The 59,479-nt window shown below is 37.9% G+C and overlaps 6 protein-coding genes across 8 annotated transcripts in view; 3 read left to right on the top strand and 3 right to left on the bottom strand.

Annotated features, from left to right (window-relative positions):
- LOC115998687 (protein phosphatase 2C and cyclic nucleotide-binding/kinase domain-containing protein-like) overlaps positions 1-2,791 on the top strand; it is a 9,616-nt gene extending 6,825 nt beyond the window's left edge. The window contains exons 9-16 of the mRNA XM_031238318.1: positions 153-240; positions 336-402; positions 571-848; positions 1,304-1,369; positions 1,508-1,638; positions 1,739-1,892; positions 1,984-2,270; positions 2,348-2,791. Of these exons, the coding sequence (XP_031094178.1) occupies positions 153-240; positions 336-402; positions 571-848; positions 1,304-1,369; positions 1,508-1,638; positions 1,739-1,892; positions 1,984-2,229 (1,030 nt within the window). The 3' untranslated portion in view covers positions 2,230-2,270; positions 2,348-2,791. The remainder of the gene's footprint in view (positions 1-152; positions 241-335; positions 403-570; positions 849-1,303; positions 1,370-1,507; positions 1,639-1,738; positions 1,893-1,983; positions 2,271-2,347) is intronic.
- Positions 2,792-6,282: 3,491 nt separating this feature from the next.
- On the bottom strand, positions 6,283-7,659 carry LOC116000013 (putative RING-H2 finger protein ATL12). Its single transcript, XM_031240003.1, has one exon. The coding sequence runs from the start codon at positions 7,631-7,633 to the stop codon at positions 6,314-6,316; it is 1,320 nt and encodes a 439-aa protein (XP_031095863.1). The 5' UTR covers positions 7,634-7,659; the 3' UTR covers positions 6,283-6,313.
- A 16,729-nt stretch (positions 7,660-24,388) lies between these two features.
- LOC115999014 (ninja-family protein mc410) lies at positions 24,389-28,836 on the bottom strand. 2 transcript variants are annotated; one of them, XM_031238732.1, is made up of 3 exons: positions 28,684-28,836; positions 26,588-27,756; positions 24,389-25,262 (listed from the first exon to the last, which is right to left on the bottom strand). In XM_031238732.1, the coding sequence occupies exons 2-3, from the start codon at positions 27,630-27,632 to the stop codon at positions 24,790-24,792; spliced, it is 1,518 nt and encodes a 505-aa protein (XP_031094592.1). In that variant the 5' UTR covers positions 27,633-27,756; positions 28,684-28,836; the 3' UTR covers positions 24,389-24,789. The 2 variants fall into 2 exon arrangements, with proteins under 2 accessions (XP_031094592.1, XP_031094590.1); XM_031238730.1 differs by having other exon boundaries at positions 24,389-25,268.
- A 708-nt stretch (positions 28,837-29,544) lies between these two features.
- Positions 29,545-32,856, bottom strand: LOC115999012 (CRS2-associated factor 1, chloroplastic). Its single transcript, XM_031238727.1, has 5 exons — positions 31,890-32,856; positions 31,458-31,585; positions 30,976-31,201; positions 30,757-30,884; positions 29,545-30,653 (listed from the first exon to the last, which is right to left on the bottom strand). The coding sequence occupies exons 1-5, from the start codon at positions 32,770-32,772 to the stop codon at positions 29,679-29,681; spliced, it is 2,340 nt and encodes a 779-aa protein (XP_031094587.1). The 5' UTR covers positions 32,773-32,856; the 3' UTR covers positions 29,545-29,678.
- Positions 32,857-33,487: 631 nt separating this feature from the next.
- Positions 33,488-37,496, top strand: LOC115999013 (probable glycosyltransferase At3g07620). 2 transcript variants are annotated; one of them, XM_031238729.1, is made up of 6 exons: positions 33,488-33,591; positions 34,428-35,334; positions 35,416-35,546; positions 35,889-36,015; positions 36,106-36,237; positions 36,439-37,496. In XM_031238729.1, the coding sequence occupies exons 2-6, from the start codon at positions 34,492-34,494 to the stop codon at positions 37,105-37,107; spliced, it is 1,902 nt and encodes a 633-aa protein (XP_031094589.1). In that variant the 5' UTR covers positions 33,488-33,591; positions 34,428-34,491; the 3' UTR covers positions 37,108-37,496. The 2 variants fall into 2 exon arrangements, with proteins under 2 accessions (XP_031094589.1, XP_031094588.1); XM_031238728.1 differs by having other exon boundaries at positions 35,889-36,237.
- A 13,845-nt stretch (positions 37,497-51,341) lies between these two features.
- Positions 51,342-52,464, top strand: LOC116000101 (ethylene-responsive transcription factor TINY-like). Its single transcript, XM_031240123.1, has one exon. The coding sequence runs from the start codon at positions 51,583-51,585 to the stop codon at positions 52,333-52,335; it is 753 nt and encodes a 250-aa protein (XP_031095983.1). The 5' UTR covers positions 51,342-51,582; the 3' UTR covers positions 52,336-52,464.
- Positions 52,465-59,479: the final 7,015 nt, after the last annotated feature.

Raw genomic sequence — 59,479 nt, forward strand, 5'->3', positions numbered from 1 at the left:
TTTTTTTTTTTTTTTTTTTTTTTTTTTCTGTCTAAAAGTCTGACTTGGAAAATGTACAAACACACACGCAACCTGAACCTATATATGCACTGAACATATTTTCTGTTTTCTCTATTAATACCGCTAACAAAAAGTGCTTCATTTAATTGTAGGACAAATGACTGCTCCTCAGATTTCTCTAGAGAATCTGTCAAAAGCTTTGACACTTTGAGTCTTGCAAAGCTGAGCCTCATTGATTTGGTGAGTAACCGAGTATGCATTTTCTTCTTTGGCTTATCTAACAATAATCTTTTGTGGGTGACATTGACGTGACTATTTGCCAATGATTTGCCTAGGAATGGAAAACAAGTTTGTCTTCCACAGATTGCAGTGAGATTGGCCTTGTTCAATTGAAAGACTCAGGTTGGTTTTCTCGCAATTATGTTCAATGGCCTTTGGTGCCTCGACCTAGTGAACCAGACAAATAATCCTTGTAGGTTCACGTTAATGGAAGTCAGATGTAATACAGTATTATCTCCACTCAAGTTATGCAACTCAGAATTGATTTATCTTCATCTCTTCTTTCTGCAGATAAGTTGCTTACCTTGAAGAGATTTTCGAAACAGGCAATTAAAAAGCTCGGGAAAGAAGATCAAGTCTTGAAAGAAAAGGATCTATTGAAGTGCATGTCACCAGCTGCGTGTGTTCCTCAAGTTATTTGCACTAGTGCTGATCATACTCATGCTGGAATACTCTTAGATACGTGTCTCGCTTGCTCTCTATCTTCAATACTTCGCAATCCACTTGACGAAGCTTCTGCACGGTTTTGTGCTGCATCCGTTGTTACTGCCTTGGAAGACTTGCACAAGGTACTCTCTGCAATTTAAATCTGTCTATACCCAAGGTGGCTTCAAGAATTCTGTTATAATCTTAGATTGAGCTAGGGTCACTCAACTGGGCTATAATGCACATGCGCCAAACCACACTAAAAGATTGAATTCAACCAATTAGCTAGTCTAGCCCATGACCTTATAAACTCATAGGTTCTATCCCGTGGACTGGATGCCACCAACGGCCATAACCTGGTGAACCCAAAGTGGACCGAACAGACTCTGATACCATGTTATAATCTTAGATTGGGCTAGGGTCACTCAACCGGGCTATAATGCACATGGGCCAAACCAGACTAAAAGATTGAATTCAACCAATTAGCTAGTCTAACCATGGCCTTATAAACCCATTCTCTCTTATTTTATCAATGTGAGACTCTTAACAAATTCATTTTCTTTTCTTCTTTATTTTTTATTTTTTATATCCATTTCAGAACGGTATTCTATATAGAGGTGTGTCTGCCGAGGTACTAATGTTAGACCAGACAGGACACATAAAGGTTAGTATTATCATATTATGGTATTCCTGCTGCTATATCAGCTGAATCTGCAAAATACTTCTGGCAAAGTGTTTATGGTACTTGAAAGTTACCGTGATCTTTAACTAAGAGCAATGCATTTTTTCTATTTGTAAACAGCTAGTGGACTTCAGATTTGGGAAGAAGTTATCTGGTGTGTCTAACGAGAGAACATTTACCATATGCGGGATGACCGACTCTCTAGCCCCAGAAATAGTCCAAGGAAAAGGCCATGGTTTTGCTGTTGATTGGTATAATTCACCTTTATCTTTTTCAAAGTCTATTTTAAACCATGTTTTAAACAACCAGCTCGGAGCCTAATTTTTTTTTTGATGTAATTTAATCTCATAGGTGGGCGTTGGGGACTTTGATCTACTTCATGCTGAAAGGTGAAATGCCGTTTGGATCATGGAGAGAGAGCGAGCTTACTTTTGCAAGAATTGCCAAAGGACAGTTTACGATTCCAGAAACTTTTAGCCATGAAGCAGTGGATCTCATTTCCAAGGTATTATGTAGACTATATATATCCTTTCTCTTCTAAGAAAAGTTTGTCGACAAATATGAGTAGTTTATAAAAAAAAAAAATTGCCATTCAGCTACTTGAAGTTGATGAGAACTCGAGACTCGGAAGTCAAGGTGTTGCATCCATCAAAAGTCACCCCTGGTTTTACGGTTTTGATTGGAAAGGAGTAACAGACGGTATAATGCCAGCACCTCAGGAAATCATCTCCCGAATAAAGCAATACCTGGTAAACTACGGCAATGACAATGCTTCTTCGCCATATTCTCCTCCTCGAGACTTAAAAGATCTCAACACTCGAGAGTGGCTCGAAGACTGGTAGAACGTAACGCCCCTAGGATGCTTCAATTCTGCCAATACAAAGTACGTACTAGCCTATCATTTTCCAGATTAGTTCAGCCTACTCATCGCTTCAACTGAATGCTGTCAAAACATCGCAGGCAGATCACCCGTGTACTAGTCTATCATTGGCCGGTATTCTCTACATGCAACCATCACCTGTCTGAAAAGCCATAGACGAGCACGATTGCTGCTTAGAAGTGAAACACCGTGCCCAATTGCCTATGCCATGGTTAGTCCATATGTACCCGTAGATATTTAAAATTTATTCCTCTGTACAGCCGAGAACTCTCTTCCCCCCGAGCATATAGCATTCAGCCTGTGCTTAAATCTCATCTCTTCTCTCCAATCTCTCTGATGTACCATTAAAATCAAGAAAGGCCTTGTTAGAATGTAAGTAGCTGACAGGAAGCAGTTTAGGGTTTGTCTGCTTCAGTTGCTTGTATTATTTAGGCCATTGATAGTTGACAAAAAAATATGAAATTATAGTTGCTGAAAGTGAAGAGAAGAGAATAATTCTACAAAAAAAGTTCTTTCTTGCAGCATCTTTTCAAACCCCATAATACTAGTTTATGTTAAAGTTAAAACCCATGCTTTATCATCTTTGAATGTTTGAGGAAAAGCAAGACCACACAATGAAGTTGCTGCAACATTTGAGCGTTTTGTGGCCGGGAAAATGTTATTTGTGCCAAATTTTTATACGAAATGGTGTAGTTTATAAGAGCAATCTTTTGCTAAGTTTTTTAGGAGATTTTGACTGAGGTGGAAGAGAGAGAATGATGTGAGAGAAGAGGTGAGAGCTTCTTGCAAGAACTGGTTTTTAGTCTTTGAAATGGGTCCCACCAAATATGAAAAAGGCATGTCATTGGTCGTGTGAGGTGCAACAACAGTGCCTAGCTGGGCACGTTACCATATCTTTTTTATTTTATTTTATTTTTTTCTGAAAACTCTTTAAAAAAGAAAAAAAATAAAAATCCTCCCTCCTCTCCTACTTGGTATCTTAAAATTTGTGAAAAAAAACTATTGAGGATGTTGTAACGAGGGTTACAACTTTTCATCGAAAATTGAATGGTGGAGATTGGAGAAAAAATTGTTGAGTCCATTGTGGGAGTTTGGCAGGGCTAATACTAGTATTCATCAAATTTCTAGCACTAGATTTCACCCACCCACTAATCCTTAGGTCTGGTATTCAGTGATGATATGTGGGCAGCTTTATAAGGAATGAATGTGCTTATAAATGCTATCATTTCTTTATACTAATTGGAAAAGTCAGATGAAATAAAAAATACCAAATCTTTGATTTACAGGGAAAAAATGTGCAGTCGCTACTTAAAAGTGAGCTTCAGGTGAAATACGACTTGTGACTTTAACTGGTAAAGGACTTTAACTGAGAAGGTTAATAGATCACTCCGATTGGGAGTCAAACAAATGTTCCCAATCTTAATTCCTCAAGCACCCAGTTCTTTCGATTTTTAGTTTCAAAACCAAACTTACTTTCAATGCACAATCACTCTTAGCCTAACATTTTCAAAGCAAGAGCGCATGCAAAAGAGAGGAGAATCAATCTTAAGATCTCTCAAAACACCTATGTCACTAGACTACAAAATTTCAAGTAAAAACGTCATTTTCAATCAAGCCAACTTATCAGTATAATTCATTTACAAATGACTATTTTGTATAAAACTCAAAAACTTAAAAAATTTAAATTATAAATTGCCGACATAAATATAATCTACGTGCTCTATTTTTTTCCTCATAAATAATGATTACCTTTTCCTTCACTATTCATAGATTTTTTTAAGGAATTAATTACAACAAAGTTTATTGTCGTTACTCGTTAACCTCCTCATCAATGAAATTTAGGGACATGTGTTGTTTTATACAGTAATATTTTTTGAATCAGCCATGACGAAACAGTTTAATAATAAATAAATTATAATTATTTTTTAAAAGAATCATCATGGACAGCAGAATGGACAGATTGTGGTATTAAATTTAAGGAAATAAATTATATTTTTTCAGTCTCTTACGTCCTGGACAAAAAAAAAGTAAAAAGTAAAAAATAAAAAATAAAAAATAAAAAATGAAACAGTGACGTCAACTTCGTGTTAATTAAAATATTTCTTGGAGGGAAATTATATAAATAAATAAATAATGAAACTGGACAAATCTGAAATCTTGGTCATCGGTTATGTAATTTGTATTTTTTTATTGTAAAAATAAATAATATTTTGTAAATAAGCTCAGCCACTAGTTTGGTTTAAGTTTAATTAAAAATTATGTAATACTTATCTAATACTCCGTACTTAATTATTGTTATTTAAAATTACAAGTAGACATATATAGTGATTTTTTTTAGTATTAATACTGACTCTGTTCATAACTACAGAAGCACAAATAGTCAATACTGTCCCCACACCACTGAGAGGCTCAAACCCATAACCTCCCATTTGGGAGAGTCACTTCGTCTAGGTTATTGACAGATAAAGTAAATTTAGTACACGAATTATTCAGATAAAATTACACCATGTAATACAAGATTTGAAAGAAGAAGAAAAAAAAAAAAACTTCGAATTTTTTCATTTCACATCCAACTAACTGAACATTTTGATACTAAACTTTGAACCACCATCCAAAAAGAAGAGAGTGCAAAGTCTTGAAAGTGTCAGTTGAGACTGATAATCTAAGGAACATAATACAACGTACGTAACCAGGCTGGAAGGGTGCAGTTTTGTCTAAGTTTCTCATTTTCTTTTTTATTTTTTATTTTTAATGAGAAGAAAAATTTGTCCGTCAATAGTCTATAAATGACACAGGAGACTACAAGAGATAAATCACACTAGAAAAACTCTGTGACAGACTCAATCAAGAGGGTGTTGGTAATAATCGGACTCGTGATCTTTTAATATAAGAATTATGTTTTATTTACTCAGCTACTCCTTTCAAGACCTTCTTTATCTTTTTCTTTTAAGGTACTGGTTGGTAATTTTGAATTTTAAAGAAAAATATATTGCAACAAATTCATTTGCATGCACATAGGATAATTTAATTAAGTCACAGAAACACAACTACCTGGACTCAAAAAGTCTTTATAAATACTAGTTTTGATATAACTGTTAATTAATAATACAAAGTCAAGTATTGCCATATATAATAATGCTGTACAGATTGAGGATTGATCAGCTCTATCTACTTAATTGGATGAACTAATTAAACAACTATCATGTCACCTAAAGAAAGGAGGAGGATACAAGGCGAGTCAACTATATAACCTAAAATGATTTACCTTCTTATGGTTTTTTGTTTACTAGAGTTACAAAGCATGATTTATCCCATGCATACCCTAGAATAGTAACTGTGAATTTTTTTAGTCACTCCAAAAAAAAATAAAAATTGGAAGATACATGCATTACCCATGACCACGGGTTCTAAAAAATGAGAAATCGGTTTAAACTGCTAGTAGAACCGAGATTTTTTTGAATTCTATTTTAAAAAATTTTCATTCTGAAATTTTTAAAAATAATTATATCAAATATTTAAACTTTGTTGACTACCATGTAGTGTATCGGTGTATGTGATGGCATCCTGGTTACCATTTCAAATGGATGATCATAAGTTCAAATCTTGGTGGTGGGGCTTAGATTTTTTGGGCGAAAAATGTTTGAACAGATACTACCAAACTGGAACGGGTAGTTCGGGTTTGAACTCCTAGTCGAACCCTAATTGTTTTTGGGCTCGAACCCATGACTTTGGTCATTCTGATTTTTTTTTAAATAGTTATATCAAATATTTAAACTTTAAAGTTAAACTAAAAAAAATGTGGCAGTTCTGGATTTTATCAAATCGAACCAGAACTGTTCATACTGTTCTAGTTCCGGTTCAATTTTTACCGTGTTCAGTTTGGTTCGAACTGAACTGTGGTCATCTCTACTGCATACCACTTTTCAAAATTTTTTATGATTTCTTAACTGTTCTCTGTGAACTTCAAGGTTTATGATAACTGGGAAAATTAAGAAACATAAGTACAAAGCTCAAGAAACTAAGAGTATATGTTGGATGTTATGTGTCTAAGGATTGTGTTGTTTAATGGGAATCTGGGATTCATCAGCTGACCTCCTTTCTCTTTTGGCAAACCATTGGACTGTTCTTCTTGCAATTGGCAGCCAAAGCTTTCTTCTTCTCTCATCTGAAACAACATCACAGTAATCTTGAAGATTCCCATTTCTAAACCTGGGATGAACTACTATCTCTGACATGGACCTCTTCTCGTTCTGAGTAAGACTTTTTGTGGCACTTTCGGAAGCCATTATTGCTTCTGCAGATGTTGTTGGGATTGGGAATGAAGGGTTCTGGTTGTGCTTATTGACCTTGATTTCGAACAGCCTTTTTCGCTCGATTTCTTCCTTAATACTCATGGTTTGTATCTCGTCCTCGGGCTGTTTGGAGCCGAAGCTGCTAGAGAATTCGGGATTTGCCAGGGATGATGATGAGAATCTGTGGCTTGCAGCGTCTCGAATGAGTTCCGAGGTCAAGGCCATGAGGTCTGATGAACTGACACTGCTCCATCTGTTCTTCAGGACAACATCAGAGACTATGATCCTATGATTCAGATGGTGCAGAGGTTTCTGCAGGCTCTGATCATCATTGTCTGAGGTGTTCTGGTGTTGTATTTGTATAGGCAGCAGCTTTTCGTCTTTCTTGATCTTTCGTGATCCGAATTTGAAGCTCTCCTCCCTCTGAATGTACAGTCCAAGGCTAGACTCCTCCCTCAAATCAGACTGGCTGCTCCAGAGAAACCTCAGGCTGCTCGAAAAGTTCATCAAAGACAGATCCTCTGCACAGACCTTATGCCTGCAGAGAGGGCAAGTGGAGTGCTTCTCCAGCCACTGATCAATGCAGTGGATGTGGAATGCATGTTTGCACTTGGGCAGCAGCCTCAGGATCTCGATGTCCTCGAATCTCGACAGGCACACCGCGCACTCCAGCCCGTCCCTCGAGCCCTGCAGCGAGGAGAACCTGAAGAACGGGAGGGATTCCACCACGGTCTTATCTATCCCCGAGGACCGCCTCCACGAGCCGAGGAGGGCCTCGGGGATCGTCAGCGTGGCGTTGAGGATGGAGGCCCTGTGGCAGAACTTGGCATAGAGGAGGAGGAAAAATGTTAGGGAAAACATGATGGCTAATATGCCTATGACCACAACTAGGCTTGGCTGGAAAGTGTTGGGGTCTGGTGAGGGATCATGGGGGATTGTTGCAGGGTTTTGGGCTTTTGCATTCAAGAAAATGAGAGGGAGGAAGAGCAGAGAGATGATCATGTTGATTAAGGTTTTCATGGGGATTAGAGAGTTTAGGAAGAGGAGATGGAGGCATGGGGGTTGTAAATACATTTGTTTGTATGCACAAGCTAGTCTCTCTCATTGGTGGTGCTTTGCATTGGTTTGTTGTGGGTGAAGCTATATTTTATATGGTTGGGAGCATGAGGAATCTATATTTAATTTTTCAATCATTTCTATTTTAAAAATAACATTTTTTTTTTGATTCCTCAGTTATGACCGACCGTGTGTCATAAATTTAATTTTTAAATTTAATTTTTTAATAATTCACCATGTAAATTTAGTCACACAGCTATTATGCCACTTATTGAAGATTTAGTTCCTTGAATGAGACAATTCCAGTCAAGTTGGTCAGATGATTAATTTGGTAACTACAAGGTTTTAAATTCAACTCTCTATTGTTCTTTTTAGTTTGAATCAACCTAAACTGATTTATCTCATTGTAGTTTTTTGTCGGTTAGGATAATAAGACGGATTTCAGTCATAGCCTAATTGTTTTTGACTTTCATATAAATTAAAGATTTAGTTTCTCGAGATTACTATTTACTATTTTAATAACAATTAAATGATTAAACCCTTGATCACAATAACAGGTCGAACTTGAGTCTTGTTGCTTTCCTTTACTAGTTACTACTGAGATAGGATTAGATATCTCTAGATTATTACAGTAACTTATATCTCGTCCTATTATCTTTAAATGCATCTACGAAATTTTATTTAATTTTTAAAAAATGGTAAAATAAGATACAAAATGACGTGAGACTTTAGAGTTTAGATACCTAACCTTATCGCCAAAATGTACCATAAAAAATTGTCTTTAGAATCAATACCATGTGAGTAATTTTGAGCCGTTGATCTGCTTCAGAGCATCATCCTGTTTTTCAAGAATCAACGGCTGCAATTACTAGTCAAACTGTAGAATGCCCCAAACCAAACCTCCCTCAAAGGACTCCCTACAAACATTACTTCCGTTGGTTTCTTTATTTTAATGACCTGTCATATGTTGTTTTGTTGGATGTCTCACTCTCAGCATATTAATTAATTATAAATTATTATCATTACTAGTATTTTCACTCGTGCGTTGCACGGAATGAATTTGTTATAATATTTTAAGAAATATTTGAATCGATATACAATTATATAAATTATAACATCGAATATGAGTATGAATAAGTGTATAAATTCAATTATAGTATGAGTCTTCCTTCCATGCAATAAATATCACAAAAATTCAGTGTTCTAAAATAAGTGTGATAGGGCTAAAATCCGGTCTCCTATCCCGATCTCTCTCTCTGAATAAGGACTCAGCCAGGCCCTTAGATTCTATTCCCGGTCTGCCGAGCCTTGTACAATATACTCCGGGCCGCCGCGGCAACCCGGGCGGGATTCGAAGTGGGGGTCTCATATCCACCTATCGTAAGCGCATTGGACCGATAGCGTGACCGGTGCATGTCTGCCACGTGTCCTGCATGCAGCCCGACCGAAGTAGGCCTGGCCATATCCGCTATAAAAGGCGCATTTAATGTAGAGAAAAAGACTTTTGGCTTTTACCTTTTGAACAGCAGCTAAAGAGACCGGGAGCCGCTGACCCACTGTCACGGAGCTCGGTCACACTTAGAGTATTCTTTCCTATACTCTACCATATATTAATACGAATATTCTCTTCCGTATTATTCCGTATCATTTTGGCGCCGTCTGTGGGGACCGAAGTAACAAGCCGAGTCCCGTTCTACCTAACTTCAATCTCCAAGCATGTACCCATATATGGATTATTTTGCCGCTGCGGATCCAGAGCAGGAGGTACCTCCCGACCTACGTTCCCGCCTTAGCTCTAGAGACGACCCGAGCAATACCACTAATCCGCCGGCGGCTGATCCTGTCAACATGATTCACCCTCCCCAAGCATTCCCTATACCGGTCGGACCGATACCGTACCAGTACCCACCATACCCGCTTGATCCGACCGCTCATTGGTGGACCACTTCCCCTCGTTTCTATCCGACGCCTTACGCCCCTCCTTTCCCGTTCCAGCCGGCACCGCCCACTCAGCTGCACACTCAGCCGCCGGTCCCTCATCCGGATACTACGACGATCGAGGCTGCAGCCACCCACTCGCCCACTAGGAGGGCGCAGTCTGAAAGGCGACCGATCTCCTCTAGATTACGAGAACCGACATCGGCGCGTCGACCTGCTCTGTCGCGTTTGGGCACCTCAGGTTCCAAGCCACCCCCAGCCCAAGAAGAGCCGCCGAGAGTCAGTGTTCTAGACCGAATCGACCCGCCGATGGAGAGAGGGCGCCGACCATTACATGTCCCGACCGCGACCGAAGCTGATTCAAGCGAAGCAAGTTCTTCGGATTCCCGTCACCATAGACGCCGTAAACCAACCCGTCCGCCTGGTCTTTCGCGTGGAATGCTCGATCAAGTCCGAGCAGAGTTCAACAGATGGAAGCGTGAGGAAGGAATTGACCGACCCACTGGCCGATCTAGCGACCTGCTCCGAACGCCCTTTACGCACAAGCTCATGAGTGAGCCTTATCCGATAGACCTGCGCGTTCCTGGAGACAAAGAGTACGCTGGCAGGTCGGACCCCGAACAGCATGTCAACCTCTACTATGGTAACATGCTCATGATGGGGGTATCCGAGGCCGTCATGTGTAGGGCGTTCTACTCCACGCTCACCGGGAGAGCTGCAGAGTGGTTCCGTACCCTAGAACCAGAGTCCATCTCGAATTTCCGAGACCTGGCCCAGAGGTTTGTCGATCGTTTCGCCATGGCCAAGACCGTGAAGAAACATTTCTCTCATTTGGAAAACGCCAAACAGTTAGACGGGGAGCCGCTCTCTGTCTTTATCGAGCGATGGAATAAGGAAATGTCGGAAATAGAACCCGTAGATGACGTAACTGCCACCAACTTGTTGTTGAACTCGCTAAGAGCGGGAAACCTGTACCAGGACCTAATACTCCGGCCGCCGACCTGCTACGAAGACGCTGTGCGCAGAGTAGTGGCTTACGCTACGGCCACGGAGGCGAACTCAGCTAAGAGGTTGATGGAGACCGGTGGGTCGAGGAGGGATCAGGGCCAGAGAGACCGACGCCCGAACAATCGTGATGGAAATCCGATTTACACCCCGCTGAACAGGCCGGTTGCGGAGGTCTTGCAATTCGCCCAAAGTTGTCATCTGATCCAGTTGCCCGCCCCGGCGAGAGATGGACCGGATAAGGAAAAGTACTGTGCGTATCACCGCAATCGGGGACATGACACCGAAGAGTGTCATGTGCTTAAAGGTCTGATCGAAGACCTGCTACAAACCGGGGAATTGGCCCAGTTCGCCGAAAAGAGGAAGAAGAACCGGCGTGGATGGAGGAAAGATTTCAAAAAAGATAAGGACAAGAAAGATAAAGACCCCGACCTCGATAGGGAACCTCCGGCAGCCGCTCNGAACCGGCGTGGATGGAGGAAAGATTCCAAAAAAGATAAGGACAAGAAAGATAAAGACCCCGACCTCGATAGGGAACCTCCGGCAGCCGCTCGAAAACAAGTTATTCATGTGATATTCGGAGGACCGGAAGGTGGCGACACTGCTGAAAACCGGCGTAACTGGGCTCGAGATCTACACGTGGCCCTAGTCGAGTCAAATCCGGAGAAAAGGGTGAAAGTGGAGCCTATCGTGTTCACCGATCGTGACTTGCCGAGCAGCCCCAACTGCACGACCGAAGCGTTGGTGGTAACCATAGACATCAACGGCGTCGACGTACAGAGAGTCATGGTGGATACGGGGTCGAGTGTGAATGTTATGTACCTAGACGTCTTCCGAAAGCTTCAGTTAGATCGGTCCCAGTTAATGCCTGTTAAGACACCGCTCTCGGGTTTAACAGGAGCAATGGTCCATCCGGAAGGAGTCATCCGACTGCCCGTAGAGGTTGGGACCGTCCCGAGAGTGCTCCAGGTGACCATGGAGTTCGTCGTCGTTGACTTGGCGTGCGTTCATAACGCCATCTTAGGCAGGCCGGGGATATCGCAGCTCGGCGCGATAATATCAATGCCGCACCTATGTATGAAATTCCAAACTCCGGAAGGTGTAGGCACGGTCAGAGGAGACCCTCAATCGGCGAGGCGATGCTATGTCCGGGCTGTACAGAAACAAGATACCAGCACGTCTCGGGTGAACGCTATCAATAAGAAGGGAGACGCCCGAGTCGAACGTCCCGAACCGTCAGAAGAGGTCGAGTTGGTACCGCTATCGGACTCTCAACCGGAACGTACTGTGAAGATTGGCTCGGCCTTATCGCCAGATTTACGGACCGCAATCATCGCCGTCCTTCGGGAATACGCCGACATCCTGGCCTGGGGACCGGAAGATATGCCTGGTATCGACCGCCAGACAATATGCCATAGGTTAGCCGTACGCCCTGGCTCCCGACCGGTCAAGCAGAAGCAGAGACACCTAGCGTCCGACCGACGAGAGTTCGTCCGCTCCGAAACGAAATCTTTGGTAGCGGCCGGACACATACGGGAGGTTCACTACCCCGAGTGGTTAGCAAATGTAGTTCTCGTCCCTAAGCCCCCAGCCTGGAGGATGTGCGTGGATTATACGGACCTCAACAAGGCGTGCCCGCTAGACCCGTTCCCTTTCCCGAGTATCTACCAGATGGTCGACGAGACCGCAGGCGCAGAGCTCTTAAGTTTTATGGACGCTTTCAAGGGCTATCACCAGGTGATGATGGCCGAAGAGGACGAAGCCAAGACAGCATTCATTACTCCAGACGGTCTATACTGCTACCGAGTTATGCCGTTCGGTTTCCGCAATGCCGGTGCAACTTACCAGAGAATGGTGAACACCTTGTTCGGAGAGCTGATCGGTAAAACGATGGAGGCCTACATCGATGACATGCTGGTAAAAAGTAAAGATAAGTATGACCATGCGTCCGACCTGAGACGGAGCTTTGAGATCATGAGATATAACCGGCTGAGACTCAATCCAGCCAAATGTACTTTCGCAGTCCAGACCGGGAAGTTTCTCGGGTTTATGATGACAAGGAGAGGAATCGAGCCGAACCCCGCGAAAGTGAAGGCGATAATCGACATGAGGCCGCCGGCCACGGTTAGAGAAGTTCAACAGCTAACTGGTCGATTGGCCGCCCTGAGCCGCTTCCTCTCGAAACTTGCTGAGCGGGCACACCCGTTCTTCCAGACACTGAAGAAGACATCCGCCTTCATGTGGACTGATGAGTGTCAACGGGCTTTCGAAAGTTTGAAAGAGTACTTGGCCTCACCAATAGTGTTGTCCAGGCCGGAACCTGGTGAAGAGTTGCAGATTTATCTCTCCGCATCAGACCGCGCTATCAGCGCAGTGCTCTGCCGAACCGACCCTGAAGGGGTGCAACGCCCGGTTTATTACATCAGCCACGCTCTCCAGGGCCCTGAACTGCGGTATACCCGGCTGGAGAAGGTCGTATTCGCGTTGTACACGACCGCGAAGAAGTTAACGCCATACTTTCAAGGCCGGGTGATCCGGGTGCTCACCGATCAACCGATAGGGGCCATACTCCGGACGACCACTTCCTCCGGTCGGTTAATTAAGTGGGCAATGATGTTGACCCAGTTCGCAATCGAATACACGCCGAGACCGGCCATCAAAGGACAAGCCGTAGCAGATTTCGTCGTAGAATGCTCAGCACGTGACAGCACCACCCCGGTGACCTCCGACGATGCCCCGGTGGAATGGGAAATTGCAACAGATGGGTCAAGCTACAAGCAGGGCGCCGGCGCTGGTATAGTTCTTACCAGCCCGGAGGGCTTCAAAGTTTACTACGCCCTGTCGCTTGCTTTCTCACCGACCAACAATGAAGCGGAGTACGAGGCCTTCATAGCTGGCCTGCGACGCGCCCGCTCTCTGGGGGCTCGGCATGTGAGGATCCGGACTGACTCAGCCCTAGTCGTCGGACAGGTCACCGGCGCTTTCGAAACAAAAGGGGAACGGCTAGCCCGGTACCGCGACTACGCTTTATCCATTATGGGATCGTTCGACGCTTGCATAGCCGAGCACATTCCACGGGCCGAGAATGCGGATGCGGACATGTTATCCCGACTATCACACGAGGCTCCGGAATATATATCGAAGGTCGCCCGGGTGGAAGAGCTGCAGACTGCTTGCGTGGATGCGCTTCCCGTGATACCGGTCGATGCGGAAACGGATGATTAGACCACCGACCTCCGTTCATATTTAGAGACCGGGACCTTACCAGAGAATGAGCAGAGGGCCAGGAAAGTAAAGCTGCGAGCTCCTCGTTTCCAGATAGTCGACAATCGCCTTTACCGGCGGTCTTATGGAGGGCCGCTGATGAGATGTCTAACCCGCTTTGAGGCCAAACTCGTGATGGCCGAGCTGCATTCCGGACTTTGCTCTGCCCATCAGGGGGGTCGGGCCTTGGCAAGAAGAATAATGCTGATCGGCTACTATTGGCCATCGATCCAATTAGACTGTGAGGCACTAGCAAAGTCGTGCGAATCCTGTCAACTTTACGCTCGAGTCCCAGGCAGGCCGGCCACCTTTTATCATCCGGTCAGTTCTGCAATACCATTCGCCAAATGGGGGGTAGACATCTTGGGACCTTTCCCGCAGTTGACCGGTCGACGCCGCTTCATAATCGTTGCTGTGGACTACTTTTCGAAATGGGTAGAGGCCGAACCACTAGCGACGATTACATCTCAGCAGTGCGCTCGGTTTATATGGCGAAACGTGATCTCCCGCTTTGGAGTTCCAGTTCAGTTGGTGACCGACAACGGAAGACAGTTCGAGAGCGAGTATTTCCAAAATTTCTTAGCAACGGTGGGCACCAGGTCACTCCGTTCTTCCGTAGCATATCCTCAAGGGAACGGTCAAGTAGAGAATGCGAACCGAACCATCCTGGAAGGACTGAAAAAGAAGTTGCACTCGGCCGGACGAAGCTGGGCAGACGAGCTCCCGTACATCTTGTAGTCGTACCGGACTACGCCCCGGGAGGCCACGAAGGAAACGCCTTTCGCACTAGTTTATGGCACCGAAGCCCGCCTGCCAGTGGAAGCGTGGATACCGACCTCTAGAGAGCGGAGCTATGATGAGAACGGCAATGACTCCTTAATAATCACCGGGTTGGATTCTGTGGAAGAGAGGAGAGAGGTCGCAGCCCGGAGGGTCGAAGAATATCAAAAGAAATTGAAAGCATACCACGACCCTAAAGTGCGCCCCCGCTACTTTCAAGTAGGGGATTACGTGCTGAGAGAAAGACAGGCCAGCAAACCGCTAGAGAGCGGGAAATTGGCCCAGAGCTGGGAAGGTCTCTCGTCGTTTCGGCCGTGGTGAGACCGGGGACCTACCGGCTCGAAACCACCACTGGCAAACCGGTCGACCGCATTTGGAATTCCCAGCATTTGGTCCATTTTTATCAGTAGTTTGTAATAGGTTCGGGAGCCTGCGTGCCCCAATTTACTTTCGCCCTGCGAGGCTGTTCTGTTTGAAATGTAGTATCGCCCGGTCAAGTCGACTTTTCCTGTTAAATGTGTTTAATGGTGAGAGCAAGGTGCTTACCCCGGGAGTAAGGTGCCCGGTTACCGGTCTTCGGACCTTAATGGTGAGAGCAAGGTGCTCAGCCCGGGAGTAAGGTGCCCGATTACCGGTCTTCGGACCTTAATGGTGAGAGCAAGGTGCTCACCCCGGGAGTAAGGTGCCCGGTTACCGGTCTTCGGACCTTAATGGTGAGAGCAAGGTGCTCACCCCGGGAGTAAGGTGCCCGGTTACCGGTCTTCAGACCTAATGGTGAGAGCAAGGTGCTCACCCCGGGAGTAAGGTGCCCGGTTACCGGTCTTCGGACCTTAAGTAAGTGTTTAAAAGGAGAAAGCAAAAGATGTTACGAGTGAAAGCGGCTCCAAGGCCGTTAAGATAAGAGTATCGCCCGACACAACGAGGCCGGGCTCTCGAAACGAAACGACTCAAAGGTCGTCAAAACGAAATAATACCCGGCACAACGAGGCCGGGCTCCCGCGTTTACTGTCTAAGGGCGTTCGGCCGACTGCTCGGCCCCGGGCTCCGTCGCACCCTCTGCCGCTGGTCCAGCATCGGGGGCTTCCGCAACCTCCGCCGTTGGTCCAGCGGAAGCGTCGGTGAAAGAGACCGGTAGTACTTGCCCCTCAGAGACGGTTGAGAACGGCGTCGGACCAGGGTCGGGCACCTCTTCGGGAAGCACGGCCAAAACCCTGTGGAGGTCGTCGTCGTCGATCGAGACTTCTAAGGCAGTTCGAACGTCGTTCTGCATGGCTCGACGACCACTGTTGAACGCCCAAGTCCCGAACTCGTACATTAAGTCCTCCCCGACCGGCGTGCGCGAGATGGCCGCAAGAACGGCCTCACCTGTCTCCCGCCCTCGGCAGATATGCTTAGCCAGGAGGACGGGATCCGTCAAAACCTTCTCGCCGAAATCCGCCCGCTCCAGGATCCTCCTTCCGGTCTCTTCAGCCGTCTTCAGTTTCCCCTCGAGCTCTTTAATCCGCTGTTCCCTCTTAGCAAGGGACCTTTTGAGCGGGGCCACGTCCCGACGATGGATCTCGTCCCCGTCCTTGGCCCGGGCATACAGATCGGTGACCGAGTGCGCCATCTAAAAGAGAAAGGTGGTGAGAAGACCGGTAGACGCTAACAAGAACACGATTAATCACTTCGCGATACCTGGATGAGGTCGCGAGCGATGCGCTCTCCCACTAGAGCGGTCGACCATCCGCTTGTCTTCTCCGGAGGAGGAGCCGCGGCGCAGATCCTCGTTAGCAGAGCGGCGGAGGATTCGTCCCCGTGCTTCATGAGCACGTCGATCACGGGGGTCGTGGACCCGGACCCGTCGCGACGGGAACGTTTCACGACCGCGACCTCCTCGACCTCGGGCACCTCTTTCTCTTTCCCTCGCTTGGCAGCCCGGGCTGCATCCTGCTCGTTGTTCAGATCGGCAGGGTGGGTCGCGTCCAAAGGTAGACCGACGGGCACTGGCGCCTCGCCGGTAGGATCCGCAGGCTTCGAGGGCTCGGCCTTCTTAGCCCCCAGACTGATCTTCTTGGCGGGTGCAGGCGGACGAGCTGATACCGGGAAGCTCCTCATGGCACCTGAAAGGAGAAGACAAAAGACTTAGTATACCGACCTTCGTAAAACCGACCTCGGATCGGTAAGTCTTACAAACCTCGTGACCCAGCCTCAAGAGGGGGAGGTCTGACGGCAACCGTCACCACCGCCCTCTTAGGCGTGTACTTCTCGGGCAAATCATATCTGGGGGGCTCGAGGTTTGCTTCCAGGTATTCCTCGGGAGATCGGAAGACCTCGTACTCGTATTCCTCGGCGGAAATCTTTATGGCCGCGTCATCTAGAGCCCGGCTTTTCCTAGGTCGTTTGTGCTCCGTCGCGAACTCTGGCCACTCTCGGTCAACAGGAAGCGGCCACGGGTATCGGACCGACAGGATCCGGTTTTTCCAGCCTCTATTGTTTTCGGGCAAATGTAAAATTTTGCAGAAGTGCTCACGAGACTGTATGCATAGGACGCCACCCCCGTGCTTGATAGATAGAGGCCGGACCGAGAAGAGGTACCGGAAAAGCTCTAGAGTCGCTGGGAGACCGTGGCGGTTACATATTTGTGGGAAGCATGCGAGAGTACGGTGGGCATTAGGGGCAATTTGCCCGGGCAAAACACCATAGTATTTCATGAAACCCAGCAAAAAGGGGTGGAACGGGAAGGTCAACGGGGCCTTGATGGAATCCAAGTGCATCCCGAGCCAGTCCCCGTTCGTTCGGTCGACGATGCTCCCTAACGACCGTTTGGTCTCATAGTTAACAGTCCCGGTTAACAGGGCCGAGACTTCTTCGATCTCCCCGCGAGTGAGAAGACTGGTGTGTCGCCGCAGGCCGCTGCTGTCTAATCGGATCCTGCTGGCGGCCACTGGAGGCGTAGAATCGACTGGTAGACCGGCGAACCAGTCCCTACCATAGGCCGTAGGGGCAGGCTTTCCTCGACCTGAGGGCCCTGCTTCCATGGAAAGAGGCTCCATAACGGGCCGAGAGTCTGCTTCGTCATTCTCAGCCCTCGGTTGGTTATGAGCCCGGACCGAGCCCTCGGGTTCTGAGTAAGTGTCTATGGCGTTGAGGTCAGAGTCATAAGTCGAGACCGTGAACGATCCGACTTCGACCGAGTCACCGTAGCTGTGGTGGGATAGGTTTTGACTATCCGATCCGCTCATGGCTGTACCTAGCAAGGACAAGGAGGTGTCTTACTAAGGTCAGCCCGGGACTCGAGATCACCCGAAATCGTAAAACGAATGTATCCACGAGTATAAGCAAAGGGAGTTACCTGTCAAAGAAAATTCGAAAACGTGCTGAGGTCGACAACGCTAAGATCGGGAAGTATAGGTAGCTCGGGAGGCTCTGAGTTTGTCTCGTTCGTGAAAGCCGAAAACACCGTACGTACCACGCTTTTATAGAGGGAGAAAGAAGGGGCTGACGGTTCGGCTCCCCACGCCGTAGACCTAGCCTAGGCCCAAGTTCCGAGGTTCGTGCGAACGTGACACGTGGACACTAGGGCTGACGACACCCGCCGACGACGTTTTCCTTGTCCCGTTCTGTTGATCAACCATGGATAGTGCAACCCGGACCCGATCTTACAGCCCGGACTTTTTCCTCAGCGATCGTAAAAGACCGGGCTGGGGGGCTAGATGATAGGGCTAAAATCCGGTCTCCGTATCCCGATCTCTCTCTCTGAATAAGGACTCAGCCAGGCCCTTAGATTCTATTCCCGGTCTGCCGAGCCTTGTACAATACACTCCGGGCCGCCGCGGCAACCCGGGCGGGATTCGAAGTGGGGGTCTCATATCCACCTATCGTAAGCGCATTGGACCGATAGCGTGACCGGTGCATGTCTGCCACGTGTCCTGCATGCAACCCGACCGAAGTAGGCCTGGCCATATCCGCTATAAAAGGCGCATTTAATGTAGAGAAAAAGACTTTTGGCTTTTACCTTTTGAACAGCAGCTAAAGAGACCGGGAGCCGCTGACCCACTGTCACGGAGCTCGGTCACACTTAGAGTATTCTTTCCTATACTCTACCATATATTAATACGAATATTCTCTTCCGTATTATTCCGTATCAAAGTGTATAAATGCAATAGGTAGATACGTTACATTATTGCATCATATTCATTAATTTAATTACTTGTCGATTAGTTATTGCATGATCTTGAGGTACACTTATATTTTGATATTCAGTAAGTATAACTATATTAGAGAAAAATTTACATGGGAGGAATGAGATAATCAGTTGAGTAATTGTTGGTTGACCGTAGAGCGTTGTGCTGGAGGAAAAAGATGATATATAGTGAAGATGATATTGCCCTTCACTATATATCATCTTCTTCCTTCAACACGTTGATATTCTCTGGACAAATAACTGTTGGAAAAAAATTAGCATAAAATGGCATTTTACTGGCAATATTGTGGTACAAATATATGTGGGGTCCACTTTCGATTTGGGTCGGGTCAAAGTGGATTCGTGTTCTTCGTAGTTAGACGAAAAGATTGATATATTGTACGCTCAAAACTGATAATGACTGAATGAGAAATTGGTTCTCAAAGTTGACCTATTTGAGTTAGAAAAATTTAGAGAAAAACCTTTCAAATAACTTTTGTCCCACATTGGTTTGAGAAGTGGTTTGCACCACTACTTATACAAGAGTTTTTCTAAGGCTTATTGAATTGTATAGCATTGAGGCTCTCTCTCGCGCGCAGGGGGGGTGCAAATGAAATCCCAAAATGAACTTAAAAAGGCTTGACTCGTGCGCCGACAACTGCATGCACGAATGTCGTTCAGAAAATTGGTTGGCCTTGCGGGTTAAATTTTCATATTTTTTACAATATTACGCAAACCATACCATAATACTATCGGTCTGTTTTGGGCGGGAAGTTAAAACTGAAGATATTGTTTTTATTAATAGTATAGATTGCATTGCAGATAAATATATATACTGAATTATTACCATTAGTAATTATAGTCTAGAATTGTATTACGAATAGGAACGTAGAGAAGAATATATTTTATTAAGAATTCTATTTTAATTTACAATTGTATTAGAGATAGGAATTGTATTACCATATTTTACAATATTACGCAAACCATAATATTATAGGTCTGTTTTGGGCGAGAAGTTAAAACTGGGGATATTGTTTTTATTAATAGTATAGATTGCATTGCAGAGAAATATATATACTGAATTATAACCATTAGTAATTCTAGTCTAGAATTGTATACGAATAGGAACGTAGGGAAGAATATATTTTATTAGGAATTCTATTTTAATTTACAATTGTATTAGAGATAGGAATTGTAGTACCATATTTTACAATATTACGCAAACCATAATATTATATGTCTGTTTTGNAGAAGGGGCTGACGGTTCGGCTCCCCACGCCGTAGACCTAGCCTAGGCCCAAGTTCCGAGGTTCGTGCGAACGTGACACGTGGACACTAGGGCTGACGACACCCGCCGACGACGTTTTCCTTGTCCCGTTCTGTTGATCAACCATGGATAGTGCAACCCGGACCCGATCTTACAGCCCGGACTTTTTCCTCAGCGATCGTAAAAGACCGGGCTGGGGGGCTAGATGATAGGGCTAAAATCCGGTCTCCGTATCCCGATCTCTCTCTCTGAATAAGGACTCAGCCAGGCCCTTAGATTCTATTCCCGGTCTGCCGAGCCTTGTACAATACACTCCGGGCCGCCGCGGCAACCCGGGCGGGATTCGAAGTGGGGGTCTCATATCCACCTATCGTAAGCGCATTGGACCGATAGCGTGACCGGTGCATGTCTGCCACGTGTCCTGCATGCAACCCGACCGAAGTAGGCCTGGCCATATCCGCTATAAAAGGCGCATTTAATGTAGAGAAAAAGACTTTTGGCTTTTACCTTTTGAACAGCAGCTAAAGAGACCGGGAGCCGCTGACCCACTGTCACGGAGCTCGGTCACACTTAGAGTATTCTTTCCTATACTCTACCATATATTAATACGAATATTCTCTTCCGTATTATTCCGTATCAAAGTGTATAAATGCAATAGGTAGATACGTTACATTATTGCATCATATTCATTAATTTAATTACTTGTCGATTAGTTATTGCATGATCTTGAGGTACACTTATATTTTGATATTCAGTAAGTATAACTATATTAGAGAAAAATTTACATGGGAGGAATGAGATAATCAGTTGAGTAATTGTTGGTTGACCGTAGAGCGTTGTGCTGGAGGAAAAAGATGATATATAGTGAAGATGATATTGCCCTTCACTATATATCATCTTCTTCCTTCAACACGTTGATATTCTCTGGACAAATAACTGTTGGAAAAAAATTAGCATAAAATGGCATTTTACTGGCAATATTGTGGTACAAATATATGTGGGGTCCACTTTCGATTTGGGTCGGGTCAAAGTGGATTCGTGTTCTTCGTAGTTAGACGAAAAGATTGATATATTGTACGCTCAAAACTGATAATGACTGAATGAGAAATTGGTTCTCAAAGTTGACCTATTTGAGTTAGAAAAATTTAGAGAAAAACCTTTCAAATAACTTTTGTCCCACATTGGTTTGAGAAGTGGTTTGCACCACTACTTATACAAGAGTTTTTCTAAGGCTTATTGAATTGTATAGCATTGAGGCTCTCTCTCGCGCGCAGGGGGGGTGCAAATGAAATCCCAAAATGAACTTAAAAAGGCTTGACTCGTGCGCCGACAACTGCATGCACGAATGTCGTTCAGAAAATTGGTTGGCCTTGCGGGTTAAATTTTCATATTTTTTACAATATTACGCAAACCATACCATAATACTATCGGTCTGTTTTGGGCGGGAAGTTAAAACTGAAGATATTGTTTTTATTAATAGTATAGATTGCATTGCAGATAAATATATATACTGAATTATTACCATTAGTAATTATAGTCTAGAATTGTATTACGAATAGGAACGTAGAGAAGAATATATTTTATTAAGAATTCTATTTTAATTTACAATTGTATTAGAGATAGGAATTGTATTACCATATTTTACAATATTACGCAAACCATACCATAATACTATCGGTCTGTTTTGGGCGGGAAGTTAAAACTGAAGATATTGTTTTTATTAATAGTATAGATTGCATTGCAGATAAATATATATACTGAATTATTACCATTAGTAATTATAGTCTAGAATTGTATTACGAATAGGAACGTAGAGAAGAATATATTTTATTAAGAATTCTATTTTAATTTACAATTGTATTAGAGATAGGAATTGTATTACCATATTTTACAATATTACGCAAACCATAATATTATAGGTCTGTTTTGGGCGAGAAGTTAAAACTGGGGATATTGTTTTTATTAATAGTATAGATTGCATTGCAGAGAAATATATATACTGAATTATAACCATTAGTAATTCTAGTCTAGAATTGTATACGAATAGGAACGTAGGGAAGAATATATTTTATTAGGAATTCTATTTTAATTTACAATTGTATTAGAGATAGGAATTGTAGTACCATATTTTACAATATTACGCAAACCATAATATTATATGTCTGTTTTGGGCGAGAAGTTAAAACTGGGGATATTGTTTTTATTAATAGTATAGATTGCATTGCAGAGAAATATATATATATTGAATTATAACCATTAGTAATTCTAGTCTAGAATTGTATTACGAATAGGAACGTAGGGAAGAATATATATTATTAGGAATTCTATTTTAATTTACAATTGTATTAGAGATAGGAATTGTATTACCATATTTTACAATATTACGCAAACCATAATATTATAGGTCTGTTTTGGGCGGGAAGTTAAAACTGAGGATATTGTTTTTATTAATAGTATAGATTGCATTGCAGAGAAATATATATACTGAATTATTACCATTAGTAATTCTAGTCTAGAATTGTATTACGAATAGGAACGTAGGGAAGAATATATATTATTAGGAATTCTATTTTAATTTACAATTGTATTAGAGATAGGAATTGTATTACCATATTTTACAATATTACGCAAACCATAATATTATAGGTCTGTTTTGGGCGGGAAGTTAAAACTGAGGATATTGTTTTTATTAATAGTATAGATTATTATTATTATTATTTTATTCTTGGGTGATGCCAAAACTTTGAATTTGGATCTATATTGCAGTAGGTGATGCAGATGTAAGAAGGTTTATATAGCTGTAATTATATAAATAAAATAACAACAAAGATATATAATCTAACAAGTAACCTGCTAGTTCCCTACCTTTCAAATACTATTAGTAACATAGTTAGTTTATCAATCAATTTTAATTTATTTGACCACTATTATCTGTTTAGTTTGGTTAAATAATTAATATGAGTGTTTTGATTTAATTAGCTTTTTATAACAACTTATTGCTAAAAAATGCTAAAATTAAAAAAAAAAGATGCTCAAAATAGATTTTTCGATCAATTTTTTAAGAAAGTCATTTTGCATTACCAAATGCTTTTCTACAATCAGCTAATACTATCAATTAGTCAAATTCACTAACTCAATCAGCTAACAGCTATTTACCAAACATCCCCATCATCCGAACTTAATATGAAATTTACACTATACTTAAGAGTTTGAAGTGTAATTACTCTTTCTCAATTTAAAACATAAATTGATAGTTATACGGTATATTTATGTTCTATATATTATATGCTCAATAGAATTAATTTTTGTTAAGTCAATAAAAAGCAATGACATAGCATGACAGATGAAAGCATGTTTCATCAATATTGCAAATCAATACATTCAATTATATTACTCAAAGCCTCATGAAATGTGATGACACTTTGTTAATTTAATTACACAAATTAGATATTAGGTCAACTTCAAAATAATTTTTTTAAAAAAAACAAAAGCCTTAATATTGATTCTTGCATGTGGAATATACAAGTATATAGTATATACTGTCCATATTCATAGGAGGGTGGAACAAATGAGAAAATTAAGTGGAGTAGTTGTGCAGCTTTAGTCAATATATTATTAGTTGTCCAAAAAGTTACACAAAATACATTCATGATGAAATTGCATTTTAAATTATTAGAAGTCAACAATATAGAATAAAACACTCTCTTGGTATGGCCTTCTTGGTTTAAACTAGTCAGCTATGTAAAATCTAAACTAATTTAACTCTTTGTGATCTTCTGTTAACTAGATTACAAAGTGAGTTCCACTAACAATACACATTCAGGCAACGACTCCTTTAAATCGAAGAATAAAACGATAAATTTTAAAAACAAAAATAAGAAAGAAAAGTTTAAAACTTTAATTTTTTTTAAGTGATGAGAAAACCCGCAGGTTGCAGCCACTACCTAACAATCTGCGATGGATAAATCCCGTCTTATGATTCAAGTCGACAAAATACCACTGAGGAATAAACCAACTTAGATTACTCATAACTGATTAGCGCAAATCAGAAAATCTTGTGATTAGACTTATTACCAAGTCAATCACCTTACCAACTTGATTAGGTTGGTCTAAAACTTGAGTTCTAAAACTCGATCAATATGATAAATATTTACTTCAAAGACAGAAAACTCAATAATATGATAAACATTTACTGCACCATGCCCAAAAAAAATTAGACTAATTACCAAGTCAATTGCCTAACCAACTTGATTAGGTTGGTCTTAAACTTGAGTTCTAAAACTCGATCAATATGATAAATATTTACTTCAAAGACAGAAAACTCAATAATATGATAAACATTTACTGCACCATGTCGAAAAAAATGATAAAAATTTTTGAACTCTTATATGCAGCATGCAAGGCTGCTAAATTGAGATCAAATATATTGCATCATGTACATACACAAAGGAGAATTTGGTGCTACACAACCAAAATGCTTCAGGATCTATTTTGGCTGAGAAAGATGATACAAATTATTACATACAACTGGTTATCATACCAGAAGGCAGCAATTAGTGCTAGCTAGAGGAGAAGGAAGGATCCAATTCAAGTTGAGGACTGGAAGAGTTACGCGAATCGCAGATTCCTTGTTAGGAGCTAGATTCAAGCTGTGCTCATCCCACGAGACGAAAATATATATATGTTACCGAGGTTTGAAACAGAAAAGCTTTGGTCTTATGTTTTCGGGATGTTTATGAGACTATACAGCTGTTTTCAGCTTTGAGCCGAGGCTGCAGAGTTGCTGTTTGGAAACGATGTTACACCGCTGCCAACATCTTGGGTCGGATGCTCTTCGCTGGCATGCCGCACAAACTCTTCAGGGGACATGTGTGACCCGTGACAAGCGCACACAATCTTGATCTGGGTAGCGCTAAACCTGTAAGTGACACCAGATATTGTTTTGCCATTTGGGCCTGAACCGGTTGTTGAAACCCACGGTAGATTTGGATAAGAACCACATCCCCCGAATTTCACATCTGCAGCCAGACCTGGCTTGATAGCTGGAAATTCAGAAGGAAGGCCGTCTGCTTTAGGCAGTTCAGACGGGTCTTTTCCCCTGAAGCTTATGTTGCTTCCTCGCATGTTCTCTTCCCCTCGAGTAGACGAACCTTCTTCTGCAGCATGCTGTTTCCCACTTCCTTTGTCATATTGTGAAAATTCAGATGGCTTGAGCGCAACCACTGGCACTGAAGCTACATCAACACAATAAGCACAAGGAACCTCATTTTAGAGTTATAAGCGAAAAAAAAAAAAAAAGAAAAGAGAAAAACTATGAATAGCACATTCCAGAACCTTGTGACCCTAGCCAGCAAAAGACCACAAGTTTTAGAGTTAAAAGCGGAAAAAAGAGAAAAACTATGAATAGCACATTCCAGAACCAGACCAGCTCAAACTAAGAAGGCTGGTATTTGAACTCATGACCTTGTGGTTACAAGTTTGTATCCTTAGCCATCTTGGCTAGGGTTACCCTCGACAAGTACTTTTTTTATGTTCTAGGAAATAGTTTCCTACCATCAATGACTTTCAGATTAAGAATTCATTAGTAATCACAAGAATGAATAAATCGGGTGCTACTAAATTTGAGACAATAGCATACCAAGCTAAATCATTTCCTCCAATTTAAAGCTTTGATGAGTATTCCAAGGTTTAGCAGGAATTTCATGGATAGTTCACAATATTTCCTTTGATAGTATAATTATACGGTTTCTTCCAGAAAATAGGTTATGCATATTTCCAGTTTCTATAGATTTCCCAGTTTAACACCCTCATTTGATCTTGTAATCATCCTTTCAGCAAGAAAGATTTTAACACAAGCTCCATAAACCATGCCTTCACAAAAAGACACAACTGCATTCTCAACACCCCCCTGATCCCACAGCTCCACCAGAATCAAGAATTAAACAAATTAATTGTGAATTGTCTTGAATTCCACTGCCCACAATTTTATTCTCATTTTCCATACTTGACAATCTTGAATTATTCTCAGTTAGTCACCCAATCAATGTATACTTCCAGGATTGTAATTTGTACGCCTAACATCTCAAACTAACAAACCAACCTAAATGCCCCAAAAAATCCAATGGGAATCAAAGAAGCACTGTGGGATCATAGAGGTTTTCACTTTTCAGACTGAGATTAGATTAAGGTGAAGAAAATAGAGTCTATTAAGGATCAAGAAGAGTTGTAACTGTGGAAGAAGTGAGCTGGATTGAAACAGCAGCTAGAGAAGAGAGAAAAGGAGAAGTAAGGTTATCTTATCGAAAATCCTAAGTATCTATCCCATTGACATTATACTATTGAGTAGCACCTGATGTATCATCACCTTACCACTGGTACTTGGTAACTATAGGCTTATATATAAAAAGTTCTGTGGGTTAAGTTATACCAATTTTTTTTGTCCCACTCACCTCAACACTCAAAATCACCAAAGACTATTTCTGTTGTTAACTTGTTATCACAGAAACAAAATGGCATTAGCATAACGAAAACATCAGAAAGAGCAAAAAAGAACCTTGAGTTATCTTCAACCCTTCACTGTGCTTGTCGGGGTTCAAAGGACCTCGGGCATAAGATGGGTGTAATTGTTGACGTTGAAGATGAGAGGCTGGAACACGAGGATTATCTTTGTCCAGCGAGGATAGTTGTACAGGAGAATATCCAAACATCAGTGGCATGTTTGCAGGCATGAGAGGTTGGGTTCCTTGTCGCTCACCACCGCTGGCAGCCATCATTTGCACCATACCGGGGACTGGATAATTTGGTGCACCAACTGTACCGCTAGGATTAGTATCTTTTGAAGGTAGAGAGTAAGGCATGTTTACAATGTTTATTGGTTGAGAGAAAGGAACACCGTAAGACATATTCCCAAACTTAACTTCCTTCTCTGAAGAAATGGAAAACCTTCTTTGTCCGGATAATTCTGCATTACCAGAATCAGAAACGCCATGAACTTCCTTATTAATCTCAATTTGACCACTACTCCCGACACGTCGCTTGGAGCTATCATCAGGCTGTGAAACTTGTCGTGATGTTGAACCCTCGGCCTCAGAATCAGCCACATCTTCATTGTCTCCAGTTGAGTCATCGTCTGTGTTAATTGAAATGTGTGATGTCCTTGTTTTGTCATGCAAGTCAGAATTATGAGCGTCTCTTTCACGCTTTCTTTTGTGACTTGTCTCTCCAAATAAGCTTTTATGCCTATCACCAGCATCTGTTGTCTTTTCTTCTTCAACTTCAATAGACCGACCACTATTTGCACCCCAGAATCCTCCGCTATTTAACTTTTTAGCAGCATCTACATTGACAGCCGTACTCGAGAGGTCATTAAAGAAGCTCCCCTCATTTTTCACCAGATCACTTCTGTGCAACCCAATAACAGAATCATGCTTTTGTGTACCACCATCAAGAAAATTCTTGAAATCATTGATCAGTTTGCTATCTCTATCACCTTCTTCTGCCCTGAAATTTGAGGAGCTCCCGGTTTTACCTTTCTGTGAGGCAGTACCGCCACCACAAGGTAGGCCCAAGCTCAGGTTGAGACCATTTTCATCCTCCATAATAAAGAAACAGAAACTATGTAAACGTGATTATATTTCAACTCTTTCCATCTGCACAGCTTTGAATCCTTTGATACCTAATCTTAGGTATGGAGTAGTTGAAAATACTGATATCTCAAGTTATCTGCAAAGGTAAAGTAACAAAGTTTTCCAATGTTATCATTAGAAAAGGCTTTCAATCAGCAAAAAGAGTAACCACTAGACAAGGAAAAACTTCAGGCAGAGTGGCAGACCGACTGATGATACTACTAAATAACATAAAGCATAGAAAGAACAACAATTAGAAATTTGGCACCTTGAATCTAACACTTAAAATGCTTGTCAGTGAACGCTGCAAACCCATATATATAAGCGTGCTATTAGTCCTAGGTTTTCCTAAATCAAACTACCTCTCGTAACATTGCACTGACTGCAATACATAATTAGAGCATAACAAATGCTATTAGATCCCCTTCTTTAATAGGAGAGAACAGAAATCATATTAGGTATGTCAAAAACATGATTTTTATCTCAAGGATGGGTATTTAAAGACGAGACTTTTGCAAACCGCCAGGGAGATATAAGGCATTACTTCACCTGCTACTTCAATACAGAAAGACACAACAGAACGCCGATAATCGCAGCAAAATCAACTAAACAGATCTTTTTCTTAGAATTAATTGCTTATCAACCCCGGCTAATACTCAGCACAGTTAATCAGATTCAAATCCAAAAAACAGAAACTGGAAACTCACAACCATATCAATCCAAAAATCTCAAGTCTTGATTGAGCAGACAATAAAATAAAATTAAAGACTAAAAATCCTTCGGTACAGATCTATCTAAAGAGCATCTCGAGATTTAAAAATTGAAGGAAAAAAAAAAAGTGAATTCCATAAAACCGGTAAAAATGGAATAAAATTCCCAACTCAAACTGATATATTTAAGCTAAAGCTACAGTCTTTAAGCTTTTCTGAAACAAAAGGCCAGCATATATAGACAGAGAGACAAGACACACACACACACACACACGTATATATATATATATAGAGAGATAGAGATAGAGATAGACCTGATGATGAGAGAAAGATGAAACCCTTGGTGAAACTAAGAGAGAGAGATGAGAACTGAGCTAGCAAATGTTGGGGCCTGAAACCAGCGGGTTGAGAAAGATCAAAGAGACAAGATGTGTTTTTTTATTTTTATCTTTTTGGCCTTTTTTTTTTTTCGTTTTATTACACCAAAAAAAGAAAGAAAAAAAAATCATCATTTATTTGAAGGCTTGAAACACGTGGTTCGCATGGACTACCAAAAAAAACCAAATGGAGAGAGTGACGTACATGGAACTAAATCCTAATTCCATAAATCGATACACTTCTTTTGTCAGATAAAAAACTTAAAGATGATACACTTCTCATGACTGTTTTTACTTATTTGACAATAATTTTTGTCAGATAAAAAACTTAAAGATGATTTTTTTTTTAATTTCGGCAATAGTTTTTGAGGTGATCTTTTATCTTACAATGACTAAGTTTTTTATGAATCCCAAATGAAAGAGAGATAGCAGAAGGCTAATATTTTTGTGAGCGTTGGACGCACGCACATTTAGCGTATTTTTGTGAGCGTTGGACGCACGCACATTTAGCGCCCGGCGGTGCAATACTGGCGCGTCGTCTGCTTTGTTTTTGTTTGTTTTTTTTTTTTTGTTTTTTTTTCCTTTTTTTTTTCTTCTCTCTTTCCCTCATCTCTCTCCTAATTGATACCTCAAAAACTACTACTACTACCCAAAAAAAACAATACTATTGGAGATGCTTAATCAAGATATTTATGATTTGACTATGTAATTTATTAATATTTTTTCATTTAAGCTATTTGTATTTTTGTATGTTTTGGTAGCATAAGCCCTAACATGATGTTATTTAGTATTTACAAATGGCCTTGAAGTCGAATTTTTGTTACAAATAATGGAAAGAAATATAAAGAATTATTTGTTACAAAAATGAAACAACAGAAAAGAAAAATAAATACAAAGTTATCTACTAAATTCCAGAAAGTTGTCTGGGGAGCCTAGCCTAGTAATTTAGCAAGTTCATCTACTCTCAGCCCAGAATTTAAATTGTCTTCTCTACTACCTTTCACTGTCCTATCTTTTCTCAAAACTTTCCTCTCAGTTACCCTCGGAACCAAAACTATACCCTTTTCTTTCTCTTTCTTTGGTCCAATAATGGGTTTTGCTCTTTCTTTGGCCTCTAAATCACCAGTTTCTTGCTTGTTGGTAGGCTGATCTGCCAATTTTTTGTGTGGATATCTAAACACAGGCCCAGGAGGTGCAGAATTGGCTAGATCAACTGCCCTTTTATATACAATGTCAGCATCCAAACAAGAATCATCTAAAATAAGTGCGCTCCCGCTTTCAATAGCCTGGTTCCGAAGTAGTAAAACGCCCTCTGTCCAAGGTTTGTTCATGCTCACGAGGTTGTTGCTATCGTTTTGAGGAGTTTCTGATTCAGCCTGCTGCTTCTCCTCGTTCAATGGGGCCGGAGATAGAGCTTCTGATTGCTGCTTGTCATCGCTACTGATTCCCAACTCTTCCTCCTCGGGCAGAAGTGAGCTGTCGTCGAGTATTCTCTCGTTTTCACTGCTTTCAGTATGCAGTGCGTGTGAATCACTAACACGCTCCAAAGTTGAAGCCGTGCATGATTCCACAGATGTTATAACGTTTGATTCAGACTTGTGGTCCTCGAGTTCTTCTGCTTTCCCATCATTGCTTCTACCTATTTTTGCATCCTCACTACCCATCAAAGAGGTACTTTCACTCAGATGGTCGGAGCTTGTGTCTGTAACCGATAAGCTGGGAATACACGATGGTGATGAAGATTCTTGGTCCTCTGAAACTGCAGCAATGGGTGCATTATTAGCTACACTTTCTGTTCCTCTATTTGGTTTGTCTTTGACTTCAGGTATAGAGGATTTCCACTCTCGTCCCCTCCACATGAGTATGTGTTCTTGCTCAAACGAGATTAAAACACATGGAATAAGATCCTGCATTTCAAGCAACAAGCAACTTTATACAAATCACATTACATTCTTGTTCATATAGTTATAACTCAGAATATAACATAGACAATACTGCAGATTACTATACCTTAAGTTTCGCACCTATCTTCCGGTAGTCACTTGGGTTCAATCCTTGGCAGTTGATTCGAACCAGTTCGCAAGCATCAAATGCTTCTCTAACATTCTTTGCAAGACTACAATATACACCATTTTTTGCTGCAAAACGCAACATTTTACATTAAAATAGAGATCAGTATACTATTTCATCACTCCATTTTGTAAGTTGGAGAAACAAATGTCAGCATACCAAGCTTGCAAATTGGCATTAAACTGCGTGCCTTTTTACGCATTTCAGTCACCTCCTCTAATGTCAGACCTTCAGGGACTCGTTGTACTAACTTAGGGTATACAGGAGTAACAGGACGCCACAACATAAGAGGGAACCGCGGGCGTGTTCTGTAGTTGTAGTTTCGACCACGGAAAAGGTAAATCACACCACCTTTACTGTATATGATCTTGCCACCCGTCTTTTCCTGTTATTTAACATTTCACTTTCTTAGAAGCACAAGAAAAACTGTAAATATAATTCTAGACACCATCCTATTTTTCGTCTTTCCTTCTTGTAACTTGTAAGAAATAAAATTATCCTCAAGATCAAAACTCAGCCTTATAGCTGATACTTGAGGAACTAAGTTATGGAGTTATGGTGACCTTCGATTCATACCAAAAAATATTGCACTAAAAAAAAAAACAGAGTTGTCACAATTATATAAATTTTCAAAGACCAACCTCCAGTTTTTCTCGCACATTATCCATGTCTACGGTACAAACCCCCTTGCATTTTATCTTGCACACCCTCCTTCGCTTCCAATGAGCATGGATATTCTCTAACATGTTATGGGTCAGGCCATCTCTTCCTGGAAAAAGAAACAGTAGGCATCAAAATACAACCATAAAAATGAACTTTTGCTCATTGGTGCCATTCAGTCAGAAAGAAAAATAGAAAATTTCACTACCAGTACTAAATTTTTTGAAAAATCCATCCACATACTAGACGACATTACATCTACATTTATACTTTGGGTTTCAAATTTCAAATTCAACAAATAAGGCAAGTCAATGATCCACTCATCCAACATATGTAAGAACAATTAACAATAAAACTATACAAATGAATTGAAGCACCACATATAAAAATGGCCTTTGTATTAAGTCACATACCCATATTCAGTTGTCGTTTCGTTTTATTGCAGCTACTAACGAGTTCCTCAATTTCCTCCTTGCTCAAAGGCTCCCCCAAAATATCTTCTCTGGCCTTCACATACTTTGGTCCAGACCCTGCCAAGAAAGGACCCGGAGCTTGGACCGGCTTCACTCCCTTCTTATGGGGCGGTGGCAGCTTAAACGAATCAAATTCCGGCAACTTCTTCTTGCTCGGAGGAAGGGGCTTTCGCCCGGTCCATGGCCTTGCCATAGTCTCTGGCTCAAATGGCATTACCAATGGCTCCCTGAGCTTCAAAGGTTTCACCTTTGGAGTCTCAGTGTAACTATACTGGTACACAAATGGAGCTTCAGGGAATTCATACGTGATACCATTTTCATCGACGCTGATATTAGTATTAGTACTACGTTCTTGGGATTCATCTTCGAGTTTATCCCTATCCCCATCATTGTCACTAAAGATATTCGATTTATCGACCCTTTTTGGGATCTTTCTGACCCGAACAACCGGCTGAAAAGCCGGGTGTGAGGGCTCGGGATTCCTGGGGGGTTTGGAGTACTTTGATTTCTTACCCGGAATTGAAGACTTGGAGGGGGCAGATGGGGTTCCGATGGATTTGAAGGCTTCGGAGACGGGGGAAGGAGGGGCGGGATTGTAATTACTGATAATGTTGAAGGCGGCGTTGTGGCGCTTCTGAAAGCGGATTTCGTCTTCGATTTCCTTCTGAGTGCGCTCTTGCCGGTTGAACTTCTCGGCGTTAGCGTTGTTCCACCTCGAAAACCCCACTGCGGTGGTGTCGGGGCGACGGTGGTGGGGGTGGGGGGATGGAAGTGGTGGCGCGAAAATTGGGAATGAGATTAGGGTTTTAGCAACCATTTCCATTTCCGGATGGGATTTTGGGGGTTTGGATATTTATGGCTCCATTAGAGAACCAATTTTTGGACGAGAGGCATCCGTTTGCTTTGAACTTGAACAGTGCTGTGGTTAACTGATAACTGATAAGGACAATGCCTTTAAAAAAAATCCTTTTTTTTTCCAACAATAATAATGGTCATTTTCTTCCTTTTTTCAAAAAGAAAAAAAAAAGGCAACGCCTTTTAAAAATAAAAATAAAAATTTTCAACAATAATAAATTAATAATGGTCATTTTCCTCATTTGGATGGAACTATAAATTACAATTCTCCCAGATCAAACAATGTAATTTCTTCCTTTAAGAAATTATATTGACATTGAATTAAAATTCATGCCAATCAAATATGTCAGTTGCACACAATTTCTACTATACTAATGGAATTATAATTATGAGGCTTAAAAATAACCCACTCAACCTCAAAAGTTGATAAATCAGTGGTAAAACATAATTCTTGTACCAGAATATCTTGTCAATAATAATAAGAGGTGAAGGATTTTGATTATTTTAAACCAACATGATCATATTCATAATATAATCTGCATATTATTTATGTGCCGGGTAGTAGTATACATTTTCAGAACTACAGAGGCCAAAGTATAATTATAAAGAAACTTGACCGATGGAGCACGGGGTTCTGCTTCTCAAGCCTTAAAAAAGTCTTCAACCATAAAACCCTCTTTTCATTTCTTGCTCAGAGATGTTCATCAACCTTGCAATTTGCCAACAACAACCAAAGCTGGATGTTGGGTCTTCATTGTTTTTGCTAAGCTCCATTTCGATTTCCCAGGTACTTCTTTGCATTTAGTTCAGACAAAGCTGCAATTTTTCTTACTTTTACTCACTTTGTTGTCAACTAAAACTAGGATGTTAGGTAAGTACATAACTTATTTGAGCATAAACATTGACTTCTGTAATCTAAGAAATGTAAATGGGGATTTTTTAGTGAAGCTACTGTTGCTTAGTTTTGTGGTGGGTGCAAAAGATTTGATCTTTAACTGAAGAAAGTTCTTTCAAAAAAAAAAAGCATCTCTAGGACAGAGTTCTTTGGCAAATTATACCATGGACCAGATTCTGATTATTTATTTGTAATTGACACATTCTGTACTTGCAGTTGACAGTTTTTGTACGGAGCAATTATCAAGTTATTTATTTACATGTACAGAAACTGTTAACTGTAAACTGTAGGTACAAAATGTGTTAATTGAAGGTACAAAATTTTTGTATCAAGGTTTACAATGTAATATGAACTCTGGTCCATGGTAATTGGGGTTCTGTGGGCTTAGGATTAGTCTTGCGTAGTTGGAACCTAATGTATCCAAAAAAAAAAAGTATGCACCCATGAATTCGAAAATGTGTACATCCACAAAGAACAAATGTACATTAGTATGAATATGTAGTTTATGAATCAAAAGAGGGGTTTGCAACCTGGAATACCCTGATCTAATATCAAAGTTGTGGTGAAATCAGAAGTATCATATCAGTGGCTCCTGTTCTTTGACACTTTTGCATCTTACATAAGTCTCTTTACTAGCCGATTCATTGCTTTGGTTATTTTTAGGCTTGCAGTTTTAATCTCTAAATGCTTAAATGTTTTGCTGACTGTGTAACTATTTTATGGAACAGGCCAGTGTTTTGGTTCAGGATATGGGATAAGTTGTAAGACAAGTCATTTAGGTTTTTTCTTGTTATGGGAAACAGACATCACTTTCAACTATTATTCCGACCCCACTGGTTTAAATTGCTTTTCGTAGTTGTCGTTGTAATTGCTGCAACATTTCTACTCCAATTGCTTGTGTTTCCATTTGAAAACTACACACTGTTTTTATCATCATCAAATGCGGCCACGAGTCCTTTGATCATTAGGAACTCCACTTTTTCAAAGGCTTCAAACTCAACAAGCACTCATGTTCTACGTGGTATGATAGATGATACTTCTGTTTCCAGTTTGGATGAAGAATTATCTGCTGAGAAGGAACCAAAAGAAACAGACGTCAAAAATGAATTTTCATTAACCGAGTTGAGTCGGATGAATGCTTCTCTTGAGATAGTAAATGACAGAAATGTACTTCCTGGGATCATATCAGAGGGCAATTTGTTCCCAGATAGAAGTGCAGAAATCAAGGACTTTACAAGCAAAATTTATCATTCTAGTCCAGAAAAGCACACAGATGTGGGGTTCAATCTGGTAGATGGGGTTAAGAAAGACACAATTAGTTCTAACCAGAAAATGATTTCTGATACAAATTCTACCAGAGGCACTGACTCGAAAAAAGGTAGTCTAATGTATCAAGCCATGAACAACAGTTCTTCAGTTACATTGTCTGGAATGACCATGTTACCTGCTGATGAGCGGCAAACGAAATATGAGCCTACTGGAGATTTCAAATCGAAACTAATTGCTTCAGGTTTTCCAAATGATCTTTCAAAGATGGCTCATAACTCTACATCAAAGAAAGGGGAAAGAACACCAATGTCAATCTCCCTTATGAATAGTTTGCTGTTGCAGAATTCTGAATATGTCAATTCGATGGTATGGCTTGAAAATTTGGACTCTCATGAACAAGAATGATTAATGTTTTAATAGACTTCTGATTAATCCCTTTGGTTATAGAGGGCACAACGGCATTCTATGCCTGAACGGGAACTTCAAAAGGCAAGGTTCCAGATTGAAAATGCTATGATTGTAAGGAATGTTCCTGAAGTTCACATGTCTATTTTTCGGAACTATTCTACATTTAGAAGGTAACTAGCATAATTATTAGTTCCCAATTTCTCATTTTGTCTTGATATTGCTTGCTAATAGCTTTTTACTATAGTATGGATGGTGTTATATGTGCATCTCTGATAAATTTGATGCTTGGATGGATCATAGACTATTAGACTACATGATCTCTCTGATAGCAATAAGGATTATTTGATCTATCCTTCAAGATGGTCTCTTACTCTCTTAAGAACAACACCTGCCTTTGATCTTGCAAATTGCATTCTTTGACATTTAACCTTCAATTCTGCATTCCTGCTGGCAAAATGGATTCGAACATTTTTGTTTTCCAATAAGGTTAATCTCTGCGATCTTGATGGCAGGAGTTATGAACTGATGGAACACATGTTAAAAGTTTATATCTATAGAGAAGGGGAAAAGCCAATATTCCACCAGCCATATTTAAGAGGAATTTATGCTTCTGAAGGGTGGTTTATGAAACTGATGGAGGTAAATAAGCAATTTGTTGTGAGGGATCCCAAGAAGGCTCACTTGTTTTATTTACCTTTTAGCTCACTAAAGCTGAGGGATTCACTTCGGGACCAAAAGCCTCCGAGTCAGAAACGTATAGAATATCTTCTAAGCGATTACATCAACTTAATTGCAAGAAAACATCGCTTCTGGAACAGAACCAAAGGAGCCAATCATTTTCTTGTTGCTTGCCATGATTGGGTATGCCCTTCTATGCCTTGAACTATATGTTATTACAGTCCATGCCGCTTATTATGTGGAGGCATGGAGTCATAAAAACTTCAACTGCCTCCATGTCGATAGATAATAGATTCGTTTTGGTTATTGCCCCATACATCATTTTTTCTCATTTTCAGGAAATGCAAACCTAAAACGAAACTTCACATATAAACACATTTGCAGGCACCCAAATTCACGAGGAAGGGTATGGATACATGTATTAGAGCTCTTTGTAACACCAATATTGCCAGTGGCTTCCAGATAGGGAAGGATGTCTCTTTGCCAGTGACCTATGTCCGTTCAGCAGAGAATCCTCTAAAAGATCTCGGAGGAAATCTACCTTCCAAGAGATCTATATTGGCTTTCTTTGCCGGAGGCATGCATGGTTATCTCCGTCCCATCTTACTGCAACACTGGAGCAATAAAGTACCCGACATGAAGATCATTGGGCCAATGCCTCGGGATATTGAAAGTAAAGAACGATACAGGGAGTTTATGAGAGGCAGCAGGTTTTGCATATGTGCTAGGGGATATGAAGTCCATACACCCCGAGTGGTGGAGTCCATACACTACGGGTGCATACCAGTTATCATATCGGACAACTATGTACCCCCGTTCTTTGAGGTTTTAAATTGGGAGACTTTTTCTGTGTTTGTTCTAGAGAAAGATGTCCCGAACCTAAGGAACATACTGCTCTCAATCCCTGAAGAGCGATACATGGTGATGCAGCATAGACTAAAGATAGTGCAAGGGTACTTTCTTTGGCACAAAAACCCCGTGAGGTACGACTTATTTCATATGATCCTGCACTCAATTTGGTACAACAGAGTATTTCAGGTAAAACCTCGATAAGGGTACGAGGCATTGGAATTCGGAACAACTTTGAAATTTCCATACAGACAACGAGAACATTGTGAAGTGTGCAAGTGTTCTTGAGGAATCACATGTTTCAGAATCCATCGAGAATTATGGCAATATGTTGCTCTTGGAGCTGGCAGATATGATGCCCAACAGATCAAGATTTGTTTATCCATTTGGGTATGCTACTCAGCTTCCATTGAAGACAAGCATAATATTGTGATGTCCTTGTGAAGTGCATCTTCTTTGTATATAACCTAGTTATCTCTAAATCAACTGTGCTGTCATCATGAGATGACAAGATAAGTTTGTCTACCAGTTCTTGTAATTCTTGTTATGATCCATTTTCTTCTTGTATATGATTTACACATTCTGTCATGTCATATCAGGTTTCTATTTCACCAACTTCCAACTTCTTAAATCTACGTTGCTCTTTTGTATTTTCATGTAGCAGGGGTCCCCCAAACTCCACTTCTTTTAGCCGGGTAAACTCTGCCTTGTGACTTTAATTGGCAAGGGATCACAAAGAGGTAAACCAGCCTAAGTTATCTATAGCTAATTGGGCTGTCACTCTGTTGGGAGTCAAACTTGTAACATTGTGGTTACCAAGTTAACCGTCTAGCCAATTTGGCTGGGATTGCCCTCACATGACTTGAAAGTTGAAGAACCCTTGTGTGGGTTCAACCGAGAGGGTATTAGCAAGATTGCACACATGATCTTCTAAGTTCTAATACGAGAATCATGTTCCTACCATCCAGCCTTCACTTTCGGGGTTGAGTGGGTTGTTTTTAAGCCTCATTACTATGGTGACATAAAGCATAGTAGAAATGGTGAGCAATGAAGCCTAGAAAAGTGGGAAAAGATTGAATGAGGAATACTTAGCAGTGGCAGCCAAACCTGGCCTAATGTAGAAGGGAATAATGCTTCTGATCTTTAAGATAGGCTGATAAAGTTTATCGCAATCTTTGACTTTAATGCCTTCTGGGTTGTTTGAACATACATTTATACACAAATTCTGTACAGCTGAGTATACCATAGAGACTTCCTTTTGTAATCAATGAATTTTTTTTGGATTGTTCTTCCTTCCTCAAAAAGATACAAGTCCACCGGAGGAGCTAGTAATCAATGTATTAATTAGGATGTGAAATCCTGGTCTGATGGTCTCCAAGCTGCAAGTGTGCCAGTCAAGTTCCAAAAGACTCAATTATATTATCCCACTGATTTATACGGATGAATAGGTGAAGTTAGTTAGAAGCATTTATGCCTGATAACAATTCATTTTGCAGTGAAAAACATCCTAGATTCAAATGAGAAAGTCTAAGTTAACCAGCAAGTTAGCAAACAATTAAATAATACAATGATCCACACAGACTTAACTCAGTGGTTTAATACGTAGTATTTGGGAGAAGAATTAAAAAATACAATGAAACAAAGAAAGGGGGGAAATGCCAATTCTTCACAGAGGGTTTAAAGTTTAAATTAAGCATGATTTCAAATGATTTGGCGGGTAAATTTTAGTTTTGGTAATGATGAAGTTAAATAATCAGCCAAGGAGATGGGCAACTCACCTTAACCTTTGTGCATTATATTTCATTTTAAATTAATAATATAAATAATAATAAATCATAGTACAATCAATTCATTTGCTTGCAATTAATAAATACAATTCCTTTTCGATTCATTAATTCTTTCGCGGGAATTGTACTTTGAATATCAAATGTTACTTTATTTACAAAGCTTAAATGTGAAATCGTATTTAAACCCACCAAACTAAGTTTAATTACTAACAATTTTTTTAAAAATTATGAAAAAACTTATGTCAATCGGCACCGATGTCAATACAATTATGCATAACATTTTTGTTGCATTAAGTATTATCAAATTGGTACTAATAGTAGTAAATACAATGAAATATTTACATATGGTTATACTCGATAAAATTGGTGTTTGTATTGATTAGTATCATACCATTGTATCAATTGCCCTCAAACTATTGATCTAATAAATGAAAAATCTTACTAGATTGTTCTCTATGCATGCATAAGTGTACTTTACTTCATGAATTCTGGACGAGTTCATGAGGTTCAAGATATAGTTTGATAGAGTGAAAGAACCTGGATTATCAAAATAAATTGCTCTGTAATAAAATCTAATATATTACTCCGTATTAAACAACCCAAATTACAAAAATTAAAAAATAAAAAAAACCTAGGAAGTTGTAGTATTAGACCATGAGTAACCCACACGTCCAACATCGTTGGATTGACTACATACATATATTGGGATTAGAATTCCACCCACCCACCTCGGATAACCTTAACTTGCTCTACCTAAGACCAAATATAATAATTCAATCTGTCAATGTAGCTGGTATTTCATAACAGATCTCTGAGGCTATTAATTCTACCATAAATGATAACACTGAATCTGTTTTAATTAATATACACCAAACTCTTAATGGGAACCCAACCCTTTTGGGTAAAGAAATATTTGCTAATCTTGTACTGTAAACACTATTTATTGCCTCTCATTAATATGTATCATATGAAATCTGTCAGTATTTTTTATTTTTAATTTTTAATTTACTGTTCCCCATAAGGAAATAGATAAATAAAATAAAATAATGATTAGAATATGCAGTTCTAGGCATGCAATAGCATACCCAGGTCATACCTCATAACTACTGCACATATTGATGATAGGTTAAAATTATATATATTATCCTACCATTCGAGCATTCATTAACATTTCATGATTTTACCAAGACCAATTTAATAACCCCTTATTATATATATATATATTTTTTTTTCTATATGACGAGGAGAACCTGTAATCATTATCTGATAATATGTACGGGTAAACCATACTCTTATATAATAGTTGATAGGGAATACTCCTCGAGTATATCTCCCTCCTCGTATCATACAAGTGCCCAGTACCTATGCAGGTCGCCTACAGGGATCATCCCTGATCTTCATCGTCCAGTTGCTTGACATTCCCGACTTAAAGTCAATAACCGAGCTAACTGGAGGCGACTTAAAAGTCAATAACCGAGGTGGCCGAGCTAACTGGAGGCGACTTAAAAGTCAAAAGTCAATAACCGAGGTCGCCTAGAGGGATCATCCCTGATCTTCATCGTCCAGTTGCTTGACAAAAGTCAATAACCGAGGTGGCCGAGCTAACTGGAGGCACAAGCCGGCCCGCTTGGATTAACAAAGTTGGAGCAAACTATATAAGAGTAAAGTACATGACAAGCATCCGTGCGGATGGGGAATTCTAATGCAATCAATATCACCTTCACTAAGGCTCGAACCTATGGCCTCTAACCCTCCCATTTTGGAGAGTCACTTCATGCCATTTGACCACAAGGTCTTTGGCAACCATACTCCAATGTAATACCTCGTAAATCACACAAAGAGGTATTAAACCGTTCTACAAATGTCCTATGTGATGGGCTAGACCTCAAGAGTGTTGACAATAAATAAACTTGTGACCTTCTGGTATGGGAATCATGTTCCACCTGTTCGACTCTTTCCGGAGCATGTTAATAAGGTTTTGACTTAATGGACCACACAAAATATCAAGGGTTTGAATCCTGATTTGGACAATTTTTTAGTGCAAAACATTTTATTCTTTTCATTTGGGTAGTATTTAGTTCTTTTGATTGAATATATTATTAGTGTTATGTATAAGAGCGATGCGTAAATATGCACAAGAATTACTCGTGGGATTATCTGATCGGTCCGTCAAACTACTCGGTTACGTTGGTCCGCTACGTGGCCTATTTTGCAAATGGAGGACTTATAGCTTACGCTACAAGTAAACGAGATCCACTTGTGTCTGCAATGAAGGCAGCTGACAACATGCTAGATGACTCTGTCGCCTAAGCAATCAGTCTACGTGTAGTTGCAGAGTGACTGGATGAGCAGACCAACGAGAGTGCGACCTGCTTAATATAAATAGGAAGGGTCCCCCCCTCTCACTGTAGTGTTACAAAAAGTCACTTGTCATATTCATCACTCTGCAATATCACACCACTTGTGATCGATATGCGCTACATTATTGTAACCTACTTCACTTATAATCATCTTCTTCTCCATATATAATACAACATAGCCTTAGTCTACTCGGTTGTCACCCGACAGACCTGATCGGTCTGACCGTCTGACCAACTAAGCGCCCTTCTACTTGTTCACCATATAAGTATTCGTAGCGTAGTCGTAATCTCAGTCTAATTTACGCTACCAAAGCGAAAAACACAAATACATCTATGGAAGGTAGACACAAAACCTACGACTTCCAAGTCTTTATTAAAAATGGATTGCATTACAACCCTGATAGATTACTACTTCTACTATTTCTATTATGGAGTTTGAGAGTCTATAGGCTTTGAAATGCTCGTATACTAATACCCATAATTAATAAATTAAATTCTATAAGTCTTTTATTTTTCATTAGTAAAAACTAAATTGTGTACTATACACGTGCCAATAAAATAAAGTTATCAACTTAAAAAGTTACCATCAAATTCATTTAACCATGCACGATATCATTATTGACATAGGTTAATATTTGATATGTACATTTCGATCAAGTCCTTTTTCTTTTATTTTATTTTTGGTCAACGAGAATGATAAATAAGGGATAACCTTGATACATCTAACTCTAGATAAGATTGTCTTAAACTATGTATGTATGTATGTATGAAAAAGAAGTAACACAAAAGTGTTATATTATTGTACTTAAGGTAGCTTTGAGAATTAATTGATTATAAGCACGTTTAAGCCTATATTTACATTAGCAAAAACAACAATTAAGGGGAAAAAAAAGTGTACTTTACCCGACTGTTGAAAATCTCGTTTAACCAATATTGAATGAAAGAAGAAAAATAGTTCAATCCCAACGGAGCAACTTATTGGCTTTATTGGTTTGAACTGATCAGTTATGAATAATTTTATCTGGTCTACCTCAAAAGAAAACAGTTCAACCCCAATGGAGCGACCTATTGGCCTTCTTATTAGTTTGAACCGGCGGTCAGGATATTTGGTTGGTTTACCTCCTTGTGATCCTTTGCTGACTAGGGTCACAAGACAATGTTTCCCCAATGAATACATAGGACAGTGGTTTGCATGTTTATCTCATCATTAAAAGAAAAAATACAGTCCAATCGTTTATTATTACTATCGTGAAAGCTAATAAAAACACATTTATTTAAATTAAAAAAAAAAAAGAAAAACTTAAGAACATTTTAAATCAGTTTTATGTCGCCAATAGTCAAAACATGCACAAAACGTGCTACATGTATTTACTTAATTATTGATTAAGAATTCGTCTCCATGAATGTATCCAAGGACTATTGCTGTTTCTACTTGTCAGTTTTTGGTTTGATTGTGAATAGTTTCTTCCTTTTTATTAAAAATAAAAAAGAAAAAAAAACAAGAATCTTTCTCAATGAAAGTACAAAAGATAAATATGTAGTGATTAGGGGTCGACAATTTAGTTCGAATTTTCCGAATGAAACTAGTTCGATTCTGTAATATACTGAACAATCGAACGGTAATGGATTGTTGTGTACCAAACGATTCAATAATAAATTGAACCAAACCGAATGATTCAGTAAAAAGCTAACTGAACCAAATAATAAATCGAACCAAACTGAATGATTCAGTAAAAAGCTTAGCGAACCAAACAGAATACCGTTTTTTAAAATAATAATAATAATAATAATAATAATAATAATAATAATAATTAAATCTGAGTCTCTTGTTGTTGCTCTGTCATTCAGCTCATATTCTCACGGTATATTTCTTAAATTTGTTATTTGATTTTTTATGACTTGTTCTCTACTTTACACTTTTGTTGTTTGCCACAATTGTTCTTTGCCTCACAATGATCTCTAACTTGAGTTATTCTTATAATATTCAGTATTTTACTTAGTTTCATGTTCCTATGAAATTAATGTGTTTTAAGAGTTCAACATCATGCTAATTTTAATTTTCAATGTATTGGAAATAATTCTAGTGCACTGGAATATTATTTTTCAGTACTTAATTATATTTCTAGTGCACTGGAATTATTTTCCAGTACTGGAATATATTCCAATGCATTGGAAATATATTTTGCCAAGCAAAGACGAATTGTATACAAAAATTAATTATATAATATTTGACATTTGTTCTCCAAATATTAACTATTCAGATGGATGATTCTTCATCTTGTCAGCAAAACATTCCAAGTGAGTCAACAAAAGAATTGGTTGGGTAAAAAAGCTAATTGATGTTTGGTAATTACGGAGTAATAATAGTGTGTTTGAACTTTGGATTGCTATTTTGTTATATAATTTTTAAACTTTAAATTTGGATTATGTGAATATGTATTGTTTGGTAGTGTGTTTGAAAAATTAAGATATGTTGAAAATTAGGGTTCTTAAATAGAACCAAATACTAATCCAAACTAATTCCAAACATTTTCAAACTGAATCGAACAATAATGTTAAAGTGAACGGTATCACTGTTTTTAATACCAAAACTAAATTAAAAAAAAAAAAAAAAAAACGAATGAAATCCCGAAATGCCAACCCATATTTTAGTGATGATGAAGAAATATTAAATGTTGGTGTAGCGCAGCTCAATGGGGGCCTAAGCATAGCAGTTAAAGATTTAAAAGACTTCTAGACTAGTGCACACCATTTGACAGGTGTAGACTATGGTCTTGTTTGGTAAATGACGGATCCATTCGTCAATTTACACATTTTGACTTAATCAAAACGTCAAAATTATTGTTTGGTGAAACAGTGATTTGAAGAGTTCTACAAAGGAAGTTGGGCCTAACAAGGTTTGAATCTTCAGCCTTTTCTTAGTAAAATCACGGACAAACCAACTCAACCAATTAATCAATTGTTTATATATATTTGTTTTATTATACTTATATCTAAATATGTACTATATATACATATATACATACAAGGACTATATATGTGGTGGGGGTGGGGTGAGTGGGGCCAGCTGCCCCCACTACCCCCATACTGGCTCCGCCAGTGTTTGGAGCAGCGTTTTTGTTCTGAACCGCTCCTATTAGCACGTTTGGGGTTTGGTGTTTAGAGGAAAAAATGTATTTCACCAAAACGCCCTTAATAATAATTTTAAAGAAAATATGAACTATTGTTTCTCGCCTCAAGTCCGATCCCCTTATTTATTGATGAGAGTTGAGGCTCATTTCTTCTTCCTATTTAATATATACTAACAAAAATTTAATCTCTGTAAGGATAATTTTATCCAATAAAAATGATAGTACAATATTTGTAAATAGTCCAATGTACCATTCAACAAACATAGAAATACATACAAAAATAAGGGGTACTAATTACTTAGAGTCACTAAACATATCAAATAAAAATCAACGCTCAAGTGCAAACGCTACCATGCAATACTACAAAATGCATCTGCTAATAAGTAGAACACTCAAATTGCGACTCTAAAAGTCAACCACGTGAAACTACAAAGTGCATGTAATTATGGGTCATGTGAGACCGTCTTACGAATCTTTATTCGTGGGTCGGGTCGGGTCGGGTCGAATTAACATGCAAATGTCATACTTATATGCCCAAATGTAATACTAATTAAGAATAAAAATTTTGTCAATTATAAGGAAAAATGTAATACTTTTAAAGAAAAATGTATAGTAATAATTTTGCATTTTGATGTAAAAGTATTATTATTTTCCATCAAAAGTATTACATTTTCTATAATAAGTATGTTCCGCTTACTTATTATGAAAAATATAATACTTAATAAGTATTACATTTTCCCTTAAAAGTATTACATTTACCATTTTAAGTAACAAAAATTTTATTCTTGATTAGTATTACATTTGAGCATATAAGTACGACATTTGTGCGTATAAGTATCACATTTTCACATTGACCTGACCCGACCCGTCTCACACAAGTTTTTACCTTTAATTATATATAAAGGTTGGTGCACTAAGATAGTTGCATTTTTATATATCATTGAGTGCACTTTGTAGTATTGCAAGATGCACTCAAAGTTTGTAATAATTTTTAAATTGCTACTGCATTTTTCTCCTTGCTTCAAAGCCATTGGTCTTTCTAGATCGATGACTAAGATAAGTTTTAATTTTTATTTCATATGTATTGGTTATCTCTCTCTCAAACACACACACAATTGAAGGGAAGAAAGAATACTAAAACTCAAATACAAATGCATAAATTTTGGAATATATTTTTGCAATAAAAATTTTAAAAAATAAATTTCCCTTTTAAAATCACTTTATTTATGAATTAACCAATTTTATTATTAATTAATCAAATAATAATGTTCTAAAAATTTACAATAAAAAATATTTTTTCTGTTTTTGAATTTCCTTATCATTTCCCTATATAATTTATATTTCACCCTATTCATGATTAGTACACTTATTATTATTATTATTATTATTATTATTATTATTATTATTATTATTATTATTATTAAAATATTTTTTTTTTGAATGAATGAATTAGTTCAACAAACTCGAAGTGATTTTCAAAGTAAAATGTGACCTTACGAGTAAAAGGAATCGTCACTTCCCTCCTTTATTCCCAATTGAAATAGTAAGAGCACATGCAATGTAAGTTTCAATAAACATTTTAATGAAAAAAGACTCACACACGTGGAGATGTTGAATATCTGGTTTAAATCTATTGTAACATTCAAATAAATAAAAGAATATATTTATGGAACATCTTTTTGAGACGTATTTACCTAATTAAGTGCATTGTAGTTTATAGTGTAATTTGATTTGATAATATCTACACGCTATTCGAGACTCTAGTTTAGATTAGTATGATCTTTTTGTGCAAGGATTCTATTGTTTCTATCTTCAATATAACTATATGTACAAAAACAAAAAACTTAATTGTGTGCATTAGGTCTACTATAAATTGCGGGTTAATATCTAATAATATTTCATAATAATAAACTTAATAGATTTTTTTGCACTTTTAGTCCCACGACTATAGTGTCACTTGCAGCATGGTCCACAACTTTCAAACTTTGTAATTTTGGTCCACGACTATTATTTTTGTTGCAAAAGTGATCCTTTTTCAGTGAACTAATTTTGAATTTTTACTTAATTTTACTAAGATTAAATTCGCTACCTATGTTTTTAGAAATGAATTAGTTTTAACTTTAATTAATTTACCAAAATCAAAATAATTGAATTGGCTACCTATATTTTTAGAAATGAATTACTTTTAAATTTAATTAGTTTTTTTAGAATTGTCCATTTTAATTCTACTTGAAAGTGGAAATTTTTTTTTTCCAGTGAAAAATTGACTAAAAATTTGCCGGGTTTTTTTTTTTTTTTTGGTGGCAAAAAAGTGCCAAAAAAATCGCTGAAATTTTTTACCGGCGATAAGTTGACTGAAAAACGACTATTTTAGCAACAAAAACAATAATCGTGGACCAAAATTACAAAGTTTGAAAGGCGTGAACCAATCTTGCTACTGACACCATAGTCGTGGGACTAAAAGTGCAAAAAAAAATTCTAAACTTATATAAAAGGTTTAAAATTTAAAGTGAGCCACGTTCATAAAAAGTATAACACAAATTAAAGTTGTTGATTTCTTACCAACATATCTTTCCACTATGTACGGGGTTGCAATTCTTTCTTTCCCTTCCTTCCTTCCCTCTTGACTCTTGAACAAATTTTATTGAAGGACAGACTAGGTGTTTCAAGGCACATATGAAAGTCTTGGTTCAAAATAATTAGCGTTTGCCATGCTTAATTAATCTTTTCTTGTCCTATTGATTTTTAAAATAAAATTCACATGTATATATATAAATATATAAAAAATGTGTATAACACTATTTGCCCATCATATATCATTCGAGATATAGATGATCTTTTTTCTTGTTACATAACATTCAAAAAATGCACCAATGCATCAAAAAAAACACCATTAGATACGCATTACCACAAAATACACTATTAGGTGCGTATAAAAGCACCACACAGGGTTCGAAAATGCACCATTATGTGTGAAGAGATATGGTGCATTTTTGGGTGTTTGGTGCGTTTTGTGTCACATTTGTGCATTTAATTGTTTTGTGTTTTGCTAACACTATTGGTGTATATTTTATATACTATTGGTGTGTCTGCACTAAACTCACTTTGGCGCGGTCGCATTTAAACTTATATATCTAAAAGCATAATAAGTCTCAATCAAGCATTCACTTACTACTGAAACACATAGAGTCAATGTCCCTACACTAGGGTTTGAACCTGAGACCTCTCATTTGAACATATACTTCATTGTAACATAGTTAATAGTACTAAAAAAACCATTCACTTACTAACAACTTTGATCAAGATATGTTAAACTTTCAAATTAGAATTACAAGTTACCAAAGACTTTGTGGTCGAGCAGCATAGCTGTGACTTTTCACATGAGTATGCATTTTCAAATGAGAGTTCTCAGTTCGAATCCTTTGTGAGGACAGAGCCAAAAGTAGGAAAATAGGTGTATAAAGCGCCTCAAACTACGAATAGAATAAGGAGGAAAGCTATGTATCCTATTTCCCTAATCCATATATATACATAATACATGCCACAAAAATTATTTTTTAAAAAAATTAAAAATAAAAAGCTTAGCTCACAATTAAAGGCGTAATCTAGGGTTTCCATCATTAGATTTGTCATTTATATTGAATTTTGTGCCCTATTATTTGATTTGATGCAATTTGAAATATATTCATCGTAATTTGGTGTAAAATTTTTTATTAAAGCAACATTATTCAACTAATAAATTACTCCGTAATAATTAGTAATAGTAGTATTCTAAATATTATAAACTATTGAGTCACTTTTTTTTTTGAATACTATTGAGTCACTAATTGTTACAAAATTTTCTTTTTCATTTTTATGATCCAAGTATCTCAACTTTGTTGAACTATATTATGGACCTCATATGAACCCGTCTCTAAGTCCATGGGAAGGTAAAATCGAGCCTGCCTTTGAGAGCCACATCTGACTGTACACTTCTACGTACAAGGAGCTCAACCCGAACTCCAGCATAACCTAAGGAGCCCAACTCCAACATCCTTGGGAATCCAAAACCAAACTCAATGTTGCAAAAATTACGCTTAGGTGGTGGTCGACCGCCTAAAAATTCAGAGGAATTGCCATTCTAGGTGGCCTATGCGTCGATTAGGTCGCGGCGGACTAGGCGATCATCTAGGCGGGCGTCTAGCTAGAATGCCGGTTAGCTGTTTTTTCGTATTTTTTTAAATGAGTTATTTTGCTCAAAACGATGTCATTTTTAGTGAAATAACCCTAATAAATTGTTCAAATTGGTCACAAACCAAAAAAAAAATGTTAATTAAAAAATTCAAAATCATATACTCTAATAATAATACTTTGTGAGCTGTGACTTTGTGTTGTATTTTGATTTTTAAAATCTTTATAGAATTTACAATTCTAGATTTTTTAGGTTAATTTAGTATTAACTATTAAAGTATTAAATAGTTTATAATTACCAAGTTTTAAATAATTTTTTATTTTTATTTTATTAAAAAAAGGGTCCCTAGGCGGCTGAGGAGCACCTAGTGATTTTTGCGACCATGTCCAAACTAGGAAACTCAACTCTAAATTATTTGTGATGAGATTCAAACCTCACCCTGTTGTTGAAAGCGAGCCTAACATGTAACACCCAACCACTAAAATGGAAATCGTTACAAATGTTTGTGAGCATAAATATAATACAAACATAAATGTGCAGTCCAACTATGAGCTTAGGCTTTTAGTTGGATGGAGCACGTGCTTCAATTACATTATGTATGTATGTAACACTTTTAGTAAAAAAAAGGAATCGATACTTTTTTATGAGTCAACAAGTATTATATTTTCACCAAAATGTAGTTCTTTTTTCCTTGAAAAGTATTATTGAAAATGTAATACTTTTAAATGAAAATATAATACTCCGTACTTCTTAACTCGTAAAAAATATATATATTTTTATATAAAAAGTATTACACCTTATGTGTTATGGTATCATATGACCAATTGTAAATTTAAATACTATAATATTATGGTATAAATGAAAAAAAAAAAAAAAACATTAAACATGTTTTTAGAAAAAGTGTAATGACATTATACAGTAGATTCTATGTATGGAATCATTTCCTATGATGATGCCTAAACGCCAGATCTGTTGTGAGGGACATTTACTACGTGAGCTATATGTCCGTTGCGACACTTGTATATATAGCTAATGCAATGTTACTATAGGATATTAATTATTTGAAATCATTTATGCAATAACACCGGTTTAAAAATTTAACAGCTAACCTAACTCTAGATTTAATTTACTGGTTAATAAATCAATGTGAATGTTATGAGGCAATTTATATTGTGGACCAGGGTACAAATAGCATTATGGACATTGGATCAAAATGACGAGATACAGAATTTTATAACACAAAACACAAAAAAATCACAACACGAGACCCATACACATGTTATATATTTACTTATTTTTCAAATATGATTTTAGTATATAGCCTATGTTTGGCAAACCTAGCTGAAAAGGTAGCTAAAAGCTGAAAAGTAGCTGAAAACTGAAAATGTATAAACTTGAAGCTGAAATTTGAAGAGTTGTTATACTAGCTGTTATGCTTAAAAGTGTTTGATAAAATTAGCTTTCTGATAAGCTGATAAATATAAAAAGACTAAAAATGACATTTTCATACCATTTAAATAGTTTAAATTTAAATAGGTTTGTTTATATATTATAATATAAAATAATAATGAAATCAATATATTTTAATAAAATATAAAGTAAGAAAATATATTTAAAAATATATAAAGTAAAACAAAGTGTTTATAATTCATAAGATTAGTTCATACAGAAATTTATGTTGAAGCACGAATGTCAAATTGAAATTACAATGCCAAAAGGGTTTTAGTTGGGAGGGATAAAAGATGTCATTTATTTAAAATAATAAGGATACAAATGAAAAAATCTCTTATTTTAAGCTACTAGCTCATTTTGATAATATTACCAAACAGAGCTTATAACTTATTAGTAGGTTAAAATAAGCTATAAACTCCTAAATAAGCTTTGCTAAACAGAGCCATAATTTTGTTCATAGATACAAAATTTCACAATAAAAGACACAAAAATCCACAACATATATAAGAGACAATTACTAATTTATTTAAGGTACATAATTCGTACTTTTAACGTACAAAATTTTATAACACAAGATACAAAAACTCAGAACACAAAACACATACACATGGAACAAGATTCACATTACATTGTGAACCCTGGTATAATGATTGATGTTATGATATGGCATTGCTTTTGAAATAAAATTACTGTCAGATCTTATCTAAAACGAGTCTAAATAAAATCAATCTGTGTATGTAAAAATCTTTTGATTAAATAGCATAAATTTATAAATTTAAGTAGGAAATCAAATATTTGATAATTGATACTCAATTTCCTAGATGTTTAAAAAACGTATAGTATATATTATAGTAACAAATATTGATGTTGTGTACGTTACTTTGATCTTTTAGTAAAATTTGTAGAGTAATGTTCATAATACATTGTCTGAGTATTTGATTATTGCTTGTGCGATTTTTTTTTTATTAACTTATGATAGTGTTTATTAATTTGTGAGTAATTTATTTATTTTTACTTTAGTTATTTTAGGTGGCAAGTTGAAGGTGTAAGTTTAGCATCATTCCATCCAAATGTAGAATTATATTTGATTGGCATGCATGTAAGTATAATGAAGCAAAATTACTATTTCGCTACTAATTATAATTTTTAGCAGGTAAGCGTGTGTAATCTTGTAGATAAGTTAGTGACATTTCATACAACGAATATTAGGTAATATTTTTATTAGAGGAAGTTAACATTTTAAAAATTTATAAATTACTGGAGAAGTTAGTTACAGTTAACTTAGTAACCATAATATTACAAGTTTAACTTCTGTAGGGAGCAATATATTTGTGTTTTTTATTTAAGTTATAGGAAATCTAGGTGTTTACCATCTTAAAATAATGATTACAATCGTGACCCAAAAAATAATTTCTAAATTTATGTAACAAAATTCAATGATTATTATATTCGAACTGGTAGTCCATACCTTTAATTAACCCAAGTCAAAATTTTGTTTCTCTCTCATCCCATTCTCTCTCTCTCTCTGTCTCTCAAGCCTTCTCAAATCTCAATATATAAACCCCATGGAACGCAGAAAAATGAGCTGCACTTTGATGATCGATCACCACGCACCCTGCATAAAACTCTTGTTCATCGGGATCTTCTTCCCACTTCTCACTAAAACCTCGTCATTCTTAATTCCATCACTCTTTTCAATTCCCCAGTAATCAAACCTATATCATATATATATACAGTGCAAGATCTTAATTAAAAAGTGAAAGGTGTTTGTGCATTTGATGGCTGAGCCTCATGAAACTGAGTTGTCTACTAGCAACTCGTCTTGCTCGGCGAGCAGCCGCTGCAAACGGCCGAGAGAAGACGGCGCCGCCGGGTGCGGCGGCAAGAGCGGTAAGAGGAGTGATCTGAAGCATCCATCGTACGTGGGCGTGAGAATGCGGGCCTGGGGGAAATGGGTGTCGGAGATCAGGGAGCCCAAGAAGAAATCTCGGATCTGGCTCGGGACATTCGCCACGCCGGAGATGGCGGCTCGGGCCCACGACGTTGCCGCCCTGTCCATCAAGGGCGACTCGGCTCTCCTCAACTTCCCCGCGCTCGCCGGGCTGCTGCCCCGACCCGCTACGTCGACCCCGCGCGACGTCCAGGCCGCCGCCGTCAAAGCCGCGCACATGGACCACCTCGACCCGCCGCCGAAGCCGCCGTCGTCCTCCGCCGCATCGCTCGCGTCGTCCCCGTCTTCCTCGTCGCTGGTGTCCACCGTCACGTCCGGGGAAGACGCGTCCACTCCGCCGCAGGACGAGGACGAGGACGCCCTGCCGCCCAGCCCGGCCGAGCTGGGCGAGATAGTCGAGCTGCCCGAGCTGCGAGACAACGCCGAGCCGACCCGGGACGAGTTCATCTTCGTCGACTCGTACGGATGGGACTTCTGCCACCCTTGGTCACACCTCGACGACGGCGGTTACGTCGCCGGAGACGGCTTCGACGCCGTACTTTCCGGCGACTTCGACAGCTGCTTGTGGCAGCATTACTGAGAACCAACAAATCAAATGGTGTGCTTAGCTTGCCATTTTTTTTTTCTTTTTTTCTTTAGAACTTTATTTCTTTTAGGAGCTAATAAATTTGGAATGTTGAATGATAACTCCCTTTTTACCCTTTTACTTTTTGGACTGATGATAGATAAATATCAATACTCTCTCAACTACATACCTTCCTTGCATCCCAAGTTGCCTTATCTACATTTTTGTGTGTGGTTACCTTTTCTTTACTATTCTAAGGCTCCATCCCTAACACTCACCACTAAGATAACTAATCTCGAGATCTCAATCGAGCTTCATTCTAACAAAATTCACAACAGACGCAAAAGGGACATTACAACGTATTATAGACAAATGATTGTTTTTGTTTTAGTGTTGATTCATGATTTTCATGAGCAGCAATATTTGAGAAATTATGAATAGAGTATAAGTGTGAAAAGTGCGATATAGTATGAAAGGTTTGAGATGTTTTCTGAATCCGACAATATAACCTAAAGTTGAATTAGTTGAAATTAAGATGATTATTGAATAACAAAGTCTAGAGAAGTATAGAAGAAAACAAGTAGAAAAACTACAGGATGCCATACAAAGGGAATATGTAGGATTCTGCAAAAATTGACTATTCAACCAATCAAAAGCCACGAGTCCATCCTCTCAATTATTAATTAATTCCTCCCAAAATATCTTAATAATGTTTTGACAATTGTTGTTATATATAATATATACTTTTTTAACCAGCTTGGTTGGCGTGAGTGACCGTGCACTATTGTACCTTAAGAAATGTGGGAACTTCAAACCCTCTCTTGTATGAAAAAACTGAAAAAATCAATCTGATAAACATTTTGCTTCTTAATTGGGCCGATTCGACACAGACTTAAAGATGCCTCCTTCAGCTAGGGTTTGTTCAAGACATCTTGTGACCGAACAAAAAGAAAAAAAAAATACTTTCCTTCCCTCAAACTCCAACTCCCAACCCACCTCTCAAGCTTTTCTCAACTACCAAATTTACAAATTTATATGATATAATTAACGTGTCTCGGAACTACTGATTAAAAAAAAAACAATTTTCTATTAATTAATTAATTGACCATTTGTATCATATTAATTATTCTGTAAGATCTGACACTGAGCCCTTAACTATAAACCGGAACAAGTCAATGTCAAATTCAATACAATATCATAAAATAGCTGATACTCGAACTGACTCTTAGCCTAAATTTTTAAGAACAATTTTCTTTTTTGAGAAAATAATATTTAATAAGTGTGAATAGTTGCGATGATAGTTCTTGAGACGGAGACAGGTGCAGAAGTGCAAAAGTGACAGTTGCTTCAACGTTTCATGGTTACCTCAATGACACGTTGGTCGGTTTGACTGTAGATTGTTTTATAACATCTCCGTTCTCTGCTAATCATTAATTCCCTCGTCATTCTTATGTAAAATTTATAGAATTTTAATTTCCAACAAAAAATAAAAATAAAATAAAATAAACGACGAAAGAGAGAACAATTTAAGTGAAACAGCAAATTGCAACGATGGAATTTGCTATTCCGTGCGACATCACATCACAAATTAAAGCACCATGTACATTGTACACACGTAATACTATATAGTACGCTCTTGAATAACACTGTGTTACCAAATTGATCGGCCATTAATCATTCATAGAATCAAACACTTATTACTCTGTCAAAAGTGTAGATATAACTATATTTTGAGAGGCAAGGCGTTGGACTTGTATGGCTTTCTGGCCTCCCTCGAACAATCTTCTAGTCCATCACCTGGTGCTGGATTTGGTCTTTTACGAGCCTTTGTCTGACAATTTCTGAGTTGTTTGTTGGAGAGGTGGAAGGTGAGAAAAATGGGTGCAGTGAAAAATGGTTGTGGTTGTAAGGTGTTTAGAGTATAATCTTGAAGATGTAATTATATTTTCGAGAGGCTAGGTGTTGGACTTGTCTGGTTTTCTGGCCTCCCTCGAACAATTTTTTAGTCGATCACCTGATGCTGAATTTAGTCTTTCAGGGGCTTCTACCCGACAATTCCTGAGTTGTTTGTTGGAGAGGTGGAAGGTGAGAAAAATGGGTGCAGCGAAAAATGGTTGTGGTTGTAAGGTGTTTAGAGTATAATCTTGAAGATGTAATTATGTTTTCGAGAGGCAAGGCGTTGGACTTGTCTGGTTTTTTGGCCTCCATCGAACAATCTTCTAGTCGATCACCTGGTGCTGAATTTGGTCTTTTACGGGCTTTTGTCTGACAATTTTTGAGTTGTTTAATTTGTTGGAGAAGTGGAAGGTGAGAGAAATGAGTGCAGTGAAAAATGGTTGTGGTTGTGAGGCGTTTAGAGTATAATCTTGAGGATGACGTACGCCACAATGTTCATTCATTCAATTCCCTTTGGCACACCACAATCACAGCTTTGATCCAGCTAACTGCCTAGCTATACTAAATAACCATCACATATCTCACATACTTCACCACTCTTCACTGTGTATGTCCACTGACCACTGTCCACACTGCTAGCTTTCCGAATTAAATTCCACGTTTTATTTAATGTACTTTTATGTTAAAATAATTATTAATCGAGCTGAGTCTATAATAATTGGGGTAGACGATTGAGATGAGGGCCGGGTTGGACAAAATATTCTGATCCTGTAGTGAAAAGACAAAATTATATCATGCACCCTAGAGGTGGTGAATTATAATACAAGTTCATTTTTATTAGACTTGACAATTTATAATATAAAATGAGACTGGATGTGAAAACTATGGGTTAATGTTTAGTCTTAACATGTTCAGAGTTATTAATAGATTGACCCACTAAAATTTTGGTCATATCAAGTCAACCTACTTAACCTGTTAAGAACATGTTTAACCCATTAATATTAGCACATTCAGCTCGTTTAAAAATCATGTTCATGTCCGTATTTAAAGTTGTAACCTGTTAAATTTAATGGATTGTATCCATGCTTAGTATTATCGTGTTCGTGTCATTATCGTGCCGATCTATTAAAAATATGCTTACATGAATTGCCAGATGTAATTTTAGTATAATGTAGATTCATTTTTAGTTGATTTATTATATTTTTATACATGCTCATTTTTAATATACTGCATATTCATTTTTAATGTATTGCAAGTCAAAATGTACTTGTAGTAAAATACACTAAAAATAAACCTACAAACAATATAGTATATCATGAGTTTATCTCGTAAGAAAATCCATAATAGTGGATTTTAGGTGATTTTTGCTGTTTAAAATCTAGTGGGAAGGTTTTTCAACAAATGAAGAATTGAACAAGGTTTTTGGTGATTTTTATTACTGCAATGAGTGGTTTTTAGTGGAGCCTGACATGAGAAGGAGAAAAGGGAAAACAAAGCCAAAGAAAAGCACATTGAGCGCAATAATCTCACCCAATAGGCACGTAATATTAACATTTTTCTAGGGGTTGGATTTTATCTAATGGGAAAGGGGGGTTTTAGAATAGATTTTTCTTCTGCAAATGTGGTTTTGGGTGGGTCCACTTTTGGGGGGAAGGGGGAAGGTTGCGTAGATTGCTACGCAAGTGTGGTTTTAGGGTGGGGCTCTTCTCACTTCCTTTTTTCTTTTTTCCTACATGCCTGCAAAATCCGCAAAAAACTACAACAATGAAGGTGCTAAGGGTCAACAAGTCATCATTAGCTTATGAATTGATATGATGGTGTTATGATTCAAGTATGTTTTGCTTTTGGATTAGTGATTATGGTTAAGAATATAAGGGAATTGAAGAACTTCAATTACTAAAGTATGTATTTATTTTATTAATTTAATTCTGCGTTCTTTAGAAGATTTTGATGAACTAAAATATGACAACTAACATAATATACAGTAGGTCGACCATGAAATAAACAGTTAGATAGAGAGGTTTAATCCTTCAACGACTGCATTACGAACGCTTACTAAAAAAGAATATCCCTTGCTAACGAATGTATTATTGTCTAATCATACATAGGAAAATCCTTAATTATTGTCCTTTATAAGCACGCGTGGATTAATTTATTCTCAAATTCCAAAATAACATAAATAATTGAGAATATTTATTGTTGAAACTATTAATAAATGTATAGTGCATGGGAAGGGATAATTAAGTAGGTAGAGCATAATTCTTATACTGAACGGTCATGAGTTTGGTTTTTAACAACATCTTCTCGAGTATGTAGTAGTTATGTGTTTCATGGACAAATAAAGTACGGATTCTATTCTTCTTGATAACACCCTTGGTAGTAGCTATGAAAATTACATATCTTATGAAGGTAGTACGTTAGGCTTTGGTTAATCCCTCGTAGGACATTTTTGTTTGGGCAAGAAAAAGAACTAAAAATTAATGATGGGCCCCAAGTTGTTTGATTTGTTAGGCAGTAATTTAGAAAGTCAAGTCCAATATTCTGTTATTGAAACATAATGTTGATTATTATACAGAAATAAAGTCACGTATTCTTTATTTGTTATATATAGCTTTTGACATAGCAATAAGCGTTTGCTTATAAAATTATTTTTAAGACCAAAATTAAAGATATTTATATTTATTTTTGTTCTTTGAATTTGCCCATACATCAAGATCATGGTCGTTCAAGAAAGGTCATCATGTTTATGATTCGTGTTTGGTAGTTGAAACAATACTGGAGAATACTTAAATGAATGAAACAAAAATAAAACAAAATAACAATATTTAATGTGAATGACATGCCATGTATTATGTATATAAATGTTTTGAATTCGAAGCTTTGAGAATGTATCTTTACCTAACAATGAAATTTGCATATTTTATTATGCTGCAGGCTGCTTGATGTTTTTCAGGTTTTGGAATAACAAATTAAATTTAAATTTAAAAAATATTAATAATCTAAATAAATTCTAGAACATTGGTATTAATTATTAAACTATATAAGAAAAAAAGTCAAATATTTCACTTAAACCATTTTAGTTTCTATACTCAGATTGCTAAACTAAAAACATGCACAACTAACACATTAAATATGTAAAAATTATGCAATTTATATTCTTTCAAGAATATATACCACTTGATTTGAAGTAAAAACTGTTTAGTTGATCGACACACACACATATATATATATAGAGGGGGGGAGGGGGGGGGGGGATGAAAAATATATAAATTGCTGTTAACACATGGCAATATGACATTAGAACGTGGGCCTGCTGAAAGCTATTAAATTGTAGGACATGGTCTAACCATAAACAAAAATTATACTCCATTCGTTATATTTTATAAATTTGATTTAATTAATTAAGCTTGACTAAAATGATTTATAATTAATTTTTTCATAATATTAAGTTTAGTACTAATATACAAAAATTATATATATAATTAGCAGCTATATTAGAAGTAATGTTAAACACAAAGAATTAATTAAATTTAAAAATAATAAAATAATACTTAAGAAAAGAATTTATTTGATGGATGAATAATAATAAACAAGATATTTAAAATTTGATGGAATATATAATAAATGTTAGCCAGGTGTGGTATTAATTTCATACATGATACATGTACAAAATCTTCTGGCTCCTAGCATATATTCACAGAATCTAGCCAGTTTTCTCTTCTCTATTTTCTTTTTCTTTTACTATTTTTAATTTAAGATATAGTCTCTACTCCATCATTATTGTGTGGACCATATTATCAAATAATGTACATTCAATATACAAATAATGTATATTTAATATATTAAAAATGTACATTGTATTTAGAGAAAATATATTATTTGAGTACTGAAAATATATTATTTTGTATAATGTACATCCAGTACGCACGAATAATGTACTTTTAGTATATTAAAAATATACTTTCTATTATAGTTCATACAGCACTGCGTGGACCAATAATTTGTTGTCTCTAGTCCCTACTCCCTACTTTAAAAAAAAATTCAACTAACCAGGAATGAATGGGATGACATAAGTATCTTCACATTAGTTTTGATGTATGGTAGGATTTCAATTAACTAGTCAAGAAAATTTGTAGTTATCCAAAAAAAATAACGTTTTTTTTTTGTAAAGATTAAATCGTAAAATAATGTAACAAATAATGTTTTTTTCTTAAACATTACCCTTGTAATAAAATAAAAAAGAAAAATTTATCAAGTTTTGTAAGTGTAAAAATAAAATAATATATAAGTTCTTTCATTCCCTTTAAATCATACACTTCATTATAGATAGGAAATAGGTGGCGCTGATTGCATATATTTATTTGGAAAAAATGTCAAATAGGGAACTGAACTTATAGCCTTTGTGTAATTAGGCCATTGAACTTAAAAAATGTGCAATCCAATCGTCATATCAAACAAGTAAAATATGTGCAATAAGAACATTTTTTTTACATTTTTTTAAATTCAATTTGAGTTTAAAACATTTCAATATTGACTCCCAACTAGTATGGTATAGGAAAATGTAACTCTTAATATAACATGTAAGTAATATAATCGGATTTTATCGGAACTTTTTTTTAAAAAATGTTTCAATTGCACAAATTTTGCTTGTTTGACGGTTCAATTGCACAATTTTCAAGTTCAATGACTTAATTATATTGCACAAAAGCAAGAAGTTCAGTGGTCTATTTGACACTTTTCCTATTTATTATGAGTAACTATCTTGTCATACCGTCTTACGGGTCCTTATCCGTGAGATAGACAGTATCCTTATCCGTGAGACGGGTTGGGTCAAGATGAAAATATAATACTTATACTAAAAAATGAATACTAATGATGAATAAAATATTTGTTACTTATAAAGGAGAGTATAATACTTCTAATGAAAAATGTAATACTTTTATTAAATCAAAATGTAAATGTATTACATTTTTTTTCGAAAGTATTACATTTTTCCTTATAAGTAACCAACATTTTATTTCTAATTAGTATTACATTTTCATTTTGACCCGACTTGTCTCATGGACTAGAATTTATGCATGAGACGGTCTCGCACAAATTTTTATCATACAAAAATTTATAGTTTCAAAGCCCATTCCTAGCACATCTCGGCAACAGGGGAATATTTTTAAAACCAGCATTCGCTCCTTCAACTAGGGATGACAATTCAATTCGTCATGTTGATATCCACTCGAATTTATCTTGTGTGATTTTTTTTTTTTTT

Source organism: Ipomoea triloba, chromosome 12 (genome assembly GCF_003576645.1).
Source record: "Ipomoea triloba cultivar NCNSP0323 chromosome 12, ASM357664v1".
Lineage (NCBI taxonomy): Eukaryota > Viridiplantae > Streptophyta > Magnoliopsida > Solanales > Convolvulaceae > Ipomoea > Ipomoea triloba.

Coding starts and splice junctions, on each gene's coding strand:
- LOC116000013 (XM_031240003.1), bottom strand. CDS start 7,633: ATGTATTTACAACCCCCATGCCTCCATCTCCTCTTCCTAAACTCTCTA.
- LOC115999014 (XM_031238730.1), bottom strand. CDS start 27,632: ATGGAGGATGAAAATGGTCTCAACCTGAGCTTGGGCCTACCTTGTGGT. Junction 25,269..26,587: donor AGGGTTGAAGATAACTCAAG/GTTCTTTTTTGC, acceptor GTGTTGATGTAG/CTTCAGTGCCAGTGGTTGCG.
- LOC115999012 (XM_031238727.1), bottom strand. CDS start 32,772: ATGGAAATGGTTGCTAAAACCCTAATCTCATTCCCAATTTTCGCGCCA. Junction 31,202..31,457: donor ATGTGCGAGAAAAACTGGAG/GTTGGTCTTTGA, acceptor GTTAAATAACAG/GAAAAGACGGGTGGCAAGAT. Junction 30,654..30,756: donor AGATAGGTGCGAAACTTAAG/GTATAGTAATCT, acceptor CTTGAAATGCAG/GATCTTATTCCATGTGTTTT.
- LOC115999013 (XM_031238728.1), top strand. CDS start 34,492: ATGGGAAACAGACATCACTTTCAACTATTATTCCGACCCCACTGGTTT. Junction 35,335..35,415: donor CTGAATATGTCAATTCGATG/GTATGGCTTGAA, acceptor CTTTGGTTATAG/AGGGCACAACGGCATTCTAT. Junction 35,547..35,888: donor AACTATTCTACATTTAGAAG/GTAACTAGCATA, acceptor TCTTGATGGCAG/GAGTTATGAACTGATGGAAC.
- LOC116000101 (XM_031240123.1), top strand. CDS start 51,583: ATGGCTGAGCCTCATGAAACTGAGTTGTCTACTAGCAACTCGTCTTGC.